The sequence below is a fragment of the Arachis stenosperma genome, chromosome 7 (assembly GCF_014773155.1).
Source record: "Arachis stenosperma cultivar V10309 chromosome 7, arast.V10309.gnm1.PFL2, whole genome shotgun sequence".
Lineage (NCBI taxonomy): Eukaryota > Viridiplantae > Streptophyta > Magnoliopsida > Fabales > Fabaceae > Arachis > Arachis stenosperma.
In genome coordinates this window covers 89969023-90041111 of record NC_080383.1, presented here as the reverse complement: position 1 = coordinate 90041111, position 72089 = coordinate 89969023, and the positions used below count along the sequence as shown (strand labels likewise).

The 72089-nt window shown below is 34.4% G+C and overlaps 4 protein-coding genes and 1 pseudogene across 7 annotated transcripts in view; 1 reads left to right on the top strand and 4 right to left on the bottom strand.

The window, feature by feature from the left end:
• Nucleotides 1-3367, bottom strand: part of LOC130941533 (ras-related protein RABA1f-like) — a 4042-nt gene extending 675 nt beyond the window's left edge. The window contains exons 1-2 of the mRNA XM_057870081.1: nucleotides 2946-3367; nucleotides 1-172 (exon numbers count right to left, since the gene is read on the bottom strand). The exon at nucleotides 1-172 is cut by the window's left edge and continues 675 nt beyond it. Of these exons, the coding sequence (XP_057726064.1) occupies nucleotides 1-172; nucleotides 2946-3172 (399 nt within the window). The 5' untranslated portion in view covers nucleotides 3173-3367. The remainder of the gene's footprint in view (nucleotides 173-2945) is intronic.
• Nucleotides 3368-12500: 9133 nt separating this feature from the next.
• LOC130940111 (uncharacterized) lies at nucleotides 12501-26005 on the bottom strand. Its single transcript, XM_057868161.1, has 11 exons — nucleotides 25895-26005; nucleotides 25011-25410; nucleotides 20663-21021; nucleotides 19450-19566; nucleotides 18677-18759; nucleotides 16528-16985; nucleotides 15706-15881; nucleotides 14546-14631; nucleotides 14313-14446; nucleotides 13714-14007; nucleotides 12501-13208 (listed from the first exon to the last, which is right to left on the bottom strand). The coding sequence occupies exons 1-11, from the start codon at nucleotides 26003-26005 to the stop codon at nucleotides 13018-13020; spliced, it is 2409 nt and encodes an 802-aa protein (XP_057724144.1). The 3' UTR covers nucleotides 12501-13017.
• A 4458-nt stretch (nucleotides 26006-30463) lies between these two features.
• On the bottom strand, nucleotides 30464-33734 carry LOC130940540 (microtubule-associated protein 70-5-like). 4 transcript variants are annotated; one of them, XM_057868705.1, is made up of 4 exons: nucleotides 33109-33734; nucleotides 31875-32636; nucleotides 31642-31778; nucleotides 30464-31560 (listed from the first exon to the last, which is right to left on the bottom strand). In XM_057868705.1, the coding sequence occupies exons 2-4, from the start codon at nucleotides 32085-32087 to the stop codon at nucleotides 31542-31544; spliced, it is 369 nt and encodes a 122-aa protein (XP_057724688.1). In that variant the 5' UTR covers nucleotides 32088-32636; nucleotides 33109-33734; the 3' UTR covers nucleotides 30464-31541. The 4 variants fall into 4 exon arrangements, with proteins under 4 accessions (XP_057724688.1, XP_057724689.1, XP_057724690.1 ...); XM_057868706.1 differs by having other exon boundaries at nucleotides 31875-32344; XM_057868707.1 differs by having other exon boundaries at nucleotides 31875-32292.
• Nucleotides 33551-37807, top strand: LOC130940109 (pentatricopeptide repeat-containing protein At4g14190, chloroplastic-like; annotated as a pseudogene).
• Nucleotides 37808-38199: 392 nt separating this feature from the next.
• Nucleotides 38200-45867, bottom strand: LOC130940108 (protein PUTATIVE RECOMBINATION INITIATION DEFECT 1-like). Its single transcript, XM_057868160.1, has 9 exons — nucleotides 45415-45867; nucleotides 44656-44765; nucleotides 44394-44569; nucleotides 43329-43637; nucleotides 41795-42755; nucleotides 40995-41700; nucleotides 39383-39663; nucleotides 38581-39247; nucleotides 38200-38433 (listed from the first exon to the last, which is right to left on the bottom strand). The coding sequence occupies exons 1-9, from the start codon at nucleotides 45865-45867 to the stop codon at nucleotides 38200-38202; spliced, it is 3897 nt and encodes a 1298-aa protein (XP_057724143.1).
• Nucleotides 45868-72089: the final 26222 nt, after the last annotated feature.

The window sequence follows — 72089 nt, the reverse complement described above, 5'->3', positions numbered from 1 at the left end:
ACGCAGGTCTGCTTTATTGCCAACCAACATTACTATGATGTTGGCATCCGTGTGATCTCTCAACTCCTTCAACCATCTCTCAACATTCTCAAATGTAATATGTCGGGTCACATCATAAACTAGTAAGGCACCAACCGCTCCTCGGTAGTAGGCACTTGTGATTGCGCGATATCTGAAAAAGAAGAACATAATCCAAACTTACTTTACGTGAAACTCGAATTCGCGACTTCAAAGTGAGTATGAGAAGACTATAAAATTGTTTGGGTGAGTTTCTAAGAAAAGATCTTTTGTTGAGTTATATTTTTTAAAACATCTTATGGAAAATTAAAAATAATTTTATATTTGGATATCTCATGTAAAAATATCTTTTTATCCATTAATGATGTTTGGGTATAACAATATAAAAGTACTTTTTTATTTATTTATCATATGAAAAACATCTTTTTTTTTTAAGAAAAAAAAATCTTTTAAAAAAATGTAAATTACAGTTTCTCAAAAAAGATGTTTTTTTTTTTTATTTTTCTAATGTTTTTATTTTTACTATTAAAAATTTGTCACACGCAAAAAAATTAAAAAAAATCTTTTTTTTGTCATGATAATAACACCCAAACAAATACTATATCATATAAACTATAACTCGTTGGCAACTTTATTTACTTTAACATCTATAATTATATATTTATTATATTTAATTATTTTATTAATTTTTATAATTTGACTAAATTTAGAATTAAATTTCTATATTTTTATAATTAAATTTTTAAATTATTTTAAATTTTTTAATTAGATTTCTATCGTAACAAAAAAATTTGGGTTAACAAAATATTCTATTCTCAAATTAAAAATACCATCAATAATTGCTAAATTTTTAAAAGTGATTCTCTCTTTTTTTATTATGACAAAATAGTCCTCCCTCTAGTATCTCTAGCACTTCCTCCTTACCCAGTTAGTCTTTGAAATCAAGATGTTGGCAGTGTATTATTTTGGAGGGCTATTTTGTCCTTCTGAAAAAAGAGAGCGCGAGCCATGTTTAGGAATTCAGCAATTGTTGATCATATTTTTAATTCGGGAATAAAAACTCTAATTTTTTATCATAGTAGGAACCTAATTAAAAAATTTAAAATTATTTAGGAATAAAATAAAAAAATAAAAAATTAATTATAAATTTAATAAAATTATAAAAACTAATAGACCAATTAAACTTATTTATTATTAATCAATTATTCTAACAATTATTAAAAAATATAAAATAAAATAAATAATAATTAAAAAATACAAAATAAAATAATTTTGAATTTTTTGGGGTTGATTTTTTTATCTTCCAAAAATTTTTGTTTTGCAACATATATAGTTAAACACCACCCTAAAAATAACAATAACAATAACACTAAGCAAGGTTTAAAGGAGATCAATGACACCTAGACAAATAAACAGAGGAAGAACATAAAAATGTATAAATATAGTGTAATAAAATTGATGCTAAAATAACATTACCTTATGGAATAACTACTTATTTAAACCCTGTTTACTATACATAGCCTATTAGTATGTATAAAAAAGTAAAAATCATAGGAAGCAGTTGTTGAAAATTCGATACTTAAAAATAATGCATAACTTGAATGTTTTTTCCCCTGTCAATAAGGTAGAAATTCGATACTTTGCAAAATCAAACAATCATGAATTTGGGTAAACGGTCGATTTTGTCCTTGAAAATCGTTATCTAAGTTGGACTTCTAAAAATTTTTTCAATTAAGTTCATATTTTAAATATTTTAAATTAGTTATTTACTCATTTTAGTCTTTTCGTTACTTTTATTATTAATGGTGTCAAAATTTGTTAACGTGATATGTTAAATAATATTACAATATACACTTAGTAATCTTAATTGACTATTAACATGATAAATTTATAAAAGAGGAAAGTATCGTTTTTGTCCTCAACATTTGGAATAAGTCCCAAAGTTGTCTATGACATTTCAATCGTTCTATTTAAGTCCCAAACATTTTAAAATTAGCTCAATGTTATGTTATTCTACTGTTAGGATCCATTAACAGAATTGACGGCGAGACAAAATTAAGATGATTTTAAAACGTTAGGAACTTAAATAGAACGAAAACGTTGGAGACAAAAACGATACATAGAAATAAATTTTAATTTTATCATTTAATAATATCAATTTTTTACTGTATATAATATTCAATTATTTTTCAATCATATCTAAGTAAATTACACTTAGTCACACTACTTTTATTCTAAATATTTTTTTTATATTTTTATATTCAATTATTTTTATATTTTTATTGAAGAATAAAACTAAAATTTATTTCTATGTATCGTTTTTGTCCCAACGTTTTTATCCTATTTAAGTCAGTAACGTTTCAAAATCGTCTCATCTCGCCGTCAATTCTGTTAACAGATCCCTAACGGCAGGACAACATTAAGTCAATTTTGAAACGTTAGAGACTTAAATAAGACGATTGAAACGTTAAGAATAACTTTGGGACTTACCCCAAACGTTGGAGACAAAAACAATACTTTACTCTTATAAAATTAGATCAAATTAAAACTTAATTAAAGAAAAAACTTGAAGCATTGGATTTCTCAATTTGAAATTTATTTGATCTAATTTTATAAATTTATTATATTAATAGCTAATTAAGACTACTAAATATATATTGTGAATCACTTAGCTCGTCACTTCAACAAATTTTGATATCTTTAACAATAAAAATGAATAAAAAACTAAAATGACTAATTTAAAATTTAGAAAGATAAATTTAATTAATTAAAAAAATTGAAAATTAATCTAAAAAATGAGTGATATTTCTAACCCTTTATTCCATGAATTTCAAAGAGCAAATTAATCTGAGTATTCGTACGGCTACTATAGTGAGCATTCAATTCAAATCCAAGCATGAAGGAATTGAAAAGAAAGGGAGCGGTACCTTTCTTGGCCAGCAGTGTCCCAAATCTGAGCCTTGAGGACCTTATTATCATCGACGGTGATGGTTCTGGTGGCGAATTCAACGCCGATGGTGGACTTGGATTCGAGGTTGAACTCGTTGCGGGTGAAGCGGGAGAGGAGGTTGGATTTTCCGACGCCAGAGTCACCGATGAGAACCAGCTTGAATAGGTAGTCATAGTCATCGTCCCCTCTATTGTATGACGCCATGTAAGAGAGAGAGAGAGAGAGAGAGAGGTGTTTTCGGTGGGGATGAAGAGTGAGTGAATCTAAAAATATTTTAAGGAATGTATTTTGTGTGTTTTGATTTTTGAAGTTGGGGGTCTTCGCAAATCACAAATATTCATGTCGTGGTCGTGTCTACTGTCTGTCTGTCTCATCTCTTCTTGGTTGTGAAATGTGATGCCACTTTTTTTTTTTTGGTAGGTTTTTAAAATCGCACGCTTTGTTCCTTACTCCTTCGGATATTAAAATACATAAAATAATTTTTAATATTTATTTTTGTTAGATAATATAAGATAAACTATTAAAATATACTGAAATAATTTTGTTATTAATAAAAATACACTTAAATTTTATAAGAATATTTAAATAATTATTTAAAAAATACACAAAAAAATGGATAAAAAATTGATCTTAATATTTTTTATTTTTTAAAAGTATTATTAATTGTTGACAAAAAAAATCACAAAAAAATATATACTTAGCAAAAAATTACTAAATTTTAAAAATAAAAATATCTTATTTTTAATCATATTTACAAAAAATCGCATCAAAATTTAATTTCTAAAGTTTTTTTGAGAATACATATTTAATATTGGGTATTTTTGTCATGTTTTTAAATTATTTGAGGACATTTTTATCGATAACAAAATTCAAGTACATTTTTGTAGCGACAAAACTATTCGAATGTATTTTTGATAATTTACCTATAATGTAGTTTTTTCCGTTAGTTATTAACCGTATATGTTAACATAAAATGTTAATTTGCACACATAGTTATTAAGTGTTTATATACTCGAACTTTGAACTAACATATCAGTGTCTAAAGTAAAATATAAAAAAATCTCTGAATAGTTTATAAAATCTCAAACCAGTTTTTAAAAAATTTTAAAATTTTAAAATAGTTATTCCAAATATTTTTAATTTTTTAAAATAAATTTAAAAAAATACATCAATTAAAAAATATATTTTATTGACATAATTGCTAAATATAATAACACAAACAACTTTAACTACAAGTCTATTATATTACAATAAATGAATCCTAACACTTTTTAAAAAATATGAATAGAATACTTAAATTTATCATGATATTTTTTTTCCAAATGTTGTAAAATATTAAAAACTTCACATTGCGATTTTGCAAATAATTTATATTGACCTCGTGGTTAACCAAAACTTATAAATCTAACTTTAGAGATAACTTGGCTCATATTATACACAAATTCTTAAGTGTTGCTTTCGTAAATATTTGCACAAATATTTTTAATTGTTCATATAAAATTTTTTACAATAAATAAGACTTTCTTTATGTTTTTTTTTTCAAAATATACTAGTTTATTTTTTTCATCATTAAATAATAATCATGGAAATAATACTTATAAATTAGATTAAATTAATATATTGTACGATAAAAATAAATATGAAATTTTAAATTATTTAATATTTTTTGAAAAATAGTATCTTTTTAAAATTAATTTATACAAAATACATAGAAAACTTTTGTATATATAAATAATTAAATTTAAGATAAATAAATAAAAAATTTTAGAAATTAAAATTTATTAATTTAAAAATAATTATATATTCGAAGAAATTGTTTTCAGAGTTTATAAAATTTTTTAGGAATGTTTTGAGATTTTTTAAAATTTTTAAAAATTGTTTTGTCTTTCACTTAAGGATTGATTTATCTAATTCGTATATGTAAATATTTAACGGTCATTTATATGAGTTAATATTTTACGTCGATAATCACTATTAGTGAATAAAAGAAATTGTATTGTCTAATATAAATAAATATTAGACACTATTTTGTATATTTTGAATTTTAAAAAATTAAAGTATTTAATTTTAAAAATCGCAAAAACTAATTTAGATAATTATTCTTAAAAGAAATATCCAAACTTATTTAGAGTAAATATTGTTAGCAAAAAGAATAATTTTCTGGTGTTTATAATTTTTTTTTAGTAATGAGTTTATAATCTAATTTAAAAAGACTCAAGAGTTGTTGATGAACTTCTCTATTAAAGTCCTTTGTTCACCTCTAATTCAAATAATATAAATAATATGGTACTTTTAATATTGTGTCTAATTTACTAAAAAAAATAAATAATATTTAATAAATTTTAAATATTTTATTTTTTATTTTAAATATTTTAAATACTTTATTTTTTATTTTTAAAAATAAATTAGCCAATTTAGATACTACAATAAAAACATCATAAAATTCACTTTCAAACAAAGTCTAACAAGCCACATTATTCTTTTTTTTTTTTTTACTTTTTGTCCTCAAAAGAGAGATTTTAGATATTTTTTTCTTTTGCTTTAGGTTTTTTAATTATTTTTTATTCTTTTAATATTAGCTAAGAATTAATTTGTTACCAATGTAAGAGTTAATCATTCTACCAAAAGTTAGTTTCCGAATTTTTTTACCCTTATTTATATATATGAGTGAGCTAATTATTTAACTAATTCAAATTGATTTCATTTGTTTTATTTTATATCTTCTAGTAAATTTCTTCTTTTGTTATTCGCAATAATGTTGCTTTGTAAGAAAGTAAAGTATTTTCTTTACCTTTTTAACTTTTAAGCAACGTCAAGAGACTGAAAATATTGTGTGTTAAATTGATATAACATTGTATTTTTATTTTCAATAGTAATAACAAATAATTTCAATAGTAATAACAAATATTTTATAGAACATTCTCGTATTATGCAAAATTATTAACTGTTATCGTAAAATTCTAGGTATAGTCTATAGTCCGTAATTACGAGGCGAGCTTTTTGACAAAGTACTCTGTTCTCTCACCCTTGGTCTCTTTCTTGCTTGCATTTATATTTACTTAAAATAAAAAATTATCAATACATTATAAAAATAGTTGTTAAAATTAGATTGGATTCATCAGTTCAATCGAGTAACTAATAAATTAGACCCTAAATCAATCCGATCCAATATTTTGATAATTTAAGAAAAAAATTAGTCAAATCAATCTAAATTTAAGTTAGATGACTCCTATCACATCGGATACCTTAAATTCGACATCCTTTTTTTAAAAAAAAAACAAAATTTATAAAAAATACACAAAATTACACTATAGTCCACAACGTACTCTATAGAAGAGGAATCTACACACCTTTACTAAAGTGTGTTTCGACCTCATCAACATAAGAGATCCTACAAGAAGTTCATAACAGTATCTGCAAAAATCACCTGGGAGCTAGATCACTAGCTAAGAAGGTCTTACGAGACGGCTTCTACTGACCGACCTTACAAAAAAAAGCAATCGACTTCGTCAAAATATGCCAGCCTTGCCAAAAAATGCTAATTTTCATGTAGCACCTCTTGAAGAGCTCATTAGCATTATCTCACCTTGGTCATTCGCAAAATAGGACTTGGATCTCCTCGGACCATTTCTTTAAGCACCTAAACAAGTAAAGTACCTCATAGTCGGGGTGAATTACTTCACTATGTGGATCGAGGCAGAGCCTCTGGCAATCATCACAACTCAAAGAAGTTAGAAATTCCTCTACAAGGGTTTGGTGTTCCATACTCCATCACCACAGATAATAATACCCAATTTACAGACTTAATATTTAGAAGTCTGGTGGCAAGCCTCAAGATTAAGCATCAGTTCATGTCAATAGAGCACCCTCAAGCCCACGGACAAGCAGAAGATTACAATATGCAAAGGGTGCATGGACCGAAGAATTTTTTCAAGTCTTGTGGACATATCGGACAACTTCTCATTCAAGAACAGGAGAATTTCCGTTCCGACTTGCATATGGCATAGAAGTCATGATTCCCATAGAAGTCAACGAAGAAAGTTCAGGGGCTAGATTCTACAATGACGTGGAAAACATCCGAGCTCAAAAGGAAGAACTCGACCTCTTTCCAAAAATTTAAGAATAAGCTCGGCTAAGGGAGGAGGCATTAAAGCAAAGAACGACAATATGATACAACAAGAAAGTCATCAGAAGAAACTTCACCACAAATGATCTCATACTAATCTGAAATGACATCGAAGTACAGAGGTCGAACGAAAAAAAGTTAGCTGCAAATTAGAAAGGATCTTACAAGATCATTGAAGTCTTGGAAAAAAGGTTACTTCAAAGTGTTCGACCTGCAAGGGAAAGAACTCCCAAGGTCGTGGCACGCAACCTGAAAAGGTACTATAGCTAGAAGCGAACCTTGTTCCATGATATACTCTTTTTTCCGACTTCATAGTTTTTTCTAAAGGGAATTTTAACGAGGCATCTCAACAAGGGCTAGGAGTTAAACATAAAACTCTTAGTAGCAAGAATTACTTGTACCATTTCTTATTAATGTTAATCTATTCTTCATTCTATTGATTGTTTTACCAAAACGCACTAATTTAAGCTTGAAATGGCGCAAAAATCATTACCCGACCTAGACGGTCGGCAAGATGAAGTGACAAGGTCCAAATTAGTGTAAGAAGTTATATAAGCATATCGTAGCCTAACCTTATTAAAACCACTTATGAAAAGTCGGTAAAAGAGGCGAGTCTAAAATGAATCGTAGAAGTAACTTGATAAAACTGACTACCCAAAGACAGTTTCTAAACAAAATTCCCGACCAGGGGACGAATGATCTCAAAACAAAGTTTTTGACCTTCGCTGATCGACACCCCTTAAAAAATCTCATAAAATAACTCTAAAAAAATAAAAGTTCAAACAGAGCTATCACAATGAAGAATTCCAATAGAATTACTCGACATCGCAAAAACTCATCTGACATGAACAAAAAGTCAATAACTTAGAAAAACATTCACCAATCCGAAGATGAATGTCATTATTTGTCAACAAAATAAAGAAGCTACGATATTTCAAAAGTTCCAAAAAGAGGTAGAATCCATCAAGAAAGTGTTCAAAAAGGCTTCCAAACTACGTTATTACAAAATAAAAATTGTTTATAGGACTCACAAATCGAGCCACCAAATGTTCAAATATGAAGTCAAAAGGGAGGAGCCTATTCATCAAGGGTCATGTTGAAAACCTCTTCAGGTTGCACCATTGAAATCGGGATAGCATCTTCAGGCCGGGTCAGAGAGGACAGTAGCTTGTCTTCCAGCCGAGTCGGAAAACTTTGAGAAGTTCCCTCAACTGGGGCACCTGACGTCTTTGGGTCCTCAGAAGGGATGTCATCGTCAAGGGAAGGGACGGTATTCCCGTCTATTACGACCATCTCGGGATTAATCAAAGAGAGGTCGCCTCAGGAGCAATAACATGGAATTGAGCCTTCAAGTTCTCGGCCATCTCGTCCATGCCTTGAGAGACAGATTAGCATACCTGTCCTTTAGTCTGGAGACCTCATATACCAAATCTAACTTATTCACAAACGCCTGAGTACAACTCTTCTCAACCTTTTTTTAGGCCTTTGCCATAACACAGGCAGCTTAAGCTTGCTTCACTCTCTCTTGAAGTTTTGCAAGGTCGGTCATCATATTCTCCTTCTCCTTCTCCCACTCTTGCTTATCCTCCCACAACGATGCCATCTCGGCCTTTTGATCAGTCAAAATCCGCCGAGTGATACCAAGGGGAGTCTCCTCAAGCTCTTTTAACAAAGCAGAACAAATCCTAGCAGTCCTAATTCCTCCCCGAGCCAATACTTGAAGGTGAATTTTTATAGAAATATCATCCATGCCAATAAAGCTAAGAGAAAGGATGTGTTTCCACAAAAAGCCACGGCATCAAATCCTTGTGAGTATACTTCAATGGACTCTTTTTCAAAAGTCTTGCACTTTTTGGGGTTTGGCTCAGAAAAAGGGGGACTAGTTTGAACAGGAGGAGAAGGAGCAGGGTTAGAGATCACCTTGGCTGAGGAAAAGGGACCCGAGTCCGACCTGGGGGAAGAGGAGAGCTTGCGCCGACTTTTTGGCCTCTTTTAACTGGATAACTCGGGCAGCAACATTCTTTTTCACTTGACTAAGAGTTTTTAGAGCACTTGTCCCACTAGTCATCCTAGCTGCAAAAAACAAGACAACAAAGTTGGGTTTAGTAAGCATAGTCAAAGACAACAAGATAATGTTCTTAAAATACAAATAAATGCTACCTAGCTCGGTCCAAACCTAGCTTAGCATTCCTATTAAAAACTTCTTGGTATCAAGATTAAGAGCTCTGTGCCAACATTCCTGAAAAAGGTCAACCATACACCCCTCTACCTCGTCTAAGTCATCAAGGCTATATTTTACAATACAAGGGACCTCCTCCCAGTATAGAAAAAAAGGGATCCATCTCTCTCGTTCAAGAAAAAAGGTCAGACACCTCAACAGATCGGATTTTGAAAAAAAAAATTTCTTGAAATCGTAAAAAGAATCATCAAAAATAGAAAAAAAGCCTTCCTTTTTTGAACATCTCGGAAGGATATCTAACCCTGTTTCTTGGAGCTAAATGACTTAGTAAGTTGAAAGAGATAAAAGAACACTTTAAAAGATAAAGGTAGTTCAAGCTCTTGGTAAATCAATTAATAAATTTTCAGAAATTTCCAAGAATTATGATGGAGTTGAGAGGGGGCAACATTACAAAGCTAAAGAATCTCAGACTCAAAGTCGAAAAAAGGGAGACTCACCCCCACCAGCCTAGTAAAAAGGCATTCATATATGTAGAAAAAATGATGCTTCAACTTGTCAAGTCGGGAAAAATAGATCCTCTTCTCAGGATCAACAACTACAATCTCATATTTATTCTCATCCTTCTGACCTCTACACAACCTATGTTGCCTACAAAAAGAACTGTAATATCTACCTAGTCTAGATTAGATAGAACTTTAGAAGACATGTTGAATATTATTGAACGAGACATAAAGCTACACCTACAACAACAACAAAAAATGATCACAACAAGTCGAAAATTCGGGGATAGCAACATAAGCATTCAAACAAATTCGCAAAAGATCGGATTATCTTCAACAACGTAAAAAGAACTCCAAAGTTCTTAAACCCTCTCAAAAAACAACCAAGCATATAGCACTACAATCATATTGAAATGGCAATGTTATCATAAGCGAAAAACGGCACCATTTGGGGGGCACAAAGCAACACCCCACATTTAACACAAATTCACAGCAAAGACATAAAATTCTTTGAAAAAAGAAAAAGAATGCAGAATCACCACATAACCATTGCTATCTCTTCACACAAATGTCGAAAACAATTGTGGCAGAAACACATTATGCAGTGAACATACAAAGGTGTACAAAACAAAACAAAAGAGAGAAGGCCAACCTTTATTGAACGAGAATTGAAGGAACACAGGAAGCAGCAAAACACACGAACATTCCAAACTTCTTAAGAAATCTCGAGCGAATATCGAAAGTAGAATTTCAAGATGAAAATATCTTGAAAGAATGATTGCAATGAAGAAGACAAAAGGCTTTGAGAGAGAAATGAAAGTACAAACAATGTAGAAGAAGGAAAAAAGAAGAGAAAATGAATGGAATATTTATAAGACCCAAGGAGCAAAATAGTAAATCCACTCCCTTATTAATGGCGTGCACGGTTACCAAAATAACCGCAGAGAAACGTGTGAAATGATTATGAAAAGACATGCCACTTCAGATTTATCAAAATACGTCGAGTACCCGACCTAGCTCCCATAAAGATGGGTTACCCGACATGTCTAGCCGGCATCACAGAAAGAAGGGATCTACACGTATATACTTGACTTCGACCTAATAAAGCTCGGTCTCAAGCAGGGATACCGTTCATACCCTAACCCATAATATAGTCAGGCCCAAAACAAATAAAGTCCAATAAGCCAATCAACACCTGACCGACCTCATAGAGGTCGGACTCGACGACATCAGCTCTGCCTTACTTATCTAAATAAGTAACTAACTCCTAAGATATCTCCTATCCATCTAGAAGGGAAATCTCAACAACTTCTTTGATAAGAGAAAATGACAACCCACCACCAAAGATGGAACCACTCTAAAAAGTGGTTATTGACTCTACATCTACATCTATAAATACTCTTGACACTCTCAGGTATACTCAGAACCCAATCTACAAAAAACCTGCCTAAAACTCTTACTAACTTAAGTATCAGAGTCCCTTGCAGACATAGTTGTCAGAACCGAACCGGTGATCGAACCGGTGAGGTTACTGGGTCACTGGGTCACTGGTTCAACCGGTGGGTCACTGGTCGAACCGGTTAACTCGGTATAATTAAATAATTATATAAAATTTAATTATTTGACTAGTTTAACTAAATATCATCTAACAATTTTCAACTATCAACCTTATATGAAGACAAAAAATAAAAAATATATTAAAAAAATAATATTAATAGATATCATATAATCATTAAAAATAAATAAATTGTGATTAATTAAATTTTTTGTTTATCTTTTTAATTTGTATATATTTAATAAAATTTATAGTTAAATAAAATGTAATTGATTTAAAAATGAGTGACTTTGAAATTAAAATAAATTGAATATAAGTGAAAAGAAAATATGCTATATGTATTATAATTAGTATTATAATTGATGAGAAATATTTTAGCTTGGTGGTAGAAGTATGCTTGTTTCATCACAAGTATGACACTTGTCAGCGCTGGAGGGTTTAGAGCATGGTGGAGTTGCAGATCATTGGTCCATTAATCATCACAAGTATGACACTTGTCAGCGCTGGAGGGTTTAGAGCATGGTGGAGTTGCAGATCATTGGTCCATTGTAAATTCCCCTTCAAAGTTGACTGAGCAGCCCGGACCGGTTCGGTTTTTGCCGGATTTGACCGGTTTTCACCGGTTCATACCGGGTTTTTTCGCCGGATTTGACCGGTTTTCACCGGTTCATACCGGGTTTGACCGGTTTGTACCTGTTCTCTACCTTATATGGTTCAAATACCGGACCGGACCGGCATAAGATCCGGTTTATGAGTTTTCCGGTCGAACCGGCCGGTCCGGTCCGGTTCTGACAACTATGCTTGCAGATATCACCTCCACCTCTTCAAGAGAAACTCGAACGGCAGCACCTCGGCTATCAGAAGTCGGACGCTGCCCAAAGAGAGTCCAGACCTCACATTCATGCCCAAAAGCAACCCAGTTTTAAGTAACCTTCAAAACAATAGATTTATCCAATATTTTTTAGGCTAATGTTTTAATATCAACAGTATAAAACAATTACCACAATACCATCTAATAAGAATTATAATAAGGTGAATTTTATCTAATTCTCTCTAAATAAAGAGTAAATTATCCTTTGTCCTTAAATTAGTTGGCTTATCATAGTTAACTTCAATTACTCAAACTCAATTCAACCGGACAATCAAATCTCACTAAGCTTGAAGAGAATGTACCACAGCACAGATGCAAAAACAACCTACAAACCTTATGACCATAACACAGATAGTGATGGACAAACAATTAGAGTACCCTGAATCGCGTGGTGTCTTCACTCAATCACATTGTTCTTGGTTGCAAATTCGTCTGCTCTTCAGTTAACAAGGAAGTTTAATTTACCTTCTAATTCACTTTCATTTAATGTATCCTATTATATGATGATGCATGGCATTTTGCAAGCTGGTCTTGCCAAACTCGTTGGACTTGCTAGAGAGGCTAATGTTCAGACATTAATATATAAATCTTGCTGGATTTGCATTTTATTTTCATTTCAATTTCGGTTTCATTTTATTTATGTTCTTTTGGTGCTTTGAACACAAGGGTGAAGAGCAAAAGAAACTAGATATGCTTTTTAGTAAAGTCTTTATCAAGATATGATAAGCTAACAAATTTCGTCCAATAATCATAAGACATAACAAAGAAAACCATAATAATAATTACACAGAATCACTACATGCAACAAACAAATCATGTTATAATTTCAGTTTATTTTGAAATTGCTGATAAAATTCAAATGAATTTTGCCTGTGCTCACCCAAAATCAACAATAAGTCCTTATTATTTTCATTTTCTAATACAAAATAAGCCTTTGAAACATAGTGGAAATCTTGCCCATACATATGGGATGCGCATGCTGCTTTGTATGTGAGTAGCTGCAAATCACCTGCACCATGTAAAAATTTGCAAAAACAAATTAACATGCCTGAAATAAAGCGACAGTGCATGATTATGCATTTATGTTACAACATGCTTAGAGAAGTTGATATGCATGTTAAAAATAGTACACAAAAGTTAGAGATTTAATTTTTAAGTACTTTTACGGTAAAAATATTTCACACATTCAATTTCGTGTGGTCACATCAGCAAAAGTAATTGACTTAAAGCACAAGTAATGTCAAAAATCATATCAATATAAGCATCAAATTGGACAACAGTAAATCATTAAACACTTTTACATTGTAAGTCATATCAAAACTCATAGTATGATAAATTGATAATGACTGTAATTAAAATCAAAGTCTAACCTTCAAACCACACGTTATGTCAAAAATCACATAAGCATCTAATTGAATAAAAATAAATTATTAAACACTTTACACTGTAAGTCATATCATATTAAACTCGGTACGATAAATTGATAATGATCGTAATTAAAATCGAAGTCTAACCTTCAACATCTGAATTAAGCTGTCTATGGCTGAAATGTGTTAGTAGCCAGCTCCTACAGCGTAACCTCCAAGACATTCCAGAGATTTCCTGTGTAAACACTTTTGGGGTTTTTCTAAAGGAATAATGTTGCCTATCTCCATCTTCATTAGTATGGTTTGCAGATATAGAATCTTCTTCGTAGCAAGAGAGTTTAAAGAAACATGAAGATAACATCCTCCACGTACTGTATTCTGCACTAGTAGCATCTAAATGTAAAACAATCATTTCGAACAGAGATTCAAGGCTATAGTCACCTGCAAAATATCAGAAGAAATCGGTTAATGACAAAAGCTGAATCTTGAGCAAATACAGGCTCGCTTTCTTTATAGCATAGAACAATGAAGTTATCATAAAAATGTTTCTATATTCGCAACAACTAGCTGTAAGGTGCAAGATCCAGTCAAACGACGTGTTATTTGTATTTGAAGATGCCAATACAGGAATGGAGAATATAACAACAGAGGCAAGATAAATTTAACATGGAATTCTTGCATAATTTTGGGTGAAGTTACATCTCTAAATCTTCAAATATAAAATATGTGACTTTAAATGACAGTACCGTTTTGGTACATTCTGATAAGTTTTGCTAAGGGATAACTTTCTCGTGGATCCTTCTTTAGCATATCCTCGAAACATGTGACAATCAAGTCAGAGTTGTTTCGATCAGAACACTCCAAGAACGCAGCCCTCAATCTGCAAATGTTCGCATCAGTAACTTTCTAAGGAAAAAACATTATTAATAGAACCTGCTTATCTCAAAAATTGCTGATTCAATGAGAATATAATGTGCACCTTACAGGGAGCACAGATGATGAATTACTACACTCCTTCTCAATCAAAATTAGGGCTTCTTCAACACGACCTCCAATCAACAACAGCTAGAAATGAAAAAATAAAAATAAAAAAGGTGGAACAGTATCTCAAATGTTACTACATGCAGAAAGCATCATAGGGATTAATTTAATATGTTAAAAGAAGACGCGCATGAGCAAGTATAAAGAAAACTCCTCGTGATATTGCTGAACATAGTTAGTTGCTTGTGTGCTAGTTAAGGATATGATTCAAAAAAAACCTAAACAACTGTTATTTCGAGTTCCAATAGAATCATCAATCTCTCTCTTCCCTCACACTAAGTTTTGACAACTAAGCACAGTTACACAACCCTTCAACCATGTGTTGCATGCCTAACTCTCACAATCCTCAGTTACAGTTAGCCCCCTGAACCTAATCGAATATATAACAATATTCAAAAAGAAGAGAATTGGGCTTGACATAGTTTCAATAGAAAGGGAAAATTGACAAAAGTGTGTAGCTAGTAGTGGAGTCTGTTAGCATATTCTAGAAGATTTAATAAGGCTGGAGGGTATTGTATACAGATTTTATACTGGATTCCAAATTGGGATCTCAGTTTTAAATCAATGAAGAGAATAAAGAGAATATTCAGCATTTCTACCATCCACTCATACCAGTTCTTGCATACAATCCTTCAAAATTTGAAATACTAGTTTTCTAATCAGGTTTTATATTCACACAAAATCCTATATGTAGTTAGTTTTCACCTGATAAGTTTTTATTTGAAAATATTTTGAAATTTGGAAAATAACTTACTGGACAGTTTATTGATATGAACAGAACAAAAGTTAAGATAGTAAAATAATTTATAAATAAATTGTTCACAGACAATTTTTTTCCAAATTGATTTATGATAGGATATTACGATGTTTGATTGATCCATATAGTTGACACTTGACAACACCTAGTGAAACAAGACCAAACTATTTTCTTGGAATGTGGCAACACACAATAAGATAGGATGGAAACCAATAATATTAGATTACAAAATTAATTACTTAAACAATTTTGATCCTGATATAATTGATAAAACAACTCCATGGACAGAAACAAGATAAAGCTAAGCAATTGAAATTTATTTTGAAATGTGTGTTCCATACTTGTATCAATGGAAGTAATGCTGCTGTTACTGAAGGTGCTGAGTCGAGAGCTAGTTGTAAATATTTCACAGCCTTTTTATAGTGGTCATTTTGCTGATTTGAGTGCGCATACATGAAATCCTCAAAACTATTATCATCAGGAAAATCCAAGGGAAACAACCACAAATCAAGTTGCCCTGAGTAAATGCATAATAATTAATGAAAAAAAAAAGTTAGGATGACCTCGAGTAATTACTCTCTAAATCAAGAATGATGGATAATATTTAATTATTCAGATGTCAAGACTAAAAAGAGATTGTCACAAGATCATGTGCAAAATAAGCATTGACAATCTAGTCTTTGTAATGGTTATGAAAATACCTTCGCTATGAAGATATGAGCAAAAGCAATATCTCCGGTATGAAACAAAAATGAAGGTAGGAAAATCAATGCTTAACAATAGGCAAGCATGTGCATTCTAACAGGTACAGGTGTTTGTATCCACAAGAAATATTTTTTACAGTCATTATTCATCTGTAAATAAAACAGATGTAATAAAGAAATAAATTCCTCTATTTACCAACTAACAAATAAGAGTTGTACAACCAAGGAGGCAAATATGAGAAGCTGCACTAATGAAATAAAACCTAATATTTTATTTACCGATTTAAAAAGTTTATCATCTAATATGCATATGGAGGCATTTCAACAACCGGATTTAGGACAATGGTTAGCAATTGTGAATGATCCAGCAAATAAATGTATTCAAACAAAAGAATAGCCAAAAGAAATTGGAATAACAGAAGTAAAAAGAAAAATGAGAACAAATATTGAAAAACTTACTAATAACATTTAAGGTATCTTGTGTAAGGCCTCCATGGTTGGAAAAGGAGTCTCTACTTCCTTCATTTTCTTCGGACTTAGAGCGAAAACCTTCTCCTGGCTGTAAGTTCTGATGCGATGCTTTTCTTCTATGATCAACATCAATCTCCATAGACTCTCCCACGCCATTGTTGAACCCAACATCCCTAGATATATGCTTATCCTTCAAAACAGAGGTGTCTGATTCACAATGGCTTTGGGAGTTTGCCAGAAAGGATTCAACTGTATTATGCCACTCTGACTGTCCAACTTCATTGCTGATGGAGGGCCCCTCCATACGTGAGTACTTTTGCAAGTCAGCCTGGTCTGAATCTTTCCACTGAAATTCTTCGGGGATAGAAGAATACCACAGCGTATAGTATGTCAAGCCCATAATTATCTTTGACACAGGATCAAGATCAACTTTTTCTTGCTCAAGGCTATAGGAGAAATGAGAAAAAAAAAGATGAATAAAAACGAAAAAGAGAAAGAGAAAGTGTGATCAAAGAGAATAAGTGGAAGAAAAAAATTAGAGCAGCAACCCCTTACTAACACAACACTGTCTCTCAAAAACCTAGTGATGGACTTTCAAAGTGAAAATGATCATTAATGAAGGGGCAAAATGCATTGTCAATGAAAACAAGCGTTAACTAATATGTCAAGGGACCAAATCAAAAGTCAGATTTGAGCCACGCTCCATTTCTTTGAGAGAAGCTTATTCATGTAGAAGCTTAACTATAACAGTAGGGTTCTACTTTGTTCACAAATTGATAGAAGCTTAACAATACAGTAGGGTTTTCCATTATACAAATATTGACTGTAGATGATAAAGAAAATAATTTGGATTAAGAATGTCAGAATATTGCAATGGTTAGGTTCCTTCTGCACATCTAATCTGTAAATTTCTTGTGAGGTGATAACTTTAATAGCACTGTATCTCTCTTAGGTAGCAGACAATTTCCAGTATCTTTAGGGTGGTGAAGTGAGATAATCCATCTCCATGTTTACAGGGAGTCTCACAAATCTTAATTTAGCACAAGAGTTGCATCACTCAGTCACGTAGAATATTATCATTGAGATAACCCATCCACATGTTTACAGGAAGTGACAAATCTCAACTTAGAACACGAGTTGCATCACTCAATCACCTGGAATATTATCAGTAAGCTTACTGTCATTCTTTTTATGATAAAATCTTGTCCAATCTAAATGCAAGTGTTTTATATTTTACCACACTGCTCTAACAGGTCAGAAAACTTTTATCCCAAACACAGAATCCTATTATAGCTTGTAATTAGGCACCATAGTCAGCAATTAAAAATTATGTGACTTGTTCAAAAATGTATGGAGGATTAGAATCGTAATGCTAATCAATAACATATCAAACATCCTGAGCAACATAAATTTCATATAATAATATGCAAGGCCCTAAAAATATGGGAGTAGCCTGCAGAGCGGAAGAGTGTTCATTTGGAATAATCCGTTGGGGCACCCTCCCTTTTAATTCGGAATAGGTAGTCCTTCTTGTCCTACTGAACCGTAGCCCCTACTTGCTCAACCAACCTGCCAACACCGGCCTTCAACCATTAGCTTTTCCGTTTGCCTGATCCCTTGCCTTATAGGTTCATTGAACTAGTTTCCTTCCCGAGGATCACTGGCCTTAGAGGTTCAGTCAGATAGACTGAACACTCACCCAATTTTCATGAATAAAGAACTTATTAAGGGAAAGACGAGGTAAGAACATGCTATTGGAGACACTGCAACATAGGTTGGTGGAGTCAAGTGATTGAGGGCAGTGGTAGGCGGGAAATCTCTGTTGTATGCGGAAGCATTCCTCCTGGCTGGTGAAAAGGCCAGTTCAACTAGACCTGTAATCAAAGGCTTCCAAGACCTTACCACTGGAGTTTATGAGTGCAGCAAGGAAAGAAGCCAATCGGAGTCACACATGATTACAGTTGCAGAAACCGGAAAAATCCGTTACATTTTAAGACAATTTTAAGACAAATAAGTCGATCTGCTTATCTAGCAACGACATGTTATGAAACACTCCATTCTTGGTCAATGGGATCACAATTTCAAGATATTTCTTATAAAAGCCAAGGGATTAGCATTAAAATTCAATAATGCATACCTTATAACAAGCTGATATGCATCCCCAGTATTGCCATGCACAAGACAGAATAAGATGAACTCCACATGAACTCTATATCTGCTCTGCAGCACAAGTGAAATTCTATAACACACTGAAGCCTTGATCGTTATGATGACAACATGAACTCATTAACAATCTCCGAAATTGAAAAATATACTTTATTTACAAACCAGAATGGAAGTGAACTCTTTATTTCTTTTCTTTTTGTTTACTTAAGTGGAGCATTTTGATGAAACAGTTTGCACTAGATAAAGTAGTTTTACCCATCAAAGAGTTGCAACATAACAAAAATGCGAACAAGCACATAATTAGAACCCTGGTTGCTTTCACCTAGCTTGCATGTGCAATACATTGAAAAGGGAAAAATCACTGCCACAATCAGAAAGAAACTGAGAGAGTGGTTGAAAATGCAGCATTAGCACTAAACTAAAAGAACTCTGCTTGGAAAAAACAAGTATTTGTGAGACTGAGATGGTAAGGCTAAAGAGATGAAAAGTGAAAAAGGCTGAACACATTAACGGATTAACCATTAAAGGTTAGGTACTTGGTGATCTAAATCTGTATAACCTTTTTTAGGACAGACAGACCTCAGTTCAAATTATTCATACAATCTCACAAGTCATGGCAGTTTCAGTTACAAGTCTTGGCATTCCTTGTCTGGGTGTGTGACTGTGTGAGCACGCACATGCTTTAACATGTTATTGCCATGAGTAATAACTGTTATAAAGCAGGGGGGAGTTTCTAAAACTTACTTCTATTGGCCAACTCTTCATTGATCCAATATTCTTCAACCAAATATCAAAGAGGTTCTTCATCCTTGTTGGATTAATATGATAGTTTTCCACGCGCTTAAGAAGCTCCAATAAAACCTACATATTAACCAGAATACACTCTCGTGTTAAGACACTTACTCAGGACATTAGTGATAGAAGATATTAAAGCAGAAAAGTTTTTAAGTCTTATAAGGGTACCATTTTGTCACTGAAAAGATTTTAATTTCAACAAAATAGCCCATAAATGAAGAAAGACATCCGTGGCCCCCCAAAGACATTGGTGAAGTTTGTGAAACATTTGTGATCTTTTGGGTTCCATGTTAGTTAAGTTTGTCAACTTCTGTGATCTTTGAGGTCCACCGTAGTATTTTGTCAAAACTAGAATCTTTCTGGTACCAAAATGGTGTTACTCATTTTGAAATAAAACTAAGACTAAGACAGCTCACAAGCTCAATGAAATCAACACTAAAATCTTGTTAATTAGAATTCTGTTAGTGCCACAGATTTGATGTTAGAAATAGCCAAGAATTTCTATGGCCAAAGTTACACATAACTACTGGTTGAACTTTACTTATCTATAGAGAAAGAAGTGATAGGCTAGGAACAGCCCTAAATCTCCAATATCAACATCATAGTCAGAAAACACATCAGTACATCACTAAAGAAATTAGTGTCTTTTACTCTTTTAAGCCCCAGCTAAATGTCCTTGTCTAAATTATATATCATATTATAACTCTAGTTTATGTTTGCACAGTTCCAGCTTTTGAGAGAGATAGGTGGAATCATAACATCCTTTAGCCTGTTGACTTAGATATCTAGGATTGGGGTTAAAAAAACAACACGCACACACGCACACAACTATGACTAATGATCAGAACCAAGTTAACTTTTGCAGTTTGGACACACTACTAGAAAATATTCAAATGCAATAGTTCTATTGGCCTTCCCCAGATGCCAGAAACTACTATCAAAGAATGTCTGCTGACAGATATAAGAAAAGCTACTTCTTTGACGACAAAGGCGATTCATATCCTTTCTTGTCAAAACAATAACTCCATATGAAAACACCCCCCCCCCCCCCAGAGAGAGAGAGAGAGAGAGCAATGTCATTTATTTATTTTTTTTTACAAAAAAGAGGCAAAAATGCAGGGACACAAATAACAAATGTGAAACCGAGAGATATAAGTGTTACCGAGAACTTGAGGCAATTCCTGAATGGAGACTTGTCGTTCATTGTTCCCTTTAAGTAAGCACTGAGAACACCACTGGCAGTGGCCCAGTCATGTTCCTTGACAAGCTTCGTCAGCAGGTACCGCAACCTTGTGCAGTAATCCAACCTCAGAGATTTGGAACCAAGTCTCAGAACATAGGAAGGGTTAGTCAAAGACAAGAGGATCCTCTTGGCAAGTTTTTGGCGTGCCACCTTGGGGCTATCATCATCAAGCATGTAGTTTCTCCTCTTCCGGTCCTTGGAGTTGCTGATAGTGCCATTATTATTGTTGTTGGCTTCTTCGTTGTTGCCTTCATCGAATAAAACATTGCCATCCATTGCTAACAGAATAATGTGTTAGGCATGAGATGGAGTAACTTGTGCACAAATCAATACTGTAGTGTGCTGATAAAGAAGAAATCAAAACAAGAGTGAACAAGTGCACATTTAAAATAATAATAATAATAATAATAATAATAATAATAATAATAATTTATTTTTAAAAAAGAGCTAACGGTTCAGTTGAAGCTATGAACAACTGGCAAGTATTAAGGTCAGGTTGTAGGGTATTCAATCAAAATTTGAGGTGAAATTATTATGGCAGTAATGTTGAGTAAATAGTAATGAAATTTATAGGAATACCATTTTGATCCCCCCCAAAAAAAGTAATTGTCTTTTATGTAGAAAGTGAGATTGGTTTTGATAAAAGGAAGAAGAGAATATGAGCAAAGAGAAGGGAGGAAACGGGAGCACAACTTCACCAATGGCTACCAGCCGCCAACATCTATGGATTTGTCTATTTCATCTGAGCCACAACTGGACATGAGGTTGCCGTCTTTCGTCATTGGTGTGTACTGAAAGATCAACGTGAACGAACCATGGTGGTGGCAAGTCTTCATGGAGCCATCATTCCTCTCTCCCATCTCCCTCTCCTCCCTCTGTGTCGGAAGACCTCATTCATTCTCATTTATCAAATTCTCTATCCCCAAGTTATTAGTGATGTATGTGTGACTTAACTAAAAACAGAGCACACATGCCCTTTGATATATATATTGATATATATATATATATATATGTGTGTGTGTGTGTGTGTGTGTGTGTTACCTGGTTTGAGCAAAAATAAAATAGAACAAGCCCACCGCAGTAGTCCAAAACAACAATGCAAAGTTGCCTTTTTTTCCTTTATCTATTTGTTTATTTTTCAGTAACCATGAATGGCAAACCTAACTTCAAAGATCATGTTAGAAACTTTAACAAGGATAACTCAGAAAAAATGTAATAACAATATCCAGAGCCGACAACATTACTAGCTAAAGGCTTAAAGAAATGCTAAGGATTAGCTTAAGGAACTAACATGTGTCTATGACAGAGAAGGGAGCTCCATATGAACCAATTATTACAGTTTCAACTACAGCAAATTCAGTGCATGCACACACATTATTCGAAATTATATAATTTAACTAACAATCTGTCTGCAGAATCAACTTTGAATATGCCTTACTATTTCATTTGGCTGTCTTTTCTCTGCAGTTATCAGTCTTCATTTTTTTTTCTGCACAAAACCAGATGTTAACTCATCAGGTTCATCAAGATATAAACTCCAATGTTTATGTCAATAATGAAAAAGGCATGAAAACCTCAAGCCCATCCATAGGAAGTCAAGGTTTATAAAATAAAAATTTCAGATTCTATGGTTTAAATTAATCTAAAACATTGAATTCCGCCATGTTCCCTAATCCATGCTTTCATGTGCCTGTAATTAATCTACAATGGTTGCTGTGAACAATTTCAACTCTCACGTTATTTTTTGTCAGAAAATTCAACTCACATTAATTCCATGTTCCCTAATCCATGCTTTCATGTGCCCTTAATTACTCTAGTTCAAGTTTTGGTTTGGATTTGTAGTAGCAGTAGGTAGTCTTAGGCATTGCAATTTATCTTTGAACAAGTCCTTTGAGAGTTAATGAATTGAATCACAAACAAGCAGTTGTAAGTGAATTGTATTTGACTATAAAATGACTAAATGAGTTATATTTTGATGCATTAAAGTTGAAGAATGCGGCTGATAGTCAAAATAAAAGATGTGATGCAGTGAATATAGTGAGGAAGAATGCCATTACATTCAGATGCAATAACAATCAGCAACATCAGATCACATAACAATAGAAAACCAAGGATCGGTAGTGTGCCTATATAAAGGATGTAGAGTTCAGCAACTCTCATAATTCTCTCTTTCTTCTCAATATACCAGTTATCTGAAATTCTTTCATTACATGTTTCCACTTGAAGGGAAGAAGGGTGCAAAAAAATGTATAACTTACATGTTTCCACTTGAAGGGAAGAAGGGTGCAAAAAAATGTATAACTTTCTATCTTAGTCACTAATATTACCAATAACAAGGATATAACATTTTTTCAAGCATGCAAATTTTTCCCATAAAAGGAGAGTCCTTCAAGCTGAAAAAGAAGTAACTTTTTTTTAACAAAATAGTGCAAATGGTGTGATCTTTGTTGGAAGAGTATCTGAGAAATTCAAATAGTTTTTCTTTGTATCATTGCTAGAAAATCAAGCGAGAATTTGGTATTGAATCAGATGCAACAATTGCAAATCAAGGTTTAGAAGCAAAAATGACAGATCTATAGTTGAATTCATGAAAACACTAGATCACATAACAATAGCAAGTCAAGGGCCAAACTGATCCATCCATATTCCTCTTTTGTATTATGTATGTCAATTGTATTGTCCAGACAAGGAGAAAGATGTTATAAGAATTGACAATTTTCTTCAAATATCGACAATTCTAAATTCTGATTAAGGTCTAAATTTAGTACAACAGCTGATCAAAAGAAAGCAAGCAAATTCAAGGGGAATAACCTGTAGAGATGCAGCAAATCCTTTAACATAGTGCACATATTACAAGTTGTCAGGCATTTGAAATATTGTATGTCCAAAATCGAAAAAGTAACAAGATAAATCAAGCACTTCAAACAATTACATGCAAGGCACTTAGAAGATGTATTGGTGAACCTAAATGGCAAGCAAAACAGAAGCAGACTAAGGGATATCTCTTTCCATTTGTCCTTAATTAAATTCAAATAACAAGCAGAACAAGCAAATTAGGGCTCCAGAATGTTAATTAGTTCATTCTTTCATAAAGTAACAAGGTTTAATCATACACAAGCAAATCAAGGCCCTATTTGGGCATAACATATCACAAATATTAAAGAGCTCCCACTGAATTTAATCAATCTTAATCACAGTGTATTTTCACCTCATAAAGTGGCAAAACCAGAACTAAACTAATAAAATAGAAACTTGAAAATTGAACTAAACGTATTCTTGACAGATCAAGTCACATATTCAATAATCCATTAATCAGAAATCCAAAATATCGATAGAGGAACACAAAGCTAGAAGAGAGGAGAACAGTGAAGAAATCTGACCAGTGGCCAGAGAGAGTACAGAGGAAGCGACCGAGACTAGATGAGCAGAAAGTACAACAGCGGCAGAGAGAGGCACATAACACCAGAAGTGAGCAGATGGACGACGAGGTCACAGGTTGCAGCCTCTCTGGAGAGGTATTACATAGCTACAGCGATGGTGGAGTGAGAACACATAGCAGCATCCACAGTGATGATGCTGGAGAAAGAAGTGGTTGCCATTCAGGTGTTTGACTAGTTGTCAGAACCGATCCGATGATAGAACCGGTCAAACTACAGGGTCATTCGGTTTCTAATTCAACAGGTGAGTAACTGGATAAACCAATTGACTCGGTCTTATTTAAATAAAAATACAAAATAGTCAAAAATTTAAAATTGAAAATACATGTCTTCACAAAGATTTTAACAACAATCAAGTCTCAAATGTTAAAAATAACTAATACGAAAATAGACATAAAATTAGTCCTTACTACTAAAATAGTATCTTAATTTGATAGAATTAAAAATAACAATCCATAAATTATATCAATGAGTAATTTCAAAGTCTGAGCATCTAAAAAAATTCAACATCATTACAGCAGCAACAAAATCAACAAAACCAATTTAACAATCAACAAAATCATTCATTATCAGCAAAATAATTCATAAACCAATTCAACATTCAACAAAATTACTGCGAATTCATAGTCAGCAAACCCAAATCATAAATCAATTCAACAATAAAATTAACAACAATAACATTTCAACCATTTCAACATTTCAAGTTGAAACTCTGCCATATTCTAATCAGATTCATAAATCAAACAACTATAAAATTATCAGAAATAACATCAATGAATAAACTATTAAAAATTAATATAGAACATTAGAATAACTGAAAAAAAGCTTACATGTTAATTGTTGTTGCAGCGGCAGAATCCGGCAGTCAGTGCAGGCAGCAACACCCGTGGAAGAAAGGCGAGGGAGGGACGGAGGCGCGAAGAGACGCGAGCACTCACCAGGAAGCACAGCTGCAGGAAGAGAGGCAAGACGCGAGCAGTGGAGCACACCAGGGGTTGGGTGCAGTGATGGCGGACGAGCAGAATACGAGGCAGAGAGAGCAACACCGATGGCTACAAGCACGCGAGGGATGACGAGCGGAGGAGAACGGCGAGACACAAGCGTGCCGTGGATTCGGCGAGAGCACACGATGCGGTGGATCCGGCGAGAGGCGCGGCGACGGAGGCGAGCGTGTGATGGCGGTGAACCGTGGTGAGAGTGAGAGAGCTGGGGGGTGGGTGGGTTACTGAACTACGGCAGTAAGGAGAATAGTTGGGCCAATAAGGACTTTATATAGACCTTTTTTTTAATGGTTGAATCTCCAAGTCAGTCCTCGAATTTTTTTTTTTTTTAAGGATTACAAAATTTTTAAATAAAAAAATTTATTTTCGACTATTAAAATTTAATTTTGTGAAATTGATTAATTTTTTTGTTAATAATTTTTTTAAAAATATATTTACGTGACACGTTAATTATTAATATATTTTTTATTTAATTTTTATAAATAAAAATAATTTAAAAATTATTAATATTTTTTAATTTTACACAACAGATTTAGCTAATATATTAGAAAAAGATAATAAAAAATTAAAAATAAGGGAAAAAATTTTAAACAGTTCTTGACAATTATTTCGAAAGACAACGAAGTCCTCAATAAAAAATATTTTTTTCGACATCTGATCTTTATTTTTATGAAACGGATTAGTCATTCTATCAATATTTTCTCAAGTGAAACTTTACCACGACTCCTAACAATTTCACGAAATCCCTTTCCGTCCCTTAACGAAAGCATAATCCCATCGCGACTCCTATCCATCACTTCAGAAAGACATTCTGGCCCTTCCATTAAAGTCTCTATCAATAGGAGGTAGAGACAATGCTACCTGTCAGATAATATTTCTACGTATAATAGAACGTTTTTACGTTTCATTGATAATTTGTTTGGGACAAATCGATCCCTGGTATAGTAAGAAAAATGCCAATGTTTTGAAGAGGCCAAAATGTTACGTTTCACACCAACGACGTTATATAGAAAGACTCTTCCATTCTTCTCCCTTCTTCACATTAGTAATTATAGAAAGTCTTAAGGCAACATCCTCTTCTGTGCCAGAAATTATCCAGCGAGGGACATTGTGACGGAGGGTGAACGACGACATGATAGTGCAATGACGGCGAAGAGCTGACGTCATTTGATATTATGGTGACGGGCTATTCGAGGAACACGATGTAGGTTCTTTGCTTTGTTTTCTAGCATTTTTCTGTGCTTGGTTGTGGTTCTGTGAGTGTGGTTCTGCTCGGTGGTCCTCCTTTATAGCTTTATTGCATGCAATTTGGAGTTAATGACTGGTCTGGTTGTTAGGGTTACAAATATTTTCTGTTTTAGGGTTTAGTAAAGAAATCAAGTAATGAAAATAAGTTATAATTTCTAATTAATGTCGAGTGAGGTATTATGCGTTAATTAAATATTAATTTTGTTAGAATTTAGTTTAATTTATTGTTACATTTACTACAAATGGCTTATGAAATTGTGTCTATGTTTTAACATAGAGGATGGTTTGAAAGAGATGAGGATGATGTGCTCAACTATATGGATGGTAAGGTTCATAGGATTCATAAGTTGGGTTTCAAAGACTTAGTGAAAATGCTTAAGGACTTAGGTTACCAAAGTTACAAGGAGATGTATTGGCTAGATCCCATTAGGGGATATTGAGTTTGGGCTCCACATTCTCAAAGGAGACGGAGATTAAAGAGATGTGTGATAACAAAATGGCTAACATGAAAACTTATGAGTTGTATATCTATTGTGATCATGATGAAAATAATCCTGAGTTGTTGGAGGCTACTATTAATGTGGGAAGAGATACTGACTCATCTAATGATGATGGTTATCAGAGTGCAGAAGATGAAGCTCATAAGCCTCCTCCATCTGGGTTTGAATATGATAATAGTAGTGGTAGTAGGAAGATTTTGACTCCAAGAAAGAAGAGATTAACAACAACAAAAAAAGATTTGGCCCCAAAAAAGATGTATATTACTGCAAATAAGAGAAATGTCACTCTAAAAAAGAAGAATATGACTTCGAAAAAGAAGAATGTCAAGACAAAAGAGACTGTGGGTCACTCTTCTAGTACTCAAAAGAAGAAGGCAGCAAAATAATATGTGGGCATGACTAAAAAATATATTTTAGTTCAATTAGATGTTATGGATGAAAATGTTAAGTCTACAACAGCAGCAAGCCCAAATGATAATATAGGAGGTCCAAATGTCAGTAACGGAGGCCTAAAAAATATGAGTGGAGATAAGCCCAACTCAGAGCTAATTATTGAGGAGGTGGATAGTGATGTTGACAAGTCTTATGTGTATGAGTCAAAAACTTTTAACTCTCTTATTTCATCTGATGATGAGGAAAGACCAAGGTATACAGAGTATGATGATGAAACTGATTTTGGAGATAGTGAGTTTGAGGTAGAACAATTGTTTGATACAATGGCTCAGTTCAAATTAGCATTGAAGGACATATTTGTATCTGAAGGAAAAGAGCTGCAGTACTTAAAAAATGAACCATTAAAAGTTAGGACTAAGTGTGCTGAAGATGGTTGCCCTTAGCTGATTTTTACCTCATGGAATAGCCATGAGCTTTGCTTCCAAGTGAATACTTATCAAAAGGAGCATACATGTGGAAAAAACTTAACAAGTAACATAGTAATTAGAGTTTGGGTAACTAGCAAGTTGGTGAAAAGGATGGTGACACAGCCAGTGGTAACTCCTAAAAAAGCAATTAAACACATGAAGCAAGATTATAATGTGCATATCAATGGAAAAATGACAACCAGAGCATTAAAGACAACAAGAGAAGAAGTAATGGGGAATGAAAGGGAGCAATATGGCAAGGTCCAAGACTATTTGAATGAGATCATTCGAAGCAACTCAGATTCAACAACTTTGGTGGCCTTAATCTCATAGCCCGAAACACCACCACTATTTGATAAGCTCTACATATCCCTAGATGCATGTAAACATGGGTTTAAAGTTGGTTGTCGTCTCTTATTGGTCTAGATGATTGCTTTCTCATGGGGTATTTTGGTGGTAAGCTTTTGTATGCAGTTGGTCAGGATGCATATAATTACTTTTTTGTGATTGCATTTGCCGTGGTAGTTTAGGGTTTCTGCATTGTTTAGAGAATGATTTAGGGTCATCTACAGAGTTTAGTTGGAATTTTATTAGTGACTAACAAAAGAGATTTTTTACTAAACTTCTTTATGTTTGTTAATTTCATTATTGATTTTGGTGTCTCATATAAGTTTGTTTTGTATGACTATAATTGTATTATAGGGTTTGCAAAATGCCATGCAAGAGGTGATGCCTCGGGCTCACCATAAAAATTGTGTCCTCCATATTTGGAAGAATTTTGTGAAGCAGTAAAAAGGACTTTTTTGACAATGTGCAAAGAGTACAACTCATGCAAAGTTTTAAGCTGGAATGGATGAACTAAAATTGATTAATCTGACAACCTGGGAATATATGTCGAAGTTCAGGCCTGCTCTACTAAAAGTCATTTTTCACACTATCCTATGGTTGATAATATCACAAATAATATGTGTCAAGTTTGGAATGTGAAAATTGTGTATTATCGAAGCAAGTCCATTCTGACCATGTGTGAAGACCTAAAGTGTTATCTTATGAAAAGTTGGCTCCAGTTCAATAGCAGAGGCTAGATGAGATTAATAAATTAGAAAGTAACAAATAGAATGTTGAATGAACAGGTAATGATGATAGAGTCATATTTGAAGTTCAAAGGAAAAATCACAAAGTTGGTGTCAATTATAGGGAGAAAAGATGCATTTGTAATGCATGGCAACTAACAGGTATGAAATTAAAATTTTGTAATTAAAATTCATTATGCATGGATTGAAATTGTAGTTTGCTAAATTGTTGATTTTGTTTATGCACATACTATGATTGTTTAGGTTTGCCATGTAAGTAAGTTGTAGCTGCTATTTCTAGACTTCATAAGCTAAATCTTAAATTATAAGACTTTGTTCATGAGTGGCTTACCATGAATGTCATTCAGAAGACTTATGAGATCACCATTAAGCCTGTCAATAGTGAGACATATTGGCAAGAGACATCATTAGCTGACTATAAGCCACAAGCACCATTGATCAAGAGATCTCCTGGACATCCAGTACTAAGAAGAAAAGTCGACAAAGTATCTGAAAGTCAATTAGCTGGGAACAATGGCACAAAAATGAAGAGGTCATTCCAGGTTACATACAGTAAGTATGGAGAAAAGAGCACTCTCGCTTCTTCTTCTCCTCTCAAAATCACGTCTCTCCTCTCTCTTAGGGTTGGAAAATGAGCTTATATATGTTGGGTCTTGGGCCCGGTTTGGGCCCAGTCCAACCCGTTAGCGTTTTTGGTCCGTTTGCCCCACTTTGGTCACTATTACAAAGGTCACTATTACAAAAATATGCAAAGGAGCTCCAAGGAATTCCAAATGGTAACAAAAGAGAAAAAATCAAAGAACTATTGAGGCTACTGGCAATCTATCAGACAGCAATAACCAGTCTAGCCAACTGAGCAACTAGGTGATGTGTGAGCATCCTTTCTATCTTTTCCTAGTGAATTTGCATTCAAATTGTTGAGTTTAATCAAGATTTAATTACCTTTAGCCACTATGAATGCTACTTTGAGTTTTCAATTTCTGTTTATTTAAGGTAGTATTCGGATGGATTTGATGGAGTTTTATAGCAGAAAAGGAAGAAAGCGAATGATGCTATCAACCCCGACCTTCTTGCACTCAAACAGAAATAACTTGAGTTACAGAGATCCAATTGACATGATTCTTGCAGCATTGGAAAGGTAACTTCTAGAGTTTTCCAACGATATATAATAGTATACCCTTTTCTTCCATTTCATACATACAACCCCACACTCCAAGTTCAGTGCCAGATCAAAAGCTCTAAAGAAAGTTTGCGCGCATCACTCCACGCTGAACTTAGGTTAATCCAAGTTCAGCATGGACTCAAGAAAAAGCACGAGTTTAGCCACTGCCTCCTCCACGCTGAACTTAGGAATTCTCAAGTTCAGCGTGGACCTTAATGAAGGAGTGGTCCCCAATGCGTTCCAAAGGCTACGAGAATCAATTAATTTATTTTGGTTAAACTTTTATTTTATTTATAATTAGGAAAAGATATTATTTTAGTTTTAGAAAATATATTTTACATTAATTAGAATTAGATATAAAAGGGAAAAGAATCAGCCCTTCGAGCTAGAATCTATTCTCTTCGACATTATTCCGCAGTTTACAGTTTTCGGGCCACTAGATGAAGAAACTTGTCATGAAGATTATTTTTTGGCGCTGGCCCACTTTACTTGTACAGTGACCTGCACTATAAAAATGAATATTTTTTATGGGTTAGTTCACAGAGCCCAAATCCAAGCACAACATACACACATTATTTCCTTAATTAAACTAATACTAGGGGAAAATTAGAGAATACCAATTCCTCTCCTATCCTACACCTTTGTTCCAAACAAGAGATCAATGGGGATGACGATGAATACACACGGTCGAAATAATTTAGCTTAGTATGCAACAAAATTCGACCTTTACCTTAGTATGCAACAAATTTTGACCAAAAATGACAACATATAAATAGGCTTTTAACTAACTACTTGAAATAAGTAAAAACTAAACTTACATGATGGCCACAGGTCTCATGCCAACCATTGTAAGAACCACAACAGTGTTGGAGGATAACCCAACCTAGTCTTTATATAGTTAGGCTTGCAATAACCCACACATTCATTGAATATTACTAGATTGGAATGAAAAATAATGGTTGTGAAGTTTGGTGATGAACTAGAGTAATAAAGACCCTATTCGGGTGTCAATTATCTATTGTGGTGGGTAGATGATTACTGTCAGGGGAGTCACATAGAATCTATAAATTTTGTCAAATTTTATGCCTGCGACTCTTTCAGACTTGCCAAACATTGAATTATAAGATGATTGCATTGTTAAGCTTTCATGTCAGGGGAAAAAAATTATTATTTCTGGTATTTGGACAAGTTACTCTAAGATAATAGCAATTTTATCCAACATTAATTTATAGACGAACTAGTATAACTAACTCACAAGTCACAATCACAGACCATATCATATACATGGATCTATATGTTGAACAAGAACACGTCAGTATATACATAATCAAATTTCAATACTGAACTTTCGTCAATGAAAGTTTATTTTAGGAAATTGCATCACCAGTTTTTTTTCTTTTCATTTCTCTCATTTTTGCATTTACATTATAGAAGGAAAAATCACAGACTATCATAGATAAATAATTTGCCTCGAACTATCTCCAAACAAAGAATCATCAATGATCTTTCGTCACCCTGCAACAATTTAATAACAATGTCATAGTGTAGTCTTTGACAAACAGACCAAACATGGAAATTAATTTTAAGTTACTGAACCTTTTAGAGGTGCTTGTGCTTCTGGTTTTCTTCTTATCATCCAACTTTGTTGATGAAGCCTCCTTCTCTCTTGCAGCTGCTTCTCTCTTCATTTTCTTCAACTCTACTTCCATGGCGTTTGTCAGTCCATCAACTTTCTTTGCAAGCATTTGAAAAAAATATCTTAAAACTTTAGTTCAATTTCAGAAGAATGATTACGTGACAAGACATTAACTAATGGCTATTACCATTACCTTAATTTCTTCATTTTTGACTTGCAAATTACTGTCTTCAACTTCACAAGACTTCTTCAAATTCACGACTTCTTTTTGAACGTACACAAAATATGAGGCCACATCTTCACTGCCAAAATCATTTGGTATCTTACTTTTGGAATCTTCATCCACCACAACAGTGTTTCTAATTTCTGCTACTCCATATTCATTATTAAACCAGTTGAACTTCATGTTGGTGTTCACATGTGTCTCGTTTTCCTTTTCACCACCATCAACAGCTTTGCTTCGCGATGCCTATATCCCCGTTACAACATTTTCAGCAGCACAATGTCTCTTTCTCGCGGGGCTTCCCTGTTTTAACATCCAAGCAGCATTGTCTTTGAACATGTTTTTCGTATTTGGCTGCTGAAACAAACAGTTTTCAACAGCAGATCCCCTGCGTTGTGATGTGGATCTCTTTCTCAGTCCACTAATGGTAGTTAGGAAACCTAAGATGTTAGACTTTACTTCTTTAGAAGGATTACAAAACGCATTTGAATTGGTTGCGTTATTTGATAATTGCTTTAAGCCATCTTCACAATAGTTATTGCTTCTTTTGTTCTCTAGGTTTACTATTCTTTCCTCTAGATTGGCCATCATGTTCTCCAGTTCTTTTTTTCCCAAATGTTCTACAACATCATTTGGCTGAGTGTCACCTAATGCCCTTGTTGGCACCATGCAGCCAATTCTTACAATGTGCTCATCAACCCACACAAAGAATTTGTAATGTGTTTGTTTTACCTAAATCGATTCAAACACAATGAAAATGTGTTGGTAGAAAACACTCCTGTTTGTTCTAATCCACATATATCATTATAATTAATCCCTAAACTCAAAATCTCAAAAATTCTTTCTAATTTTTAAATTAATTTTGATATCAGATCAGGTTTGATGTCAAATCATTTCAAAATCAATTTATTTCTCTAATTCGATTTATTTCCAATAAATCAACTTATTTCTAAATCTCAATCATTTTTCAAAATCAACCAGCTCCAATATTAAATCATTTATAAAATCAACCCAATTCAACATCAAACAAGTTACGAAATCAGATCATTTTCATATCCAATTCTCAGGCCATTCCCAACAATTCAAAATCACATCCACAAAAACTCAACAAAATCCAGACTTTAAACCACAAATCCAATAAATCACAATTTAAACCAATTTTAGCATAAACTTAGTACGCATACATGAAGAATTGTGAGCTTACCTTTAATAATGGGCATCCAAAAGATAGCCTATTCGGGTTCGTGTTTGTCTTCAACATGTAAGATGACATATTTTTCGCAGAACCATTTTGGGGCCACACCATCTTTCACATCCCCAGGTTGCAACAAATATGAGTTTGCATATCCAACTATGAGTTCGCGTCGTCCGCCGCCTCCACCTCTGCTTCGTCTCGTGCTTGAGGAGCATGCATCACTAGCCATCAATCTAATTAACACCACCATGAACAACTATGATCAACTACTGGATTCAAAATTGAAATAGTCTTCTTCCACGAACAGTGTTTACAGAAAGTGAGTAACAGAACAAAAAACGAAAAATTGGAAGTGAAATTCGAAAAAATACACAACTAGTGATGGATCTAAAGAAGTCCTAACAGGAAAATCGACAACATAGGTTGTGGTTGTTTGCTGGAACAACCAACGATGTCTAACGCAGTCCAATCCTTTGAGCTGCCTCAACTACAATTTATGGTTCATCGGAATAACTTAACACAGTCGGTGAGACACCGAAGAATACCAACGATGAGTTAGAAGAAGAAGCAGTAGGTCTTACAAGAGTATTTCGAGAGGGTTTTACTATAGGTCGCCAGATCCTGGCCAGGGAGGAGATAAGTTACTAAGTTAGGGTCTTTGAGGGATTAATCACTGTTTTTATTATTTTGAAACATTTTGTAAAAATTAATTATTTGCAAAATGCACCCATTTATATTGGAGTACATATACATTAAGGGTGGTATAATGCAAATAACATAAAATACAATATAATGTAAAAATATTTAATGAATTCATTAATGAACTTTTAAAAATTTTACTTGATAAATGGCTTAATGGTGACACTAATCAAGTATAAATAACCCTTACAATTCTATAGGATTTGGATGAAATCACCATTATAAAATCATATTTACAATTAGATAAACGCAAGACAAAGAATTGTCAAATGTTGCACATTTAATAGAATTTTTATAACTTGGACAGCAGATTCGAATTAGATTGGATACAATGTTATGAAGCATTATTGGAACTGTCACTAGAACTTCCTCAAGCATGTAGTTTCTTGGATTTTCTATTTTATATGCTAATAATTATTTGTGTAAATATTTAAATTGATCTTTAAAAAATTTTAGATCGAAAATTTTGTTATTTAATATATTTTTATTCATTAAAAATTTTAAAAAATTATTTTTGTTAGAAAAATTAATCTCTTTGTTACTTTTAATAAAATTTTTAATATGCTTGTTAGATAAATAAATCTCTAACAAATTCTATTATAAAATAATTTGATAAAAATATAACTATAAAATTTTTTTTTGTTTTACCCAAACGGTATCTCCCAACCTGACAGATTAAGGACTAATTCATTACGGATCTGAACTCCATTTAAGGATCTACCGCTGGTCAAAGAGTTGCTGCATGTACAATGTGGGGTTCGAACTCCCGACACTTGCGCAGACAAGTGAGCTGACTATTCGACCAACTCAAGTTGGTTGATGGGAATAATTTTCGATGACTTATAAAGAATTAATTTATTTTTTGGTAATCGAATAAAAATTTATTTGGGATTAAAATATTTGATATAGAAATTTTTGAAGACCAAATCTAGTTTATTTTAATAATTTAAATCGTTAAATGATGGCCCCCCATTAAGTGTGTGTTTGGATTACAGTTTGCAAACCAGAGTTTGCATAAAATTGATTTTGATGATAAGTTAGTTTGGGTTAACGTGATTTATGTTTGGTAATCTTTATATCAAAATTGATTATAGTAAAATAAATGTTGTTTGGATTATACTACTCAAAATCATTTTTAGATGAAAAATTACTAAAATAGACATCAATTTTATATACCTGCAAAATCAGAATACTATAAAAAATAATATAAAAAATATTTATCATATAAATAAAATAAATACAATAAAAAATAAAAATATAAAAGAGAGTACTATAAATTTTATAATGTCACACAAAAAGAAAATATTCTATAATTTTTTTTAGTATCGTCGGTACTCTTTAATTTAGTATTATTTTAGACTATAAATTTTTATTATTTATGACTCTATTGTTACTTATAATTAATTTTTTATTTATTTTGTCCTTTTTTTATAGGATCATAATTTATATTATTCAAAATTTTGATAATAAACGTAGTATATAATAATTACAATTACAATTACAAATTTTACAAATTCAGAATAAAAAATAAAAAAATTAATACAAAACAAAAATAGAGTACATCAAAGAATAGAAAAAAAATTATATAGATAAGAAATAATAAAAATTCTATAAAACCAACAACATATATCATATGAACAAAAAAAATACCATAAAACATAAATAAAATTCATATGAATAAAATCAAATAAAAATAAAAAAATTTCAATTTGTTAGTGATTGAAATAAATCCGAACGATTTTGATGAAAAAAATGGAACTAAAAAATTATTAAGAAGTAGGAAGAACTACTAAAAATGACTGTGAAGATAATAGTTACTAGTATCATTTTTATAGAAGAAAATGAAGGGTAGGGTTGGTAAAAAAGAAATATTTTAGCTTTTCCTAGACATGAAACGTGAAACGTGAAACGCAGAAGTTACAAATTTGAGCTTCTCCTAAACGTGGGTTCAGAGGCAGAATCAATTCTGCGTTCACAAAAATAAAAATTACCAAACATCAAAGTGAAATTTTCAAGAAGCTCAAACGGGCTTCTCTCCTCCCCAACGTGTTTACCAAACACACCCTAAGAAGTTCACATTCCACAAACCATAGAAAATTTGAACAGAGGAAAAAAAATGGAGAATTCTTTGACACAAGCTCGTTCTCACAGCCACCACTTCCATTTCCACACCAATTGCTTCACAAACACCATACATACAGAAACTAAGATTCATAATGATTTATGTGTAATAAGTGAGAATATGATACGGTTCCTTATTTGACTACTGACTATGATAAATTTATGAAATAAATCTATGAATTTTTAGGTGGGTAGTGCATTTAGTATGGATAAAACACTTGTGCGTCACAGTAACTCATTCATTTGCTTGCTATGTATGTAAACTCTCCATTTATTTATGGATGAACAAAAATGAATTGATTTACACATGTAAATCTATTGTCAATGTCTGGAATCTATTTAATTGCCTTTTGATGTGTAAAAGGGTTTTCTTCTTCCTTCTTTTTGGATTAATATTTCATAGTTCCTTAGCATCTTGCAGTAATTGATTCCAGGGTATTTGTGAATAATAGGTATTTGACATGTGGAAGAAGATTGAGAAATCACGGATTAGTGAGTTAAACTATAACAAGATGTATGATGAGATTAGCGAGTTAAACTATGACGGATTAATACGAGCTTATGGTAAATTTAAAATGTATGATGAGATTGGTAAGTGTGTGAAAAAGATGGAGTTGGATGGTTGTTCTCCTGATCACTTATAATATATAGTTGTACAAGACTATTCACGTGGTGGGGTACTCCAAAGGATGGAAAAATTATATCAAAGAATGATTTTGAAAAGAATGCGTTTGCAATCTTCAACATTGATTGCAATGACTCGATGCTTACACCACATTTGGTTATGGTTGAAAAGATGGAAATGTTTTGTAGAAAATTGTTGAACTCAAAAACACGTCTAGATGACGATTTGATACGAAAAGTGGCTGAGGTTTATATCAAGAACTACATATTTTCTAGATTAGAGGACCTTCGATTAGATTTAGTGCATATTTGGGCGCCATTATTTTAATAAAAAAAATATTTTTTTTCAATGAAATTTTTTTTTTATTTTTTAACGTGTTTAGCAAATTTCGAATAGTAAAAATAAAAGCATTAGAAAAATTAGAAAAATATCTTTTTTGAGAAGCTGTAATTTACATCATTTTTAAAAGATATTTTTTTCTTAACAAAAAAAGATATTTTTCATGTAATAAATAAACAAAAAAATACTTTTATATTGTTATATCCAAACATAATTGATAAATAAAAAGATTTTTTGTATAAAATACTCAAATATAAAATTACTTTAACTTTTCCATAAAATCTTTAAAAAAAAAAAAATATCTTTTCTTTAAAGCTCAGCCTTATGTCCAGCATTCGGTGAATCTGACCTTGTATGGTGTCTTCGCCTCCCATCTTATGCATGTCTTCTGAGTCGAAAAGGTATGGATATAATTGTTCAAGAAATGCGAGATGCCAATGTTCATTGGAATGTTACCACTGCCAATATCATCATGCTGGCTTATGTGAAGATGAGAGATTTCAAGAGCTTGAGGATTTTGCTCTCGCTATTGCCAATGTATCGAGTGAAGCCTGATATAGTCACTGTTGGAATTGTATTCAATGCAAACAGAATCGGCTTTGATGGTAGTGGAACTTTAGAAGCATGGAGAAGAATGCGGTATCATTACCGAGTTGTAGAAATGGAAACAGATTCTCTGGTTCTTACTGCATTTGGTAAAGGCCATTTTCTAAAAAGCTGCGAAGAAATATACTCTTCCCTTCACCCAGAGTATAGAGAAAGGAAAACATGGACATATCATGACCTTATTACTTTAGTATCAATGTATAGTGGCAAGTAACATTCATTGTATGAAAACAAAACAGATAACAAAAGAGATGGAGTATGTAAAACAGATAACAAAAGTTTCAATGTCTCACATTACTGTTATTGTCCAGATGGGATTAGGAGGTTGAAAAAAACACTTGTAACTAGCGGTTTAGGAATTATAGATTTATCATACATTACATTACAATCAGCTCTGCAGCTTGTAATATTTTCCGTTTTGGGTTGATTCTCCAGGATTTAAAATGTATAACAAGAAAAAAGTATTTACACTCTTACAAGACATGTTTTCCTCTCCAACAATATGGGACGTTACACGGCCAGAAAATGGTGATATGATACCAGGTAGTTTATGCATTTTCTTTGCATTGGGATTACACTAGTTAGCGTGATTATGTGAGGGGCAATGATGATGATGAAGATGGCGATCATGAGGTAAATACATATATATATAGAATCACTATGATACTTGGTAATGGAATTCCAACATGCTTACCATTTTGAAACCTAAGCTATCTGCATCTATTATCTACAGTGAGGGTCCTCAAAAACAATTCTATTTCTTCTAAGAGCCTCTTGTTACCCACATGAAATCCCCATGAATCCATATCTATGTATGTCTCTGATGACATTAAATCAATGAGATAGCTGTAAACGTCTCCCAGATCATAAGGTGTGGTGAGGACCTGCTTTATTGGTTCAGACGGGAGACACTCGGAGTTTGTGTAAATGTGCTTTCTGCATTCCTGTAGACAATAGAAATGGCATAGCTATGACATCTAATCTAGTTGTGTAAAATGCACATATTTTAAACTTCATGCGAGTGTAATAAAGTTAACCCTAAATATAGAGCATTTGTAGTTTAAACTTGTAGACATAAAAATGGGAGTTACCTGGAGCATTTGACTTATAGTTGCAGTTTGCTCAGTACTTAAGAAGTCTGATTTGAGTAGTTCGTGAAGTAAAACCAGAGTTTCCAAGCTCAAACTACTTGCATCAATGCTATTAAGTATGCCAGATATGCATGAATTGTTAAACACTGTTCTCATCCACCGAGGAATTTCTTTCTGTTTCAGCATAGCAGTAGCTATATGTATGGCAGGTCTTTGACTTTTAGCAAGTGACGGAGATGCTAAACGAGGAGATACCAAAGACACTGTCATCTCTTCCATAATCATTCTGCACCAATTGCTCTTTCCATGTAGTTTTGTTTGATTTTCCAGCTTTTCCCATCTCAGAAGCATTGCCAGGCAAACGGCACAATTTGTAGCCACTCTCGTTTCATCATAAAAAACTAGGCCTTCCAATATACTCTTTATGGACATTAAGTACCCAACGGAGCATTTCAACTCTTCATGTGTATTGTTTATTTGATTTGATACTCTGTTAAACAACTCTAACAGGCTATAAGAAGCAATAATCTTGACCACAGGAGAACCAAAATGCAGAATTCTGCACAAATCATGGCAGTGGATGCCAATGAAGGGTAGCGGTTCTGCTGGATTTGTTGAAACAAAGAAGTTTTGCCAATCCACAACCCCTTGAACAGTGGCATGCAAACTAGAACAGAAAAATTAGCGTCTAAAACATAATTGATGAAAAATATGTAATATTGAGGTCGTATGGTGACATTAATCAGAACGAAGAGGATATGTATAATTTATCATTTCATTATGCTGATACGAACTTTTATACCTTCTAATAGCGAAGTAATGAAGCAAAAGAACAAAGATTAATGTTTCTCCAGTGCTTGTTCCCTCATCATGGTCAACCAAAGCAGGTCCCTTTGATGCAGCAGCACAGACTGCAGTATTGACTACAGATATTATGCTAGTGTTGAAAAGAATAGTCTTTGATGCCTCCTCAAGTGCTTTACTGGTGGAAAGATGCAAAATCAAGGAAAGAATACCAATTACAAAGAGACTTTCATTACTTAAAACATCAGAATTTTCTGGTGGAATAAAATACTCCATCATCTGCAGAATCAGTAACATGCTGTTAGAACAATCACTGGACAAATCATAGTGTTACAAGTAGTTTGTTTACAAAAAAATGGTAGCATCAATGCACATTTGCATTCAACCCTTCTCTGACTGTGGTTTTGCTATTATATAATCCAGTTCAATTTAGTTACTACATTTTAGACTCTCGATTCTAATATTTCAAAATCATTCTTGCAACTGATCCCCAGATTGTTGTTTTTGGCCTGTTACCTATTCATATTATCATACTTTTCCAAATTCAAACATGAGCATGGCAATTCACAAGAGTTATGCTTTGCAGTCTGGATACTAGCTAGCTTCCTTCAGGATTTTAAATGTAGAAGTTTGGCAAAATGACACCCATATGATCAGAACTCGATAATATTGCATCATTTGATTGAGACTACATATGGAGGATCACTGACTATACTAAGTCTGATAAATAGCTAGGACTAGGAGACGGAACTAGAAAGTCCAGGTTCCAAAATCCAAATCCAAAGCTAGCGTAAATTGCAAGGACTAAAATGATAAATTAACCAAACCAAAACTAGAATATCTAAACATGGTCATGATTAATCTATTTATCTATTTATAATATATAAAAGCTGATACCAACTCTCTTCACAATGAGTTTAAACCATTTTTTCTTTGCTAATGATGCCACATTAGCAATTCTAATGACTTGGCAAAAGATGAAAATCAACCAATCACTATTTAGTAAAATGTTCTAAAAAAATTAAAACAAAAAACTCTTATCTATTATTATTCAATTGAAACATCAAGTACTAATTAAATACAATAAACATACATTAAAAGTGTCATAATAATAATAATTATAAAAAATTTTAATTACAAATATTCAAATTCTACGACTTATACATATTAAAATTTTTATTACTTTTCATTTCTTAATCTCTCATACTAATTGTCAAAAATTTCTTAAATTTAATATAACATTTTTATATATTTTTCATTCTCATTCATTTATTTTTTTAATTATTTACAAACAAAAAAACTGCAAGAAAAGACAAAGTGTAGCCATTAATGCAAATCGAAAAATGAAAAAAAAATGAAAATGCAATTTTGTATAACTCTAATATAAATAACTTATGTCTTTTTTAAAAATAAATAAATTCAAAATCTATTTATAATATGTTTTCTAAAATATTTTTAATACAACATTTATTAAAATATACTATATAATATAAATAATCTATCTCTTCGCGCATTGCGCGGGTCTCACTCTAGTTTATATAATCTCTAAACAACTTTAATACTCTAAACAAGCTTTCTAACAATAGGAAGCAATGTGCCTAATTATATACCTTCATGGTTACTGCAATCCAACTCTGATCAGCTGAAAGTGCTTCAGGATGCACTGAACTCAAAATGTTAAAAACTAAAAGCAAGATGGACATGAAAGTTGTTTCTGAGAAGGTATTGCTCGAATAGCACCAAGTACTCATTGTTGACCCTATTCCATGCAAAGATAGCTGGTCAGAAGCAGCTGGACAGATGTGAATTAAGGTTGCCATAAGATTCAGAACAGAAATCACATCATGTTCTTGACCTTCCTCAAAGAGCTGTGCCAATAAGCATACGAAAAGTCTAGCTCCATAATTATCTTTTTCAGATACTAACTCTGCAAGCGTCTGTACATCTATAGTTTGATAAATGTTCCCAATAATTATGTCACCTCCTTCTAAGTTGTAGTTTCTGCAGAATGCTAAAATTTGATGATCCAAAGATTCGACTATATTCTCTTGTTGAAACAACCACCTCAATGATACTTTGTGAATCCTTGCAGAAAGTAAATCCCATTCATCATTCTTTATGAGCCGAAACAGAATCTCTTCAGCTTCTTGACTGTAATGAATTTCGTGGTTCATCTTGCCAAGACCCCTTAACAATCCGTACAGATTTACCAGTTGTGTCACTATAAAGTTATCATTGGTTGGATCATGAAAATCACTTCGATTAAGAAGAATATATTGTTCAAGGGAAGCTAAAACCAACTTCTCATCAGCAATTCTGGTAAATGAAAGTCAAATACAGTTGTTAGGGAAACATAGATGTTGATGAATTGTCAAATACAGAAATACGAATAAAATGAAATAGGCACAACCTTTCATCATATAGTGTACTAGTATACATAATCAGCAAAATAGCAGTTTGGCAAGAGGGCAAGTTTAAATTGTTACTTCTCCTCTGCCCAAGTAGAAAGACTAAGTCAACAGGATCGGATGGTAGGTCCAATGCAGCATCTCTAATTGGTTGTCCAGAATCATTTCCCAGGAGAGAATCTATGAGTGAGCTGAGTAACAAATATACTCTATATTTTATCCTATCTCCAGTAAACAAACCCAAACATCCAAATGAAAAACTGAACCAACTGGATGAAATCAGGGACTCGGCAAATTCCATGGCATCATTACTAGAATGCAAAAGTATCAAATGAAAAGTTTCAAGCACAGCCAGGACAATTTCCTCTTCCATTTCATGGATGCCAGATATGAGCCAAGGAAGCAAATGTGTTCTACATATATCTATAATGCAGCTTCTAAGTGTCAGCTTACTAGAGTTGATGGTGTTCCCATCGTGACTGTATGCATATGCCTCTTTAAGTAGGTACAGACATTGCAAGATTTGGTTAATGTCCCTTTCAGAGATGCAGATACAAGATAATGCGGCATGTTTTACTGCATCCTCAACAGATTTTGGCAGATCTAAATCTCCATTACAAGATGGAGATCTGATAAGGACCACAAAGACTGAGCAAGCCATTATAAAAGTATCAGGAGTCATACCCATCTCTCCATTAGAATTCTTTTTAAGCATTTTTATCAAAACAAGAACCAACTCCTCCATTTGAGAAGATGATACAGCTCCAGGGCACTCAGAAATGCATTCATAAATGAGCTTCACAGTCTGGAATTGAGCTGGGTGAAATGGAACTTCAGCCACATAATGTAATACTGGAATCAGAGTGTGAAACCCAATAACAAGCCTTAGTTTGAAAGCTTCCTTAGCAGTTGATAAAAAATCAAGTACCTGAAGGCACATCCTAACTACAGGATCCTTACAATCTGTTCATAAAAATGGAACAACATAATTCATTTATTTGTAACATGAAGATCCAAATTAAGAATCGCATTTACAAACTCTAAAAGGAAAAAGATGAGCTAAGCTAAACTAGACCAATCAAACTCATCTAGGTAACTGACTATACATTTCATTCAATCAGCAATGAATCCAAACTGTAACTGATAGAAACCGGTTTGGTTTAGTTTACAAGAGGAAAGGCAAGTATTCTACTTGCTGGTTTTTAGTTGTTTTAGTTCCTAATTGCTGTGAATTAGCTATCTGGTTGTTTCCTTTGTGCTTCACTAGCAGGCATAAGGGCAATAGTTCTTAGTCCTAGCTGCTGCCTATAAATACTAGTTGATTAGTTAATTTTAGTTTTGTGAATTTCTGTTAAAACTGTTAGAACTAGAAAGGAAGAACTCTCTCCACAGTTGGTAGTTTCAACCGTGTATTCCAATAAGGGAATTGTGATTTGCAATCCCTATTCATCAATAAAGCCTACTGTTTCTGCTACTCCCTGAACCTATCACTAACACATGGACATACTAGTTAGCAATTTTTAGGTGTGTACTTACCTGATAATCTTAATACTTCAAATACATAATCTGCAATGTTTTCTTCTACCATGACATGAATCTGATTGTCTAAAGTTCCGATGGAAGACAGATAATGAAATAGTAAATCCAGAGTGCTGATTTGGACTTGACTGTTCGATGAAAGCAGTGGACCTTTGATGGCTTCTGCAAGCAGATTAACCAGAGACAACTCCTTGGCTCCCTCAATGTTTTCTTCAGAGTCAGCTCCATCAGAGTAAGAAAGGTAACAAGTATCATATGCACCTTCTTCCCTGAGCAAATGTCCTTGAGCCAACATAGTCAAAAGTGCTAATCAATAATGAAGGAGAACTGTTAGTCAAAGTAAAACAATACTGAAAGTTATGTCATACTACAGAGTGAGTCTTTACTGTTGCTAAAGCCGTTTGGATGACTAACATTAATGACTCAATTCATTAATCCAGCAATGTCTGCTTAGCATATATACTCTGTAGCTTATGTGTGCATAATCTCAGAGAGATACAAGCAGAAAACCAATCTTATTGATATCATGATATACAGATGATCATATATGAAGTTCTGCATACTATGGCAACCTTTTTGTGTCTTTATATCGTCAGCGTGTAACAGCACCAGGGGCTCGGGCCTCCTAATTGCAAACATCTATTAGATTGTATCATCTTGTTTGTAATGAGTTTCAATGCAAGAAAAGAGTAAAAACATGTTTTGGAGAATGCCAATGGTAAAAGCTCCTTAAGATGAAAGCATGAGGACCAAGTAACAGAGAGAAAAGAGAGAGCTTGGAATTGTGAATGAGAAAATATACATGACAAGCTACGTAAGACAAAAGACATGTTAGTAATCTCTAAATGAAATGAGAATGAATTTCTAACTAACTACACACACCAAGACCGACCTAACTAACTGCATGCTGAACCAGTGTAACTGCCAATAACAACTATCATAGAAATTCTTGATGTCAAATCTTACTAAATGTCCAAAACTGTCCTCGTCACAAACAAAACAGAAATACTGAAAATTGAAACTTCAGCAACAAACAAAAAGATTGTGAGATTGATAACAGACCAATACAATTCAAGCGAACATCATCATTTTGAGACTTCATGAGAACATCTCCCAATAGGTACAGGAGCTTTGGACAAAAGGAAACTAAGATATCAGTGTCATCTCCCTCAGCAGATGCATTCTTAAGAGCATACAGTTTGTAAAGGACAAAAAGGATCTCGCCACGGATCTCGTCACTGCACTGAGGAAGTAGAGGGATTACAACATCCAAATCAAATTCGGAAAAACAATTATGCATATCAGAACCAATACATTTGTTTACCTTGGCAATTGAAGACCGGTAACAAGAATGGTAATGAGGCTGTATACATCTCTGATATGTGCTATTAGATCATCATTTTCACAATTCAGAAGAACCCCAAGGCAGTGTATCTGTACACTCAAACCACACAAAAAAAAAGTCAATAAAATTTTCCCTTCATTTTGTCAAGAATAATGGAAATAAAAACTCTTCTACAATGTTCCAATAGAGTAAAAGAAGAGGACAACCCGGCGCATAAGCATCTTGCGTTAAGGCAGGGTCCGGGAAGAACCGCACCAACGGGTGTAATATATGCTGCCTAACCTGATAATTATATCAGTGGCTGTTTCCACGGCTTGAACTCATGACCTGGAGGTCATATAGACTGTTAATTGTACTCCAAGACTGCATAGAGTCATTTGTGAAGTTTAAATTTGTGATCCGCCACCAAAACAACAACCATGACTGCAACCACAATCACAGAAATTACAGTGATTGTGGCTACAGAAATTCCAGTCAGAGCAAAATCTCATAGTTTTGGAAGCCTTGGAAATGCATACAAATTCATAACAACTTCAATTTTAGTCCAATTTCCCCAATTCAGTAAATGCAACATAACAACAATCACAATTTAAAAGCATCACTAGATAAATAATTCGTTACATGCAAAAAACATATCACCGCATTACATTCGATTTCATGTAAGGTATTTAAACAAATAAACTATCAGATGAAACCAAGAATCCAAAACATATATGATCGGAAAGAAATCAAAATTACCATGTGCAACTGACGGGAGCTCCAGGCCAGAGTGCCGGAGGCAATCCTATCGGAAACCCGACCGACGAACTCTTGTCGAACGGAGGGATCATTGGATGCGCAGAGATTGACAATGAGGCGGATAATCTGCGCAGCAATGGGCTCATCGTCGAAGGAGGAGAGGGCAGCGACGAGAGGAGAGAGGAGGAAGTGAGGGTGGAATGCGAGCACCGATCGGAGGAAAGGAGGGTGAGAGAGGGACCGTTCGATCTGGGAGAGAGCATAGGACACGTGGACGGTTGGGGAGAGAGGGTTTGAGACGAGGTTGGAGAAGCAGAGGAGGCAGATGGAGCCGCCGAGCTGAGTCCGGAGATTTAAGGAGGAACGGTGGCCCTGGGAGCATGAGGTGTCGTTGACGAAGACAGTGTCAGCTTCTTCTTCGAAATCCAAATCCACTTCCTGCGAATCGTACATTCTCGTCCGGGTTCAAGCTCAGAAACGATGAGGACGAGGCTTCTGTATGTTCAAACTTGCTTTTGGCGCCAAAGTAACAGCAAAATGCTACTTAAATAATGTGATATTATATCTAATGATCTAGGATTGTTCATTTTTTGTGTTAGTTAAATGCTGATCAAATTTTAATAAAATTGCTAATCCATAGACTTTCTCTTTATTTATTTATATTTTAGGGATAAACTAGGAGTGTAAGCTTGTATAAACAAATTTTTTATTTGATCTGCACTAAAATATCAGGTTGAGTCAGATATCTACGATTTTTAAGTTTGGATATGATCTTATCTGACTTGATATATAAATTTGCAAATCTGACGGATTAAATATTTAATATTATTGGTCAAAAAATCAAAATTTTAAAACTTAAAAAATATTTGAATTTTTTTATTTTTTTAAATTTATTACTACTAAAATATTTTAAATTTTTAAATAATAAAAATAAAATATTTATTTATAAAATTTTATGATTTGGATCTGTGACTAGATTTGTAAATACATATCTAAAATTTGCGCTCCAATTCTGTATATTTGCATATTGGTTTGGATACAATTTGATGGATTTACAGGTCAAATACAGATATCTTATGGATCGAATCTAAATTTGTAGACCTGTACTAACCATCAAAATTTAAAAACACTAACATAACTACCCATGAAAAAGAATTTAATTTAATTTATTTTGTACCCACAAAAAAAAATTTTGATTGACAAAAATACTAAATATAAAATGTTTGTTGACTCTCTTAAGCATTTGAATTTACTTTCTTTTCCTTTAGTTAATTGTCTTGATTACTTTTTAGTTTAATCTCTTTGTTATTTACTTTTAATTATGCTTTTATCTTTTTACTATTTACATACCTGTTAATTACGATTAAACTCTGATTTTATCATACTCAATGATCATGCACTATATTGACATTTTAATTATGCTTTTTCTTTTTTCTTGTATATCATATCATTCTCACACAATTTAAATACACATAAATATTTCTTTCACTGTTCTCTCTTACTTTTCTAAAGTGATATTAGAGTCATGATATCTTCCTTGAAGAGAATAAGATGCTTCCTTTCTATGAAATCAACGTGTTTTTCACACTTTTTCTTCATAACATTTTTTTCTGTCACTATTTTGATGATTTCTCATCTCACCGATTCGTCCTTCTTTTCTGTCGTGTCTTTCCAAGTCTAATGAGTTAAATACCACTGTCATCCACCGTTGGATGTTACTCCACATGTCGTTAGAAACTCTCTGTCCAGCTCCAATAGTCATGCTTCTTTCAGTTTCATTTCGAACCCATTTCTCACATTTTCATCCATCACCAATCGTCCTATCCTCTCTGCTGTGGTGTTCAAAGTCGAACGAGCAAAATTTCACCCTCCATCACTGCTGACACATGCTATCAGAAGTTGCTGCCACCGTTCACCACCACCTTTATCTCCACCCGCAATATTTTCACCATTGTTGGTCATTTTCCACATCAGTAGTGTGCTTAACATGACATTATCATATTGGAAGATGACGTGGTAAATAATGTACCAACTGATGTGGCACCTCTATGTGAATTTTCCTAAGGATTTTTGATGTCCTCTTTTTAATTTTGTCCTCTGTTTTTATAATTTTCGCTTTAATTTTGATGTTTTTCATTTTTGTGGGATATTTATCTATTCTTATGGAGAAACTATACTATATATTTTTGGTCACCTGACAATTTGCCATCCTCCAACAATTCATCATCTCTTTGCAATTCGCTACCTCTTTGGCAATTTTTGGCAGTTCGCCATCTATTTAGTAGGTTTTTCACAATTTGTCATTCTTCTGGTAGTTTTATCTGCGTTCCATTTTGATAGTTTTGTCTGTATTTATTCTGTCAGTTTTTGTAATTTTTTATTTTGTCGTTTTAAATAACTTGAGTTTGTGAGAGATATTAAAATATATTAGGATCAACTACCATTAATTAAAATTATTTAATATATTTAAATATTTATTATAAAATATTATATTTTTATTATTTTAGTTCTCTTAACACTTATAAATGTTCTTATATATTATATCATTCTCACACAATTTGAATATACATAAAAAAATATTTTAGTACTCTCTCTTACTTTTCTAACATATAAATTAGCATTTACTAACTTAATATATACCCAAAATGAATTCACTTTATCATTCTCACACAATTAGAATATACATAAAAAAATATTTTAGTACTCTTTCTTACCTTTCTAATATATAAATTAGCATTTACTAACTTAATATATACCCAAAATGAATTCACTTTTCACAACTATTAGATATATAATTCACTATAATGAATAATGCATTTCATGATTGCAATGTTATTAATCACAACATAATATATATGTATAATGCACTAAACTTTATTTAAATTTTATGAAAGTTGTATAATCTCTTTTAGAATTTGATAACTTGACTTGAATGAACTTTTGTTATTAATATTATGGTTTTAAGTCATAATTATAAATTTAATTTTTTTTTTATTTTCGCTCCATGTTTAAAAGGTTATATTATGGTAGAAAGACTTAAAATACATGTAAAATGATTAATTTTTATACAACTATTAGGGTACAATTCTCTAAAAGAATAATAAATTATTTAAAGCTTTTTGTTTGTGTTTTAAAATATTTTATAGCTTCGCATTTATTACATACTAATTTAAAATATAACTAAAAATGACTCATTTTTCATGATTATTAGAGTGTGTATTGCATTATAGTGAACAATTTATTGGATGATTTCAATGTTATTTGTCATAACATAATATACATTATTTAACGTGTTAATATAGATTTGGTTAAAACTGTACAGAAGTTATAGATTTTAATTTCATGTACTTATCATTTTTTTTCCAGCTAATGTTTAAAGGTTAGCTTTTTAGGGTGTAATAGTTTAAACATATAATCTAAAGTTAACCTTTTTTTTATCCATATACATATACATCTACATATCTCACTAAAAAAAATAATTAATTATTTAAAACTTATTTGTGAATGTTTAGAAATGTTTTAGTTAGCATTTACAATATACTAATTCAAGATATAAGTAAAAAGTTCATTTCTCAGAACTAATAATGTATTTCATATACTTAACGTTACCTATGAGAACATGATTGATATTTAATATGTTATAGTAAGTTGCACAATTTATTTTAGAAGGATGGAAAATAAGTTGTCTTGATACAATGAATGTAGTGTCAAATAGTGAGACTTTGCCAGTTTAGTTTTAGCATATTTTTCTTAATAGTTTTATTTGCAATAATAATAAATAAATTATATAAATAAATATTATCAACTAAATTATATTTTTTTGGGTCGTTAATGAGGCATAAACTGGCCACAGAATCTGTGAGGCACTCAATCTCCAAAACACTTGTCATTGAATTAGTCCAGCTACTTCCTTGTGGGCTCGCCAACCCGCTGTGTCACCCCCAACAAGTTAATCGGGTATTTTTCTTTAACGATTCGGGTGGTGAATTGGGCGAGGAATTTCTAAGAGATATCCACAAAGGCCGTTATGGACACTTGTGGTAGGAAGTTGAACCAATGGATTGTCGGCCCCGCCAGGGTCATCGAGAACGCGTGGTATCTGACTGCATCTCTCATACCTTTTAGGTTCATCTTTGCCTCGAAAGTCGTGATGTGTTCTTGTGGGTCTTTTGTAACACTTACCACACAGAATCTTACGCTTAAGTGTTAAAGCAGAGGTGGTGAGGTATTACGACCTCTAAAATCGAAAAGTTGTATATAAATGAATATAGTTAAAAGAGATTATAATTAGAAGCCTTGAAGAAGAAGCTAAACAAAATCAAAACAGAAAATCACATCACACTTATATGGATAAGCATAAATCGGATAAACGAGATTGAAAGGAAGGATAAAATAGATATAAAGATCAGAGCTTCAAAAGATACTAATATTAAACTCCAAAATTGACCTGCAAAGCTAAGATTGGCCAAAGTGTATATATATATATATATAAAACCCAAAACATAACTCAAACTACAATATAAACACCTATTTCTCCATTGTCAACCTCTAAGAGGGACTTACACAAAAGTACAGGGCAGAGAATCTATTCACATATATATACATAAGCAAAATACAAAACATCAAGTCCCAAAAGAATTTTTTGCTTCCAAAGAGTCTCCAAAATGCTCAGTGAGGTGCCTCTCGACTGGCATCTGAAAAACAGCAAAATATGTATCGGATGAGAACCGGAGATTCTCAGTATGGTTAAGGTACCCACATAGGTAATATAAAAGGTCCCGCAAAAGTCAGAAGCATTCCTAAAACTTTGACACTCAGTTAAAGCTTAAAAATTTACTCTAAACCAATAATATCAGTAATCTATCTAAGGAAGTTCTAACGCTAATCTAACTCTTCACCTTCTACCTCCCTCAAACTTTCTAACTACCGGGTGGAAAATCCTCATCATGCCTCTGCCAAAAGAGGGTCTCTCAGGTACATATACAGACAAATCAAACAAAGAAAACACAGATAGGATACAAATACAGCAAGTAGAGCAAGTAGCAGATAAGCATAATTAAATAGTTAGGCAAACCAAAACAATGCACATTCAAGAAGAACAAAAAATACATATGATGTATGCTTGTCCTATGGCTAATGAGTCTCATCTGTCAGTTATATAGCCAAACTTGACATGTCCGGTAGCAAACCTTGGACAGAAACACCACATCGCGGAGCAAGTGGGACTGAGCCACAACCCCTTGCATATTACCCACTTGACCCAGAGCAAGTGAAACGAACCACTACTATTGCGTACTCAACCCAGAGCAAGTGGAATAAACGACTACTGTTGCTACTGCCCAGGTGTCTCAATCACTGACCCAAAGCAAGTGAGACGAACCACAATCCTTGCTACTGCCCAAGTATCACAAATATTAATATTAAATTCTTTATCACTTAATTAACTCCTTTCATAATCATAATCACCGAATCACGCTCATCATCACTTCAATTCATCCCTCATTCCATCGCCATTCATCATTATCATCATCATCTTTATCAATCACTTCTCATTCATCGTTACCAACACCTCATTAGCTTGATTATCCACTTCACAAATCCTTCTTACTATCTACTAAACTTATTCAACGTATTCATCCAAGTTCCAAAGCTTAAAAACTCGCTAACGGACTTTAAGTATGTGTTAAAGAGGTTTGGAAAGATAGAGAATTGGCTAAAATCTAAAAAATGCAACTTTTTTAAAATAGGGTGGTCATGTGTACGCATGCCACTTGCGTACGGACGATTGTAAATTTTGACAATTCCGCGTAGGCGAGCACCTCCCTTAAACGCTGGTTTTCAAACAGAGGGGGTGGCTCGCGCATGCATAGATATCGCCACGTACGCACACATTCCAAGTTTTGCCATTCTTGCGTACACATGAGTGTGAAAATTGGTAAAGTTGTGTACGCATCCACCTCATGCGTACGCAAGTGTGTTGAACAGAGAGCATTCTCGCGTATGCATGCATGTTACGACATAAATTAAGTCTGCAGATATCAGTTTTACACACCCAATTTCGAACGCTCATAACTTTTTCGTTAAAAGTAATTTTTAGTCCATTCTTCAAATGTTGTAAACTTCACTGACCTAATTTTCTTTTGAAACAAGCTTTTACAAAATTTGAGGGTCTGAAAACTAAGTTATAGCCCGTCAAAGTTGGTCAAAAATAAGCTTTTACCAAAATTTACAAAATCTCTAGTTGTTCAAGATTCTCAATTTCAAACCAATAATTTCACAACCAAAACAATACCAATTGTGTTCAAACCCCATTTATACACTCTTCACTCATTTCACAACATGCTAACATCCAAAACCTGCAATCTATTCAACATACTCATTCCTGATTTCTCATCAAATCCAACATTAATCATCAACATTACACATTATATACACATACCATATCTACTCAAACAAAACAACCAATTCATATCAATTCAACACCAACCACACCACAATCACCTCAATATATAAATTTATCAATACCACTCAATAATTTTCAACTACAATTCACATCAAACTCAACATTTATTTCTTATCCACTAAACATGCACTATTTACATAATTCAACTTATCCTACGGTTAGCTAGCCTAAGTTTTCACATGATATTATACATTAACTACGAGAAACCAAAACCGTACCTTAGCCGATTCTTCCCTAAGTCACAAATACCACAAATTCTCTTCTTCATAAGCCCCAAGGTCTTTACATCAACCCAACCATCTTGCATCCACCACAACTTTGTTCCAATTCACCACTTTGAGTCTAATTTCATATAAATTCAATCTAACACTACACAATTTTATATATAGCCACAATTTCAATACCTAATCTTATAAAAATAAGAAAAATTCACCAGAAAAATAAGTTTTTCACTTTACCCACGGATGATTTGAGCAAAACCCAACAATTATTCGTTACTAGAGTACACCTAATTCATCAAAAATACCAAATTCCTCAACATTTAATACCCAAAATAACAAAATTGAAGGGGGTGAAAAATGGGTAATAAATATCAAATTTCTTACCACGTTGTTCTAATGGATTTGAAGAGAATTTTAAGATGAATGTGTGGCCACTGACGACTCGTCAATTGGAGTTGCGGATTGAAAGTTATGATCTAATGAATCTTTTGTGTCATACAGGTTTAGGGTTCTCGCCCCCTCCCTCATCTAATTCAGCGTGTTTCAATTTATGAGGGAAAAGAGAAGGCTAATTCTTCATTTATATGTTGGGCCTTGAACCCCATACGGACCCGATTAAATCGGTTCGGTCCGTTATCCCAACTTTGGGCCAAAATCTTAAAAATTTGTATCTAAATTTGTATTTCAAATATTTTTATTTCCTCAACGTATAAAATTTTATTTCTTAATTTCTTTGAATAATAAGTAATTTATTAGCTAATTATTTATTAATTACCTGGGGTTTACATCTTTGGTGCCATCGTACCTCATGTCCGTCGATCTATCAAAGTTCTTAAGTAATCGAACTTTTAGGATGGAAGAGTGGAAAGGAGTTGCGTTGATCACTACGGGATCCCGACGTTTCCTCTTCCGCTCCCCCTTACGTTCCTGACTTCTCGACTTGCAACGGGAGTAGAGGGACTGGGTTGGACCATCATTTTGACCGTGCCCGTCGTCCTCCTCTTTCTGGCGCCTTTGTCCCGACCTCCTCACAGGGGACCGGGTGCGAGAATGGCTGAGCCGGGGCTCTGCGTGCGAGGCGGTGTTACAGCTAATTTCGGGGTTGTACCGGTCTTTTGTTGTCAACTCTCTCTTGAGGTTTTGAACCCTGTGCCTAAGCTCTTGCATAATCCGAGAGTTATCGCTGCCGTTACCGCCGAACGGATGCTTTCCTGGAAATCAATCATGGGAGGGGCCTTGGTCAGAGGGAGTTTCTCGGTGCCTCCGAGAAGTACCGGTGCTCACTCTGCTCATGAGGCAACCTCCCTGACGTTTGTGGCCTCCTTCCCCCTCTGGTTCGTCCTTAGGACGAGGAAAAACCTCTATTTCAGACTCATGTCAGGTCCCCATAGACGGCACCATTGTTCGGTTCCTTGGGGGTCCGTTGTGATGAAAGGTTGAATAGGATAGGGATTGGATCCTGAGCATGAGATCTATAGAGTGGAAGGCTGGTGGCTTACGTTAGTTGATCGACGGGTGGGGCCACCCTATAAGGACACTCCGATGCTAAAATAAGTTTCCATATGAGAAGGCAGCTAATTAGGGTAATAATGTGACATACCTTAGAGGAGGGGTTGGTTCCTCCTCTTTATCCTTTGTCTTCGGGTGGGCCCTTTCACTTGGGCCCATTTGTTTAAAACCTTCAGCTAGCTGTCCGAATGTTGGTGAAGGGTATCATATCATCTGATGGTTCAAACGGTCGGTAACCCGTCGGGTCGTGGGTCAGTCTAATGGACCCTCGATTCTTGTTGGACTGAGCCGAAACAATAATCAAAGTCACTTGATTCACTTTTATCATCTTCATTATTTTGCAAATGTAAAGAAGTTGATATTCCTAACTTCTCAATTACCAAGTTCAATTTACTTTTTGTCTCATCCAATTTTTTTTCATTTCTTCTTTCTCCTTCCTCTCTTTTTCAAGTTGAGCTTATAAAGAACTCGTTATTGAGGTAACTTGACTTCTTACCACACTACCAGAAAACCAGGATTTTGCTACGCTTTTAAAGCGTGACAAAAAATTAGAAAAATCGTAGCGATAGCTTTTTGCCATGCTTTTTGAGCTACCGGTACGCTTTTGAAAGGGTCACATCTGCTAGCGTGCCGGTTACTCTATCGCCACGCTTTTGGTGACCTATGGCCACGCTTTTATCTATTGCCACACTTTTAAAGCATGGCTATTGATGACTGCTGTACAATATGGCTACACTTTTAAGTGTAGCTATAAGTTTGTTCAGGTTCTATTATTTTCTCTTTAGTCTTCGTAATAAAATCTTATAAAATTCATAAATAATTGTAAAATTTAGATAATGACCAATAATTTTAATATTGTACAAGCATTTCTTATTACGCAAGTTCGACATATATGATTGAAATAATTAAATCCTTTCAACAATTTACACTATATTCCATAGCAATAATAAAAGATAAATAATTCAATGGCGTGAGTTGAGACTTGAGGTAGGTACTACTTATATACATCCTTCTATGTTGAATGAATTATTTCACAAAATAATGCCAAAACTTGTTAGGAGCAATTGTCGCTTAGCTTGGTGGAGGACTTAGGGTTATCTGAACGAGTTAGGGCGGAGAAAGCTAAAGTTTGGAAGAGTAGATGGGGTATTGTAATCGTAACTTAGTAATTTCAAAGGAAATTCTCTGATTTTTTTTTTGAAAACTTTTTGGCCATGCTTTTGAAATATGTCAAAAGAGTTGTAGAAAACGATTACTCTTTTAGAATGATTCTATGACAAAACTCTGTCGTCACACTTTAAAAGTGTACCTGTTTTTTTCTATGGCTACGTTTTTTAAGTATAGCAAAAAAAAGTATGGCCAAATCTCGAATTAATTGTCACTTTCATAAAAGCGTGGCTATTGACTCTTTTCATCACGCTTTTGAAGTGAAGTAAAAAAACGTGACTAAATTTCTAAAAAAATATAACTATAAACGTTTTTTCTTATAGTGCCATATCCTTTAGCCTCTTGCTAGACATAATTTTTATATCTTGTGCTTTTAAAGAAAAAAAAAAGTTTTTATACACCTACCTAAAAAGTTAAGTCCAACAACTAAATTAATTAATTAACTAATAAATATATTGATGGTATAAATTAATTAATCCACTAATAAATATTATATAGTATTGTTATATTGTTTAACTATTCATTAAGTATTATTTCATTTATATCTAATATTATTTTATACCGTCTTAGATGATTAGCATGAGGTAGGAAATTAGGAATTGAGCATGTCTGAGTACATTCTATTTTTTTTTAATTTTTTTTTTTAGTTAGTCCTATTGTTTTCTTTATTTAGTTAAATTTTTTCTTTTTAAAAAATTTATTATTTCAAAGTATATATTATGGGAGTTTTTATTTTATCATTCATATTTGTCAATTATCAAAATAAATTATACTATTTTTATGGCCAATAACTATTTTAGCCAATGTTTAATAGGGACAAAGTTTCGCAACAAAAATTTAAATTGACAAGCTCATGTGTAAGATATAGAAATCAAGAATATTTTAAATAACTCATCATTTGTAATCAACTGATGAGTTATTTTGTTTTCGTAATAAGGTGATAAGTTATCTTCTCTCATATTTTATTTCGAATTTTATTTTACTATAACATTCTTATATATATTCTTATATTATTTATAAATATATTGATTATATAAATTAATTAATCAACTAATAAATATTATATAGTATTGTTATATTTTTTAACTATTCATGAAGTATTGTTTTATTTATATCTAGCATTATTTTATATAATTTTAAATAATTAGTATGAGGTAAGAACTACATAGGTGTTGTTTGAGTACATCTTATTTTATTTGAATTTTTTTATTTTAATTAGTATTGTCATCTATTTTATGTAGTTAAGTTTTTTTTAAATATTATTATTTAAGGTATTTTATATTGATTATGAAAATTCGTATTTTATCATCTATATTTATTGAATTATTTAAATAAATTATATTATTTTATATGATCAATAACTATTTTAATGAATATTTAATAGGATAAAAAGTTTCATGAAACAAATTTTCCGTTAACAGAAATTAATGATAATTTACACTCCATGACAATAGATCCGTTTAATACTCAAATTTTGATGCACATGAATAAAATGATAGTCTCTTCATACTCACTTAAAAAGTTATGGGTTCGAGTCTCATCTAAGTAAGAAATTACATCATTCATACTAACATTCTAGTAAGTTGATTCTCTCTTTATGTTCATAATTTTAAAATTTATTTGAATATACTATTTTTATATTCTTAATTTCTTATATTGTTTGTGGATACGTTGATCATATAAATTAATTAATCAACTAATAAATATTATCAAGTATTGTTATTTTTTTTAACTCTCTGTCCAATTTTATTTTATTGATATCTAAGTATTATTTTATTAGCTTTGGATAATTAACATATGGTAGAAATGGAGTATGTTATGTTTGGATACCTTTTATTTGAAAGTTTTTTTAACCAGTACTATCCTTTATCTTATTTAGTTAAACTTTTTTTTTAAATGTGAGCATAAAGTAATGCTCATGCATTAAAGTTGTAAAGTTCATGCGATCATACACCTATTCTTTCCAAATTTAGTTTTTTTTTTTAACAAAGACATTCTTTTTATTTTATTCCATAATTTAGTTGGAATGAATTGAATTAAAATAAAAAATATTGCAAGATTGTAATTGGGGATCTTGTTGCTCTATACAACGAATGAGGCTCATTTATATTTGTGATAGGTTTGAATAGATATATAAAATTTTTCTATACAAGTCGTCCAAAAAAAATGTTGGTAAATTAGTAATTTTTTTTTTTTTTTGCAGTAAATTTAGCTATCTTCCTTTAAGAATTATGCTTAATTCTACAATACCCACCAAAATGGAGACGGTACAAAAGGGTCCCTGTCTAACTTTCTTCTTTTAATAATAATTTGCGCGTCTACTTTTTATTGCCTTTTTAATTTAATTATATTAAAATGAGAAGAAAACTATAGAGAGAGAAAGGGAGCAGGGAGGACATGCTTATGCTTGGTCTTCCCACGTGCAATTATGCTTCTTCCAAGTGTCAATTTTCTCCTACAATTTTCTGTACGGCACCACAGAATTCTAGGGATCACAAAAGAAAAAAGATTAAAGCTTAATTTCAGACTCTATGTTGGGATATCTGTCCTTAATTCTCCTGGTTTTAAGCTAGTCGTGGAGTGCACATGCACATCTTGAGTTGTTAATCATAACTTTTAAGTCATTAGTTTTTTGCTTTTTATGGTATTTTTAATTCGACAGGTTAAATACTAATTTATCGTAGATCTGAGTTTTATTTAAAGGTTTGTCGTTGGCCAATAAACTACTGCATGCACAAGATGAGATTCAAACCTGCGATATTTACTTAAGTCATTAATTATATTTGAGAGAATAATTAATCTAATCTTTCAGTGATGCAAATCTCAACTTAATTTTTAAAATTTTAATTATATTTATTTAATTTTTAAATTTTATCTAAAATTTTTTAAACACACAGACCTTAATGGAATAATATCGAATGCCACACTAAATTTATAGAATGATATCATATTAATTTTAATACTCAAATATTCTAAAAATATTGTAGATGATATTTATTAAATTTTTTTTTTCAAAACAAGTAATATAACATCACTTTTAAACGATTTAAACGCTAAAATTAAAATTGTGTCATTTTACATATTATATCGTGACATCTAATTATTTGTATCAGTATTTTATTAATATTTATGTATAAAAAATAGTAAAAAAAACTAATATAAATCATATTTTTAAAATTTAAGTATTAAATAAAGACAATTAAAATTTCAAAAATTAAATTAAAATTTATATACAAATTCAAAAATTAAATTAAATTAAGTATTAACTCATTATATAATTACATTATTAGCGTTTCCTTCAATTAACTTCTATGTAAATTAAGTAAAGAAAAACAAGAAAGGGGGAGAGAAAAAATGCTTTTAATAATTTTATTGGTTTTGTGATTACTAATTACACTAGTTCTGATTATTTTAAGAGTTGAATTTTGATAGAAAATTTTTACAATATCATCATTCAATTATATTATTTATTTAAATAATTATTTAAATGGTAAGTATAAAAGTAACTTATATAATTTGATATGATATTATTTAATGAAATATCTTTAATTTTTTATACTGAAAATACATGAACATTAAATCTTTATTTGAATAATACTTATATTTGCATAAGATATGGAATAGTACCCAATACCCATGTTGATTATTGACGGTGGAGAGGGAGAATAATTAGCCACTTAAATAATGGTTCCTTGGTAGGATTGTAACTGTAGTAATTATTTTGATTTAACCAACTTGGGTTGGTCGAGTGGTCAGTTCACTCGTCCGCTTAAGCAAGTGTCGATGGTTTAAATCCAGCCTTGTGCATGTAGCAACTCATTAACCAGCAGCACACCCTTAAATAAAGCTCATCAGATCCGCGACGGATTAGTAGTCCTTGATCTGTCGAGTTGGGAAATACCGTGAAAAACAAAAAAAAATAATTATTTTGATCTTATATCAATATTAATCATTAATATTTGAACTTTAAAAAGAAAAATTAATGTCATGGGTTAACAAAACCGTACCCTAAATAATAATTATGTGGAATTACAACCATATGTTTATTCCAAAAGAGGGGGACGTTGTATCATTTTAAAACTTAAAAAGACATAAACAATAGACATAGTTAACATGCACTCCAACTTTCCTCCTAATCATTATTAGTGCTTTCTAAGTACTATCACTTTTAATATAAAAGCATACAAGATATATAGGTGCCAGCATGAAATGATGGGGTTACCCCAAAATTTCAGAGGGGGAAAGAGGCAGGAACAAGAATGCTAGACCCCCATGTGAGTCTGATTTGGGAACAAAGCAAAGAAAGCTTACAAAGTGTTTCACATGGGGTGAGAGAAGAGGACATGATTCTTCTTATTACATTACCCTTATTCTCTTCACAGCTCATCATTACCCCCAAAGTCTTCCACCTTCAATTCCCACTACACACCACCATCCCCATAATTAAAATATTAATCTGCCCTAGAGATCTCTTTTATGTAACTGCACCTACTGAACAATTGAATGATCCCACATTGCATGTCTTTCTTTACTTTTTTTTTTCTTTTTAATATATCTATTATTATTATTATTACTATTATTTAATTAAAAAAATTCAGTAGATTTAGTATCAATCATTTTCTCAAGATTTGATGTTTAAGTTCTTTAAATACTTATAAATATATGTATATCTGCTATCAATAAATTATGTCAACTATTTTTTTTGCCATTTAATATTTTAATTATTATATACCAATATAGTATAAATATTTTTTATTAGATGTTTACGTTTGAATAATTTGTTTAGATAATAAATAGTTCAATTAACTATGTTTTTATTAATATAACAATATAACATTTTCTTAAAAATGTTTTACAGTAATAGTATATAAACACAATTTATTATGTAAAATTTTATATAATATCAAAGGCAATTTATTTATTTAAAACTTTTTGGAGGAAACATTATCAAATTACAACTTTTTAAAATACCAAACGCAATTGCAGTTTTTTATTTATATGTAATTAAATTGCGACATCCTGCTGCAAATTAGGGTTTGCATGTAAATCGCTACGCTCTATCGCGGTTTATGTTAAAATGGTGCAAGTGCATAAACTGTTACCCCACTGTAGGTATGACGCAATAAAATCCGAATTGTGTAAATTAGTACGCTTAGGTTACTTCTGACGTGATGGACACGACTTCCCGAATAACTCAAGAAGAACTCCAAGAGTTGCGTAATTCCAGGGCCTTGTGTGGAGGTGGCCCGAAGGAAGCAAAGTACAATGTTTTCGTCTCAAGGGATCAAGAAAGCATATGCCAGATAAACGTGTCGTCTCCCCGGTGGCCGACTGGTTATGGGTGTACAAACCCATATTCACCACGTTGGGCGTCCGTCTCCCTTTTTCTCCCTTTATCATTGGATTATTGAACCGATGTGACGTTGCCCCATCACACCTCTGCTCGAAGAGCTGGGCAGCCATTCGTTGCTTCGAGATGGTGTGTGAGTACTTGGAGCTCTCGGCCTCTGTCAACATATTCTTTTACCTCTTTCTACTCACCAACCTTACCCGAGAGGGCAAACACAAAAAGGGCTACATGTCCTTCCGAGCAGTGCAAAACCACTGAATCTTCAGACTCTTCGAAGATTCTTTCCATGGGTTCAAGAGTATTTACTTCAAGGTCCGGCCAGCTCAGGGTCAACACCCTTTTTGGCATGCCTTGGAAGGCGAGAGGTGAATCCCAACTTATTGATGCTTCGATGCCAGCTCTGACTATCTAATAAAAGTGTCCTATGAGTGGCTAAGTTTGGAGGACCATCAGATTAGAGACATCTTGTTAGCGATCTTTGGCACCAAGAATCTTAACCCATACATATTGATGGGCGATCGAAAATCCGGTCATGAGTGTGTAGGTAAAGCTTGAACTTATTCGTTGTTTCATTTTCACGATTAGCTTGTTTGCTTTGCTTGCTTAAAACTTTCTTGTTTTCCCGGCTTCTAACTTACCTTTAATTTTTGTAGTTGCCATGGCTGCCGGAAATACTTCGATAGCTCATTTGATGACACACTTCTTCCCTGCTAAGGATAGCGGCAATAATAGTTCAGCGACCCCTTCGGCCAAGCATGGACCTCAGGTCGTCGGCGAGTGAAGTGCTCAGCCTGAACCTCAACCTTTTCCCGAGGTGCTTGTTGAGGAGATCCCTATCACCAATGAAGGGGAATGGGGTGGAGAGATTCAGGCCAAGGGTGATCCCGATCTAACCCTCACTACCAACCCCAAAAAGAGGAAAACCCTTGAGTCCAGGAAGACTCTTACTATGATGGAGAAAAATTTTAATGCTGGCTATTTCATCGATTCTCAGCTTCTCCCAGATAACGAGGAGTTCTTCTGGGACGATCGAGGACCTCACTGCCCATGGAGGTGGACGTACCGCAACCTCCTCTGGGCAGTTACCCTTGCTAGGAAGGTAGAACCCGTGCTGGTGCAGGGCCAGGTCTGGGAGGAAAAATTCTGGGCTGCCTAAAAAGAAATCACTGACTTGAAAGCCCAAGAAAAGTCTCTGAGGGCCCAGCTTGCTGAGGAGGAGGAGAAGTCTAAGGAGAGTATTATCGAGATTAATCGCCTGGTGGAGCGTGACCTTTCACTCTCCAGCTTACTAAATAATACTCAAGGTTGGGCCACCGTAGCTGAGGAAAATGTGAAGGAGCTGGAGAAAAAACTTTCCGAAGCCGTGAAGACGGCTGAGGCTGCTAAACGAGATGCCTTGGCTTTGAAGAAAACGAACAAGAAAATTGTCAAGGATGCTCGAAAGTGGTCAAGGCTACCGAAGAAGGGATTATGACTCAAATCTCTCTTCTTACTCCCAACCTTAATACCTCTTTGATCGGAGCCTTCAAGATGGTTCAAGACGGAAAAATTGTGGACATTCCGAGGAAGTGAGGCTTCTTTGTTAAAATGTGAATTTTGTACTTTTTATTTGCGTTTTGTTTTATTGGGCCGATGTGGTGCCTCCGACTTGTAACTTTGAAACAATTTCACTTTTATTGTCGTTAAGTCATTGTTGTGACTTTTGGTGCTATCGACTATAGATCGTTAATAGGCTACCGCGATGCCTTTTTGAAACTACTGTTTTCATTCATAGAATGTTTTGGTTCACTTGTTGCTTCTTTGCTTGGCCGTCAGGTCGTAAAATTCTATACGTTGGATATCCGTTAATTGCAATCACCATGGCCTCTAGGGTGATCAGTCTCGGGGTGCCATTTTTATAAAATAATAATAAACCACAAGTATGACTGAGAATAACGTATATTAATCACTTGATTTTTCAACAGTAGGTCTTGTTAAAAATTCCTTGTCGTTAACTCGTGTGGAGGGTAGGGGAAGAGTGCCTCCTTAATAACTGAACAAAAGTACAAACGTGTGAAAGAAAACAAAACATCTAACAAGGGATGGTAAAATAAAAGATAACAAGAGTGAAGAAAAAAAAAACGTTAGGTCGGGACCTCATTCAAGAGTAGAACCTCTTCAAGTTCACCACATTCCACGTTCTCAGGACCTCGGTCCCATCCAACCGCTCTAGCTTGTATGCCCCTTTCCTAAGAACTTTTCTTACTCTATACGGGCCTTCGTAGTTGGCTGCTAGCTTGCCTCCTCTCGGAGTCGGTGGGTCAATGTCGTTACATCGTAACACCAAATCACCTTCCTCGAAGTTCCTGTTTAGCACCTTGCAATTGTAACACAAGGCTATCTTCTGTTTTAGTGCAACTACTGATAAGTGGGCCATCTCCCTTGTTTTATCAATAAAATATTTTTCAATTGCTTCACCATCGCCGCCTAGGAGTAGCCGCAGACTTGGTTCTCCAATTTTCACAAGAATGACCGCATCGACTTTGTAAGTTTGTTTGTGTTTGTTTTGTTTGAGGGCTGCCACTTGTGTGGTGGTTTGCCTAGTAATCTCACCTCCTGTTGGACTTTAGTGAGGATTGAATTATCAAAAAAAAGTAAGTCAGAAAGGCGTCTCCTCAATGGAACACTGCGGTGTTGTCCTTTAAGACCATAAAATGGAAGTTAGGTCGTCTGCCCAAAAAACTCTTTCACTGGTCAAGGCTCTTTTTTAACCCATTGAGGATAACCTTGTTCGTCACCTCAGCTTTACCGTTACTCTAGGGGTGTTCCACCAAGGAAAACTTTTGCTTAATCCCCAAACCAGTTAAGAACTCTCCAAATTTTCTATCAAAAAAATGCGTTCCATTGTTCGAGACCACGATCTCTGGAATCTTGAACATGGCAATTACTTGTCTCCAGAAGAACTTCCGACAATTTGTGGTCAATATGCTGGCTGATGGTTTTGCCTCTACCCACTTTGTGTAATAATCGATGGCCACAATGAGGTACTTAACTTGTCTTGGGGCTACCAGGAACGGGCCCAGAAGGTTGACTCCCCACTGGGAGAAAGGTTGGGAGGCCAACATGGACTCAGGTCTTCTGTTGGGGCCTTGTAAGAATTCGCATTCTCCTGGCATTTCCAGCACTTCTTCACGAATTTGTGGGCATCCGTCATCATATAGGGCCAATAATATCCTGCTCTCACGAGCTTCCTTTCCAATGCCTTTCTTCCAATGTGATGGCCAGAACACCCCTCGTGGACCTCACTTAGAATGTAGTATGTCTGCTCAGGGTGCAGACACTTCAACAGGGGTTGGTTAAGTCCCTGTTTATAAAGCTGTCCATGAACCACTACATATTTAACAGCCACCAGGTCAGGTTTCTGCAAGATTTATCAGATGGCTTGGTCAATCCTTAGTATGATCCGGTGCCCTTGAAAATATTGTCTTAACCTCTGGGAGGAGATCAATAGAGCATAGGCTAACTTCTCCAACTTGATATACCTCAGCTTCGCTCCTTGGAGCACCTTGCTAATGAAGTATACCAGTTGCTGGAGTTTGTCTTTTTCCTGAATCAAAACGGCCGCCATGGCCTCCTCCGTCATGACTAGATAGAGGTATAGGGTCTCCCCTTCTTTTGGCTTCCCGAGCACTTGTGGTTTCGATAGGATCCTCTTAAAGTGGTTAAAGGCTTCCTTATAAGATGGAGTCCATTCAAAGGCGATTCTTTTCTTTATTAAATTGAATAAAGGGAGGGCTTTTGCTGCCGATGCCCCGAAGAAACGGGATAAAATTGTGAGCCTACTGGCCAATCATTGAACATCCTTGATGCACTCTGGGCTTGTCATCCGAAGGATGGCTTTTCATTTATCTAGGTTGGCCTCAACCCCTTGTTGCGTGATCATAAGGCCCAAAAACTTCCCTGCTTCCATTGCAAACGTGCATTTTAGAGGGTTCAGCCTCATATTGTGCTTTCGAAGCGACCCAAAGACAACTTCTAGGTCGGCAACCAAGTTGCTTGGTTCGAATGTCTTTACCAATATGTCATCAATGTATACCTCCACTGACTTGCCGATAAGCTCCTTGAAGACTTTGCTCATTAATCTTTGATATGTGGCTGATGAGCAGATATTTTATACATATTTTGGCATTATTTTCATATAGTTTTTATTATGTTTTGTTTAAGTTTTATTAAGTTTTCATAGGTTTCAATGCAAAATTCACATTTTTAGATTCTACTTTGAGTTTGTGTGTTTTATGGTGATTTCAGGTAATTTTTTGGCTGAAATTGAGGAGCTTGAGCAAAAGTTTGATTCAGAGACAGAGAAAGGACTACAGATACTGTCAGGATCTGACTTCCATGCACTCGAAGGAGTTTTTTTGGAGCTACAGAGATCCAAATAGCACGATCTCAATGGATATGGAAAGCTAGCATCTAGGGCTTTCCAAAAATATATAATAGCTCATACTTTGCTTTGGAAATGAAGGCTCCAAACTGGCGTTCAACGCCAGCCACCAGGCCTATTCCTGGCGTCAAGCCCCCACAGGGGAGCAGCTGGCATCCAATGCCCACAAGGGAGCCTAAGGGTGGCGTTCAATTCTCCCAAGGGGTACTAGCTCGTGGGAGACACTCAAGCTCAGCCCAAACACTCACCAAGTGGGGCCTAGAAGTGGATTTTCACACTACAAGACTAGTTTATCTTATTTTTTGTAATCCTTAGTTACTAGACTAGTATATATTGAACAAAGATCACCCTTGTTAGGGATCTTTGCCTATTCGAACCTTTCATTATTATTTTCTATACAGTATGAGTCACTAACCTCCTAAGATTAAGGTTAGGAGCTCTACTGAGTTTCATGGATCAATAATATTATTTTTCTAATTCAATATGTTTGATTTTGTTCTCTTATGCAACCTCGTTTTTCATCTTATGAATTGAGGGTGACCCGTGACAATCACTCTTGTTCTACATGGGTTTCGTGTGATTCCTGACCCGGATAGCGTTGAACTAAAGCTAGAGATTGCATTGCAGATTCCAATAGAGCATCTGAGCAACTTTAAATATGTGACATGAAATTCCATTGACTATGGGTGCATAAGGTCTCTGTAGTGTTAAGACTAGAGTCAGAGGAGCAGGACTTTCTGTTTCGGAAGATCTACCTTGTCTGTGGCACCTTGAGTAGGATCGTGAAGGGGAGTGGATTGCTTAGAGCTTCATCTTCTGCTATGGTGAGAAACCTAGAGCTGGCTTGATGAGAGAACATGAGTCATCTCAACGTCATGGATTGCTGCAGTAGAGGAGGTTAATTTGATGAGAGGACATGAGTGAATCACTTATGGCTGCCATTCAAGGAATCAGAAGGTTATTGAAGAAGACAGTAAGAAAAGTTAATCCGGAAAGACAAAGCATCTCCGAAACCTCAACCATTCTATCACTATTGAATTCTCATCTATCTAGTAATGTTCTATTTATCTGTTTTATATATTTTTTGTGACAAACTATATTTTCTATCCGTCTAACTAAGATCTGCAAGGTGTCCACTGCTTGCTCAAACCAGCAATCTTCATGGGATCGACCCTCACTCACCTGAGGTATTACTTAGATGACCTGGTATACTTGCCGGTCTATCTATGCGAATTCTGCGGAGCCAGTTTTGTGCACCAATGATGTCCTTAGACCATTCTGCTGGTAGTTCAATCCACATGAAAAAGACAATTGAGAAAGCTCACGAGCTCATTGAGATAGTTGTCAGCAATCAGCATCTATACTGATCTAATGAGACTCCAATGAAAGGAGAGATTAAGACAGTGTCCACTGAGTCAGAACCTCCTGAGCAAAGTGAGTCATTAACCCAGCAACTGCACTCCCTTGCACAACAAATGTTGAAATTTCAAGAGATGCTGCAAGAGGCCCGAGCCTCTAATAGAACTATAGAGGCACAGTTGAGTCAAACTAGACAGCACTTATCTGAACAGATAACAGAAGAGTGTCTAGCTCTCATTAGTACTAAGGCGGCTGAGCCTAAGATGGTACACACTGTTGAGGAACATTGTTGCACATCCCTCTTATGGGAAGAAAACCTAAAGTACCACACCCTCAGATGCCCCAAAAGGAGACCAAGGATGAGCACTGCTCACAATCCATGGAAGGCTATGAAAAGCAATGGTTCAATATTTCTTTTGCTGAGGTTTTGGAGCAATGGCCTCTATCTACTGGAACAAACCTCTTTGATGCTGAGAGAGGTGAACTAATGATGAGGTTACAAAAGGATTACATGATTATCAAGCTCCTTTAACTTCCACTACCCCCTGACAAAGGAGGTACTTCCATGCAGAGTACAATATTGAAGCCTCCTCCCTTGGCAAAAACTCATACAGTTTTCCCAGATATCAAACTTAAGTTTGGTGTTGGGCAGTCACCACCCACCAAGGAGGAAGGTCCCAAGAGGAAGATGCATAGAGGATAGAAAAACAATACAACCCCTATCCTAACAGGCAAGGAGAATCAAGCTCATCATACTAAAAGAAAGCTTGTTAGGAGGAATTCAAATCTGAGGGCACTAATCTCCTCCTCTTCTCCCATGGAGTCATTTCTATTAACCAATTGGAAGAAGAGGAAGAAATTCAACAATCAGGTGTCAAGCTAATGACATTAAAGAAGCGCTTGTTGGGAGGCAACCCAACCATGAGTAGAGTACTTTTGTTCTTATTTCTTCTGTTTATTTTTATTTGAGTTTATTTTAGTTTATTTTCAGAATTTTCCCTTGCTTTTTAATGTTTGAGATCATGTGTAGTAGTCAGAACAGAGACAAAAATGTTTAGAGATGAAAATAGAACACCCTGGAGCAAGTACCTTGCTGGCGTTGAACGCCAGCCAGGGAGCAGAGGCTGGGCGTTCAACGCCCTAAAAGAGGCAGAGGCCTGGCATTGAACGCCATGATGGAGTTCCCTAATGGGCATCCAACGCCCAATATGGAGCATGTAGCTGGCGTTCAAGAACAGGAGCTGGGCGTTCAACGCCCACAAGGGGGCAGGGAATTCGATTCCCTAGCCTCTCAGGATTAGTGGGGCTCACAGAATCTCCACCTACCCCACCTTCTCCTTTCTTCTACTCTTTTTCCCTTTTGCTATTCTTTGCTTGAGGACGAGCAAAATTCTTAAGTTTGGTGTTGCAAAAGCTTTGCTTTTTGACTTCTACCTTCCCTAAGTATGGCACCAAAGACTGGTGAAAACTCAAGGAAGAGGAAGGAAAAGACATTTGCCTCCACTTCTCTCACCTCATTTGTCACCTATGTAATTCAGTTAGAATTGTCATAAAAGAAGACAAGCCCATCACTAAAAGAAGGATGAAGCATGTTAGAGAGTCGGCACATGGACCACAGTAAGAGCATGTGGAGCTGCCTCAATAGAAAATTCCTGAGATGCCTCAAGGGATGTACTTTCCTCCCCAAGGCTATTGGGAACAATTGTATACTTCTCTAGGAGAATTGAGCTCTAACATGGATCAGCTGAGGATGGGACACCAAGAACACTCCACCATCCTCCATGAAAAAAAAAGAAGGTCAAAGAGCCATGAGAGAAGAACAACAGAGACAGGGACGTGACATAGAAGAGATCAAGCACTCCATTGGGTCCTAGAAGGAGTAGTAGCAGCCATCACTAAGGCGGATTCGTTCCCTTACTCCTCTGTTGCCTATGTTAATTTTCTTGTTTTCCATGTATTTTGTTTATTCTCTGTTTCTAGTGCATGATCATCTTTATATCTTAAAGCTATGAAATATTACATGCATCTATCACCTTGCTTACAAGAAAATTTTAATTGAAAAGAGAAGTACGATGCATGAATTTCGAGTTTTATATTAAGAATAGTTTAATTATTTGATGTGGTGGCATTGCTTTTATTTTCTGAATGCATCAATGAACAATGCATATTTGATGCTAGAGTTAAGAATGTTTGCACTGGAAAGAATGATGATAAAAGTGAAGTATTATTGGTGATCTGAAAAATCCTAAAATTGATTTTTGAAGTAAGAAAAATCAGCAAAAAAAAAAAAGAAATAAAAGAAATATATATATATATATATATATATATATATATATATATGCAAAAAAAAAGAGAAAAGCAAGTAGAAAAAGAAAAAGCCAATAGCTCTTTAAACTAAAAGGCAAGAGCAAAAAGTCAGTAGCTCTTTAAACCACAAGGCAAGAGCAAGGATCCAAGGCTTTGAGCAGATAGTTAGGAGGGCCTAAAAAAAATATATTAGCCTAAACAGTTCAATTGAGCTGCTTCCCTAACTATATGCTTGTGGTGTGAAGGTGTCTAGTGAAAAGCTTAAGACTCAATAGTTAAAGTCGTGGTTCAAAGCAAAGAGTGTGCTTAAGAACTCTGGACACCACTGGCTGGGGATTCTAGCAAAGCTGAATCACAATCTGAAAGGGTTCACCCAGTTAAATGTCTATGGCATTTATGTATCAAGTAGTAATACTGAAAAACAAAGTGCTTAGGGTCATGGCCAAAACTCTAAAAAAGCTATGTTCAAGAATAAAATAGAACTTAACTAAGAGAATCAATAGTATCATCTGGATTCTAAATTCCTAAAGATGCCAACTATTCTGAGTTTCAATGGAAAGTGAGATGCCAAAACTATTTAGAAGCAAAAAGCTACTAGTCTCGCTCATATAATTGAAACTGAGCCTCATTGAGAAACTCTGAGATTTATTGTATCCTACTATTTCTTTTTATCCTACTTTATTTTTGGTTGCTTGGGGACAAGCAATAGTTTAAGTTTGGGGTTCTGATGAGCAGATATTTTATACGCTTTTTGGCATTATTTTCATATAGTTTTTGTTGTGTTTTGTTTAAGTTTATTATATTTTCATAGGCTTTAGTGAAAAATTCATATTTTTGGATTCTACTTTGATTTTGTATGTTTTATGGTGATTTCACGTATTTTCTGGCTGAAATTGAGGAGCTTGAGCAAAAGTCTGATTCAGAGACAGAAAAAGGACTACAGATGCTGTCAGGATCTGACCTCCGTGCACTTGAAGGAGTTTTTATAGAGCTACAGAGGTCTAAATGGTACGCTCTCAATGGCTATGGAAAGCTAACATCTAGGGGTTTCCAGAAATATATAATAGCCCATACTTTGCTTTGGAAATGAAGGCCCCAAACTGGCGTTTAATGCCAGTCACGAGCCCTGTTCCTGGCGTCCAGCCCCCATAGGGAAGCAGTTGGCGTCCAACACCCACAAGGGAGTCCAAGGGTGGCGTTCAACGCCCCCAAGGGGTACTAGCTCGTGGGAGACCCTCAACTCATCCCAAACACTCACTAAGTGGGCCCTAGAAGTGGATTTTCGCACTACAAAACTACTTTATCTTATTTTTTTTAATCCTTAGTTACTAGACTAGTATATATTGAACCAAGATCACCTTTGTTAGGGATCTTTGCCCATTCGAACCTTTCATTATTATTTTCTGTACAGTATGAGTCACTACCTCCTAAGGTTAAGGTTAGGAGCTCTGCTGAGTTTCATGGATCTATAATACTACTGTTCTATATGTCTGATTTTGTTCTCTTATGCAAGTTCATTCTTCATCTTATGAATTGAGGGTGACCCGTGACAATCACCTTTGTTCTACATGGGTTTCGTGCGATTCTTGACCCGGATAGCGTTGAACTAAAGCTATAGATTACATTGCGGATTCCAATAGAACCTCTGAGAAACTTTGAATATGTGACATGAAATCCCGTTGACTATGGGTGCATGAGGTCTCTGTGGCATTAAGGATAGAGCAAGAGGAGCAGTACTTTCTGATTCGGAAGATCTGCCTTGTCTGTGGCACCTTGAGTAGGATCATGAAGGGGAGTGGATTGCTTAGAGCTTCATCTTCTGTTACAGTGAGAAACCTAGAGCTGGCTTGATGAGAGGACATGAGTTATCTCAATGTGGTGGATTACTGCAGTAGAGGAGGTTAACTTGATGAGAGGACATGAGTTAATCACTTACAGCTGCCATTGAAGGAATCAGAAGGTTATTGAAGAAGACAGTAAGAAAAGTTAATCCGGAAAGATAAAGCATCTCCGAAGCCTCAACCATTCTATCACCATTGAATTTTCATCTATCTAGTAACATTTTATTTATCTTTTTTATATGTTTTTCGTGATAAACTATATTTTCTATCAGCCTAACTAAGATCTGCAAGGTATCCACTGCTTGCTCAAACCAACAATCTCCGTGTGATCAACTCTCACTCACCTGAGGTATTACTTGGATGACCCGGTATACTTGTCGGTCTATCTGTGCGAATTCTGCGGAGCCAGTTTCATGCACCAGTGGCTCCCGTGTTCTTTAGTCCAAATGGCATGACCCTATAGCACTAGTTCCCAGTTGGCATTATGAACGCCGTTTTCTCCTTCGGGGTGGTGCATTGGGATCTAATTGTACCCTGAGTACGTGTCCATGAAGCTCAGAAATTGATACCCTAAGCTGCATCTACTAGCGCATCGATGTTTGGGAGAGGAAATGAATCTTTTGGGCATGCTTTGTTAAGATTCGAATAGTTGACGCACATTCTCCCCTTCCTATTGGCTTTCTTAACTAGGACCATGTTTGAGAGCCACGTCAAGTACTCTATTTCTTTTATGAAATTGGCTTTTAACAAGCTGGCCAGTTGTCTGGCCACCTCGTTAGCCCTTTCTAGTGACATCTTTCTTCGTTGTTGTGCCCTTGGCTTAGTGTCTGATCTCACAGCTAGGCGATGCAACATGAAATTGGGGTCCACTCCTGGCATGTCAGCCGGGGTCCAGGCGAATAACTTGCTGTTTGCTCTGACGGCCTTGATGAAAGGTTCCTTTAACTCGTGGGGGAGGTTCCAGTTTACGAAGATAAACTTGTCCTCCATGTCTCCCACTCAGAACTTTTCCAAATCTCCTTGAGGCTCTGGCATTGGCTTGTTGTCAACCCTTGCATCCAAGTCTGCCAGGAACACCCCCGCTACTTCTTTTGACTTCTTCCTTAATGAAAGACTGGCATTGTTGCAAGTGACTACTATTTTCAGGTCTCCTCTAATAGATCCTGCGGCTCCTGTATCCGTTACGAACTTCATCATGAGAAATTTCGTGCAAATAACAGTCGACAACTTGTTGATCGTTCGCCTTCCCAAGATCACATTGTATGATATGGAATCTCTTAGGACCACAAACTCTGCTATCGTCGATGTCCTGTTCTCCCCGAATTTAACACAGATCGGAAGAGTGACAAGCCCGTTGTGTCTTATGTAAATGTCTCCTAAGCCAATGACCCCATGTTGATGGCTTTTGAAGTTACCTTCTTTGAGCCCTAGGGCATCAAACATATTCTTAAACGTGATATTCGAGTCTGCTCCGGTGTCCACTAGAATTCGCTTAACGAGCCCCGTCCTAATTCTCGCCGTAATCACCATTGGCGGGTCCTTGGGGAGATCGTGGCACCAGCGGTCTTTTGAGCCAAAAGATATTTCAGGAAGCTCTTCAAATTGAGTGTTGGGGATTCCCGACGTAACTGCCAGGACCTTTGCATCCTTCTTTCTTGTTGATTTTGACTTGGGTGGTACATATCTTCCGACCACAATATTGATGACTACAATTGGAGCATTTTTCGTATTATCGGGAGGCCTCTGTCTTGGCTTCACAGCTCGGCTGCGGTCCTCTTCGGACCATTCTCGCTCTTTCCTTCTCGGTTCTCGTATGAACTGCTAGAACTCGGTCAACTTACCTTCTCGAATGGTTTGCTTTAAAGCATCCTTCATATCAAAATAATCTTGGGTTTTGTGTCTAAAACCCTTATGATAGTCACAATACAGGCTTTTGTTTCCACCCGTTCTATCCTTGAGCTGCCAAGGTTCAGAAAGTATGCCTTTATCTGCAATTTGTTGATAGACTTCCACAATAGGTGTCGTTAGAGGGGTG

Coding starts and splice junctions, on each gene's coding strand:
- LOC130940108 (XM_057868160.1), bottom strand. CDS start 45,867: ATGTACGATTCGCAGGAAGTGGATTTGGATTTCGAAGAAGAAGCTGAC. Junction 43,638..44,393: donor TGTTCGCTTGAATTGTATTG/GTCTGTTATCAA, acceptor ATTATTGATTAG/CACTTTTGACTATGTTGGCT. Junction 38,434..38,580: donor CTATAAGTCAAATGCTCCAG/GTAACTCCCATT, acceptor TATTGTCTACAG/GAATGCAGAAAGCACATTTA.
- LOC130940111 (XM_057868161.1), bottom strand. CDS start 26,005: ATGGAAGGGCCAGAATGTCTTTCTGAAGTGATGGATAGGAGTCGCGAT. Junction 19,567..20,662: donor GGAATTGCCTCAAGTTCTCG/GTAACACTTATA, acceptor GTTAATATGTAG/GTTTTATTGGAGCTTCTTAA. Junction 15,882..16,527: donor AGATACCTTAAATGTTATTA/GTAAGTTTTTCA, acceptor GCATTTACTCAG/GGCAACTTGATTTGTGGTTG.
- LOC130940540 (XM_057868705.1), bottom strand. CDS start 32,087: ATGAAGTTCAACTGGTTTAATAATGAATATGGAGTAGCAGAAATTAGA. Junction 31,779..31,874: donor TCAAAAATGAAGAAATTAAG/GTAATGGTAATA, acceptor ATGCTTGCAAAG/AAAGTTGATGGACTGACAAA.